The sequence below is a fragment of the Impatiens glandulifera genome, chromosome 5 (assembly GCF_907164915.1).
Source record: "Impatiens glandulifera chromosome 5, dImpGla2.1, whole genome shotgun sequence".
NCBI classification, from domain to species: domain Eukaryota; kingdom Viridiplantae; phylum Streptophyta; class Magnoliopsida; order Ericales; family Balsaminaceae; genus Impatiens; species Impatiens glandulifera.
In genome coordinates, this window is record NC_061866.1 from 5208638 (window position 1) to 5274742 (window position 66105).

General features: G+C 31.0%; 5 protein-coding genes across 6 annotated transcripts; 2 read left to right on the forward strand and 3 right to left on the reverse strand.

Annotated features, from left to right (window-relative positions):
• The first annotated feature begins 426 nt into the window (after nt 1-426).
• On the forward strand, nt 427-3410 carry LOC124938316 (interactor of constitutive active ROPs 2, chloroplastic). 2 transcript variants are annotated; one of them, XM_047478737.1, is made up of 4 exons: nt 427-578; nt 1105-1189; nt 1261-1492; nt 1575-3410. In XM_047478737.1, the coding sequence occupies exons 2-4, from the start codon at nt 1170-1172 to the stop codon at nt 3177-3179; spliced, it is 1857 nt and encodes a 618-aa protein (XP_047334693.1). In that variant the 5' UTR covers nt 427-578; nt 1105-1169; the 3' UTR covers nt 3180-3410. The 2 variants fall into 2 exon arrangements, with proteins under 2 accessions (XP_047334693.1, XP_047334694.1); XM_047478738.1 differs by having other exon boundaries at nt 428-578; nt 1264-1492.
• A 1192-nt stretch (nt 3411-4602) lies between these two features.
• On the forward strand, nt 4603-5892 carry LOC124938728 (40S ribosomal protein S23). Its single transcript, XM_047479228.1, has 4 exons — nt 4603-4693; nt 5172-5327; nt 5419-5545; nt 5621-5892. Exons 1-4 carry the CDS (start codon nt 4689-4691, stop codon nt 5759-5761), a joined length of 429 nt encoding a protein of 142 aa, XP_047335184.1. The 5' UTR covers nt 4603-4688; the 3' UTR covers nt 5762-5892.
• Nucleotides 5893-7525: 1633 nt separating this feature from the next.
• Nucleotides 7526-15610, reverse strand: LOC124940577 (E3 ubiquitin-protein ligase UPL4). Its single transcript, XM_047481104.1, has 18 exons — nt 15372-15610; nt 14305-14972; nt 14100-14210; nt 13896-14012; nt 13632-13790; nt 13371-13532; nt 12608-12760; nt 12395-12516; nt 11209-12310; nt 11014-11082; nt 9668-10894; nt 9147-9377; nt 8947-9051; nt 8422-8502; nt 8286-8354; nt 8071-8199; nt 7908-7991; nt 7526-7818 (listed from the first exon to the last, which is right to left on the reverse strand). Exons 2-18 carry the CDS (start codon nt 14944-14946, stop codon nt 7753-7755), a joined length of 4629 nt encoding a protein of 1542 aa, XP_047337060.1. The 5' UTR covers nt 14947-14972; nt 15372-15610; the 3' UTR covers nt 7526-7752.
• Nucleotides 15611-39196: 23586 nt separating this feature from the next.
• Nucleotides 39197-46665, reverse strand: LOC124938089 (probable LRR receptor-like serine/threonine-protein kinase At1g67720). Its single transcript, XM_047478460.1, has 15 exons — nt 46393-46665; nt 45470-45998; nt 44678-45186; nt 44314-44446; nt 43987-44055; nt 43788-43856; nt 43638-43709; nt 43105-43173; nt 42584-42735; nt 42252-42493; nt 41025-41151; nt 40873-40938; nt 40613-40799; nt 39789-39924; nt 39197-39701 (listed from the first exon to the last, which is right to left on the reverse strand). The coding sequence occupies exons 1-15, from the start codon at nt 46469-46471 to the stop codon at nt 39366-39368; spliced, it is 2775 nt and encodes a 924-aa protein (XP_047334416.1). The 5' UTR covers nt 46472-46665; the 3' UTR covers nt 39197-39365.
• A 12150-nt stretch (nt 46666-58815) lies between these two features.
• On the reverse strand, nt 58816-62427 carry LOC124940409 (zinc finger CCCH domain-containing protein 11). Its single transcript, XM_047480926.1, has 8 exons — nt 62052-62427; nt 61869-61953; nt 61601-61744; nt 61425-61513; nt 60188-60376; nt 59960-60090; nt 59608-59710; nt 58816-59289 (listed from the first exon to the last, which is right to left on the reverse strand). Exons 1-8 carry the CDS (start codon nt 62217-62219, stop codon nt 59083-59085), a joined length of 1116 nt encoding a protein of 371 aa, XP_047336882.1. The 5' UTR covers nt 62220-62427; the 3' UTR covers nt 58816-59082.
• Nucleotides 62428-66105: the final 3678 nt, after the last annotated feature.

Genomic DNA, 66105 nt, shown 5'->3' on the forward strand with positions numbered 1-66105 from the left:
GTAATTAATTTTAAAAAACTATTTTCTTAAAATTCTTACACCAAATAAGGTTTTTATTTATAAACAAACTCAATACTTTATTAAATAAGACTTTGGTTGAATTCTTAATTTTTTAGGAAATATTTTTATTACTAAAATTACAATAATGAGTTTATTAAAATATAATAAATTTGAATTTTTTTACCATAATAAAAGAAATTCAAAAAAGACAGCCAATAATAATAATAATAATATAATAACTAATAAATGAGAGTGATGAAAGGAATATAATAATGATGTATATAGTTTATTTGAAAATGAGTATCATTGAGCTGCGCGTGCCGTTAGGCACGGGAATTGGAGCGTGAAACAGTGAATCACACGAGCTTCTTGCGTTTCCCACACTCTCTCTCTCTTTCTCTTTCTCTCTCTATCTTCTCTCTCTCTACTGGCACTATCAGGTTTGCATTTAGAGAAGAAGAGAGAGCCGTTAAGAACAGAGTTGCTGCTGCAGAAGGTTACTTTATTCTCTCCATCTTCATTGTGTTCGTGTTTGTTTTTTCAGTGAAAATCAGAGTTAAAGCTTGACGGATCTTAAGGTAAATAAAGCAGGAACCCATGGATTCTTCTTGTCATCTTCAATCATCATCTCCTTCACATTCTTCCATTTTCTTCTTACTAAATGTTTATGTTGGTTGGTTCGAATGTAGTAATATGTACTGTTTATGCTTTGAATGTGGATATTGTTTGTGGGTTTTGAACCTTTTGGTAAATGGGTATCTTGATTTGAACATCCATTATGGTTTTATTTATATTTTATACCCTTTTTACCTCTAGATCTAGTTTTTCCAAATGTTTTTTCTACTTTGAAGTAGTTTCCTTAAGACCCTAACCCTTCGGACAAGGCTAAAAGATTGTTTTGTTCCCTTTTTCTCACTGTAGACTGTGGAGTGAAAGAGAAGCAAAACTAGGGTGACATCTGTGTTTGTTTGTTTGTTTGGTGGAAATGGAGTTAGATTGTATTGAGTTTCTTTGAAGGGATTGTGTTTTATAACGTTTGTTAGATCAAAATCTATGTTATTAATTGAGCCATTGTTGTTGTTGTTGTTGGGTTTTGTGGGTCAGACGGCGAGGGGGTTCTAAGGAAATCGATTTGCCTTCTGAGTGAATAGCAAAGCAACATTTTAAATATGCAGACAGCAAAAACAAGGTATGTTTTACTGGTTACTGCATTCTGTTTCCATTTTTCAGGAAAAATTGACATTTTTTGATGTGGAAAAGTAGGAACTCAACAACAACAACAGAGACACCACCACCACAAAGAACATCTCCTTCGAAAGTGAAAGCTGCCCGTCAGCTGAAGATTTCTGGGCCTGATTCAGATGGAGGAGGAGGTGGAGGAGGAGTCCCCTCTCCAAACCAAGCAAGCAAGAAACCGAAAGAAGGCAGTCCTAGAATCATTGACCGCAAGTCACCCAGAACCCCAACATCATTGGGTGTTGTTGCTACAGAAGTAATCAAACAACTTTCCTAAGTCCTAACCTTAGTTTTCGAACCTTTCTCTATATAATGTTTGTTTCTTCATGTTATTGCAGAAGAAACGGTTAACCAAGGTCTCTGAACTAGAATCTCAGCTTTCTCAGATCCAAGAGGAACTCAAGAAAGCTAAAGACCAGCTGAATGCCTCTGAATCGACGAAGAAACAAGCACAGCAAGATGCTGAAGATGCCAAGAAGCAGTTAGAGGATCTTTCCACTTCAGAAGAAGCCCGGATCCAAGAACTCAGAAAGGTCTCACAGGAAAGAGATCAAGCATGGCAGTCCGAACTAGAGGCAATCCAGAAGCAATATTCAATGGATTCCGAAGCTCTGAGTTCTTCACTAAACGAGATTCAGAAGCTGAAGCTCCAGCTGGAAAAGGTTTCTGAATCCGAAGCTTCCCACGCTAGAAATGCAGAATCCGCTCATGCAGATATTCAGAATTTAAGACACGAGCTAACCGAAACACTTGCCCTAGTGGAGAAATTGAAAACCCAGATCAATAATCTAAACGAATCTGAAGATCAGGCATTGGAGTTACTTAACAGGACCCAGATGCAGCTTGAAATCGCAAAGACCACAGAAGAAACTCTCAGGTCTGAAAACGATCTAACTGTGGAGGCTCTCAAAGCCTTATCGCTACAGTTTGATCAGTCGAAAGCTCGAGTAAATTCATTGGAGGAGCTCGTTACTAAACTTCAGGCTGACAATATTCCCAAAGAGGAGGAGGATGATAAGGATACAAACCAGCTGGAAAACGAGTTTAATGAGGCCAAAACTGATTTGAACCAACTAAAAACTGCTCTGGATGTGGCGGATGATAAGGATACAAACCAGCTGGAAAACGAGTTTAATGAGGCCAAAACTGAATTGAACCAATTAAGAACTGCTCTGGATGTGGCGGAGAGAAGATACCAAGAGGAGTATATTCAGAGTACTCTACAGATCAGAAGCGCTTATGAACTAGTTGAAAAAATGAAATCAGAGTCAAGCATGCGAGAGGCTGAGTTGGAGGAGAAGCTGAAGAAGGAAAATACTGAAGTTGAAGAGAATATAGAGAAAGACCCAATTAGCGAGACAGAATCAAACATGGAAAGGGAGCTGAAGAAACTCGGGCTAGAAATGGAAGATTTGAAGGCAAGTTTGATGGACAAAGAAACCGAGTTACAGATCATAATGGAGGAAAACGAGACCCTGAAGAGAGAAATAGATGGAAATAAGTCAAACAACGAGGCACTTGCTTTGGCAGAAGCTGGAAAGGCTTCAGAAAGAGATGGGCTGATGATAAAGGTAGGATCTTTGGCTGAGGAAGCAGATAAGAGCAATCGAAAGGCTGCTCGAACTATCGAACAACTTGAGGCAACTCAGGTGGCTAATTTAGAGTTGGAAGCAGAGTTGAGGAAGTTAAAGGTGCAGTCTGACCAGTGGAGGAAGGCAGCAGAGGCAGCTGCTGCTATGATTTCATCAACTGGAAACAATGGAAGATTCGTGGAGAGAACAGGATCCTTAAACAGCAATTACAACAACAACAGTATTGGAAGTGGGAAGAAGATGGGGTCGCCGAACTATGAGGAGGAAATGGAGGATGAGTCGCCTAAGAAGAAGAATGGAAACATGTTGAAGAAAATTGGTGTCTTGTTGAAGAAAGGCAGCATAAAATAGGGACAAGTATCCTTTTTTGTCATTTATATTGTTTGTTATGTATTCTCCTGAAGTGGATTCTGCATTGTTATTTCTTCTTTTTCTTATTTTTGTTATCAATCAGGTTGGGCTGTTTTGGTTTAAGAGATGATGATGATGAATTGATGATCATGTATAGTTAGTTTATCTCTGTATGTATGTATGACAGCAGGTTTTGCTGAACAATGCACTTCTTTCTGTTGTATTTTCTTATTTTGGCTCATCTGGTTCATTTTAGGACATGGAATTTGTAACATAGGCAAGCAGGTTTATTTCAAAATATTATTACCAAAATGAAAAACAACTGATTAAAAGTGATTGGTAAAAAAAATTATTATAAAAGGAAATAATCTTAACAATATGGTGGACAATTAAATAATAGATAAACTGATTTTTGAAAGACTAATACTAGTAAATTTTTATTAATTAGAGTTTGGAGTGATTTTAAGAAAAATTGAGGTAGACCAAAGAAAATAAAATAAAAATTATGAATAAAACTAGTGAATTAATTAGAGTTTCAAACGAGTCAAGCCGAGTTTAAACCAGCTTGAGCTCAACTCGATTATTTACCTACAAGTTCAGCCCGACTCGAAAAATTTAATCAAAATTAAATTTTTAAGAATAAATATTTATTTTAAATTTTAGGTTTAATATTAAAATAAATAAAAAATATATTATTTATTATTAGGTTCCAAAATGCTCAACAAGCAATCGAGCAAATAATATATGAGTTCGACTCGAACTTGGTCAAAGTTAAACCAAGTCAAACATTGACCGACCGACTCACGAGTAGTTTGACTCATTTGCAGTCTTAAGATTAATATGCATTTTATAATTTTTTTTAGATATTAAAAAATAAAAATAAAATTTAAAATAAAAAGAATTAAAAAATTAAAAATTTTAGGAGTTGTATATATATATATAATAATAATAATAAAGTATAAAATTAATTTAATAAATAATTAATAATATATGAGTTCATTTATTTGAAACAAATAATAATTAATTTTAAATTTATAATTATAAATGACTTAATTTCTACACAATTGTAAAACAAAAAATAATTTATAAATTTGTAAAATGACAAATTTAAAATGATCGAAGTCATACTAATTTAACTCTTTATCCCATTTACAATTATAAAATAGTAAAATTATTAAATTTAAGATTAATGACATTTGCACTAAATTAAATTAAAAACATGTTTAAGTCAGCTAAAATATCTATTCAACTATTAAAATAAAAACTCATTTTTACAATTTTAAATATATGATCTTAAAATTTTATGAAGTATCTTATGGGCTGAAATATGATTTGAATATCTTGGGCCTAAGTACTATGGGGCCCAAATACAAACAACTTAAGATAAATAAATCTTCAGATTCTTTCTCTAACATAATTAGGGTTTTTATCTTCGTCAGGCGGGCGCTGCTTCATCTCCATCGTCATCAACCTACGTTCTACGGCAAATAACGATCTCATCTAGCAGCCATGGGGTACGATCTTTTTCTTCGTTTGAGCTTTACAATTTCACGTTCATATCATGGTTATTAACTCCCATTGTTTTGCTTGTTACCACGATTATCTGATTCTTTCTTCTTTGAGTATTGCTTAAACTAAAGATCCAATTCTGCAATGATATTCTTAGATTGTTTTTTAAAGTACCCAGTTGAGATTATGACAAATTTAAGTAGATTATTTGGGGATTCTCATGCTTACCATTATTGTTTTTATAGCTAGAAAGAAGTTTAAGGTGTAAATCAAACAATTTGTATTGAATATGAATTGGTTAAAACTAAAGATCCAATTCTGCAATGATATTCTTAGATTGTTCCTAAAGTACCCAGTTGAGCTTATGACAAATCTAAGTAGATTATTTGGGGATTCTCATGTTTACCATTATTGTTTTTATAGCTAGAGAAAAGTTTAAGGTGTAAATCAAACAATTTGTATTGAATATGAATTGGTTAACAGGAAAACACGTGGTATGGGAGCTGGGCGCAAGCTCAAGTCACACCGTAGAACTCAAAGGTGGGCTGACAAGGCATATAAGAAGTCTCATCTTGGTAATGAATGGAAGAAACCATTTGCTGGATCTTCACATGCTAAAGGCATTGTTCTTGAGAAGATGTAAAGCTCTTGTCTCCTTAATGTCATTATCTAAAAATTCATGTTTGTTTGATATGTAACATATTGATTGTTTTTGTTTTTGTGTCCACAGAGGTATTGAGGCTAAGCAGCCTAATTCTGCCATTCGTAAATGTGCTAGGGTTCAACTTATCAAGAATGGGAAGAAGATTGCTGCCTTTGTGCCTAACGATGGTTGTTTGAACTACATCGAAGAGAACGTAAGCTTCAATTCAGTTCCAACTAGATATCTGTATCCGACTTTGTGCTAATATATCTGCGTTTACTTTCATTAGGATGAGGTTCTTATCGCTGGGTTTGGACGAAAGGGGCATGCTGTGGGAGATATTCCCGGAGTTAGGTTCAAGGTTGTGAAGGTCTCTGGTGTTTCCCTTCTAGCTCTCTTCAAGGAGAAGAAGGAGAAGCCAAGGTCTTAATTTTTTATGTTAGGGCAAAGCTTTTCAATACTTTGGTGTGGTTTTTGTTTTTGTTTTTGAGATGTTATTCTTGCCTTTTTAAGGTTAATTTTGAACTATCTCAATTTTTCTAGCAATCTCATTTTATGCTTTAACTTTTGTCAGTGCTTTAATGACTAAATTGTTCTTAAGTTATGTTAAAGGAGTTGGTGTTTAAAATTGTATAATATCATCAATTGTGGGTTGTATACCCCTTTGGTAAAGGGTTTAGGTATCATGATGACCGATTGAAAGTGGAATCCCCTAGGGTATGGGGATTAATAGTTGTCTAAACTCCGGCCTTGAAACCCAACTCGAAACCTACATAAATTTACTAAATTTAATTTTAGTTTGTACATTATTATGTATATAGTTTGTAATTGTAATTTAAGTTTATTAGTAACAATGGAAAGCTAGAATCTTTCATAATCTCCTCCTCTGAGGAAATTGTACCAAAGGAGACCCGTTTTACTTTGAGTCCTTAGTTGCCCTGAGAAGTTATACCCGCAAAGAATTGTTTATGGCATTACTATCGAGCAACACCCTTCATGAGCATAAATGCTATGCTTACACACAATACTACCTCTTCTCAAAAGCAAAGGAAAATTTCCAAATCATATGTTAACTTTAGGAAGGATTGAGTAAACAGTAAGAAATGACTAAATATTTTTTAGGGTTCAATTTTTTAGTTTTATTTATGTATAAAAATTAATTAAAAAAACTAGACCATTATAACGCTGTAAATGTAAAACTAAGTCAATTTTTATTAGTATATATATATTTTTATTAACTTATATAAAGTTATCAAATTTATTTTTAGTTTGTACATTATGATTAATTTAATTTGAAATTGTATACTTTTTACAAGTTAGATAAATAATATTTTGAAATATATTGATTTAAAGAGAGTAAAAAATTTAAATATACTGTAATAAGCTTTGTCGATATATTTCTAGCAGGTTTATGATATCCAGGCGAGTTTTGGATACCCGGTTCAGATTTCTATTATCGGATAATTTGAACCGAAATCCAAATTCGTAATTTGGATAAGATGTTTTGATTTAGGTAGAGTTCAATTGTATTATGAGCAAATAATTAGTATTATTGAAAACAACCTTAACACTTCCATCTTTTATTATTGTCATCAATGAAGTAACAAACTATTCCTAGATAGGCTTTTTACCCATTTGAATGACCATAAACTATAAATGACTTGTCTTAAAGCACTCAATGACTTATAGCAAGTTCACAAATCTAACTATGGGACTTAAATTTTTCCAACAAAGTTAGAAACAACCTTTTAAAATATCAAAATGATGCATGAAAGTGATTTGCCTCAAAACTTATTTTTTAAGAAAACAGTATAATGGACCTGCAAATAAAACCTGAAGCCATTGTTAAAGCCACTCTTTATTTGCTAGTCTGAACAAATTTCTTCTTTACAGTATTGGTTTATATGTAAGTCCTAAGATTTAAGAAGTAACTAATCTGGTTTATTTAATACTAATCCAATAAGATAACTATATGACAAGAGTTTTGATTAAGAGATCAAAATGTAAAAGGATTTTATCAATAGGACAATTCACATTTTTATAAAAAAAAAAGAGAAGCTTTTTTGGCAGAGATATCATATGTTATAATTGTTTTTAAAAAAGAAGTCATCATTTATGTTAAATCTGCTAAACAATTTCTACCATAAAGAGGTGAAAGCCATCACTGGAAGAGGTAGGAGAAGAAGCCAGAATTGGGACAAAACTAACATTTAAAAGGTCTAACTTTGTTGATAAGTTTGTAAAAAGTAACTGTAAATGTAAGGTAAGAAGGTTTTTAATCCATTTTCAATGCCAGGTTTTCTTTTTTCCTATCCAAAGTCAAAGGCCTCAAAAACTAGAGATATTATTATACCTAAATATTCACAAGGTATAATTTACACACTGCATCGATTCTTGTTTCTGAAGGAACCACATCCCCGTCTAAGAGAGGTGGAACGATCCTTGACCTTCAGTTATTGCATATAAAAGCTTCACCCTCAATGTTTCCTGCAAACCATGTGCGCATTTGTCAAGTATGCAAAAATAAAATGTCAAAGTGGTTCCATTTACATTTTTTGAAGAGTAGGAATATTTACTTTTGAAGAGTAGGGAGGCAACTTCAAGTAATTGGCACAAGTCATCACACTGGGAAGATCAGAATCAGTGCATCCACCAGAATTCTGTTAAACCAAATTGAGATTATGATAAGAAAAGAAGAAAGACGAAGAAGCAACACCTGTCAGAGGTAAAAAGACAGACCTTGCAAACTATTGTTAGCTTCGGATTGAGAGATGCCAACCCGCCAGGAGGTAGCCGAGGTGCTCCTGTTACAAACTGCAGAAAAGCTCTTCTCTCTTCGTGATCAAATTCCTGTATGACTTCTAGTAGCTGAAATTTCAATAGGGCAAGGAATCAGATGGAGAATTCACAATAATACTTTTAAGTGTAACAACTGGAATAAGTCCAAAACTAACATTGATAATGGGAGGGCTACTTGCTGTATACCCATGGTCAAACTTCATATGATCCAGTAGCTCATTTTCCTGTCAGATAAAGGGAACAAAATCAATCAATGGAAATATATGTTGATCATTAGATAAATCGACATACAGTCCATTGTCCACGTTCTCCACATAATAGATGCTCTAGTTCTTCTTCTGATAGGACCTGGAGATGACTCATATGGAAGACCTGTAAAAATGAGTTGTATCAAAAGATAAAACCTCAAAATGGGGAAATACTGGAAAAGACCCTATTGTATTTTGTCATAATCATTTTTTTTTTATCATGAACACTTGGTTCTGAGTGACTGGTCCCTCTATACCACTCAAGTTCTATTTTTTAACTCAATTATCAAAAGGGAAAAAATGGAACATAAGTTTAACTGGATCTGGCATTTCATGAATTCCAGTACTGGATACATATACCTCATAAAGCAAAATCACATGTATACAATGGAAGAAGAAATCAATAGAGTTATCCACCACATTACCCTGTGCATATTAATTTCAAACATTTGGATGGTATTATTGACAAAAACCTTTTGTCGACCCAAAAGAGCAAAAGAATAAAAACTGCATGGATTTTGATTTGAACTAAGAGTGACTGAGTAAAAGCAATGAACGCTAATCAGACCTGGTTAAACCCAGTTTTGAAAGCTTCTATTTGTTTAGAAATTCCATCACCAATTGTTGCGTCCACAATTAGATTAACATACTCCTCCAAGTTTGACTCATTTACCTACAGAAAAATGCATAGTTTGATATAGTCATTCATGATTAGAAAATCTCAGGACAAGAAGCAAAAGAAGGAATCATAATGAGAAGTTGGCCGACCAGTTGAGGATCCGATGCAGAAGAAAGATAGTGTTCAGGATATCCAGGAAGGGTAAAATCCAAACAAAGATCCACAATACTTGTGTCCCGAAAGCATAAGACCACTCCGACTACCGAGTCTTCCCCAGTGATGGACTTCAGATATTTCTGTCTTTCAACGATAGACTGAAACTCTAGTAGAGTTCTACCAAGCTCAGGATCAAAAAGGTGAATGTCATAAATAGTTAGCTCCTGAAAGAAGTCGAGAACAAAAATCAGTTTTACAAGTTAGACGTTGTTTGATGAAACCCATTACCCCTTCATCAATCAAATCAACAATCAAAATACCAAATTACACTATAATATACAAAATATTAAATACAAATGATAATTTAGATATTTAACCAAAATAATCCATTTCGATCAAACGAGTTTTTTTCTTTCTTTCTAAAAATCGGTTTATTTAAATAAAAACACACCAAACAAGCTCTTAGTCAACAAATAAGCACCAGAGAACTCATTGCATTTGCACTATATAGTACCTGACCAAGGATAAGCTTATAGAAGGCTTTTGAGAATGGGATATCCAAAACCCTCCCATCATGAAGTGCCTTGGCAACAACCTGTCCCAAAAGGGTAAACTTCTTGAGCACACCTGAAAATTCTACGCCATTGATTGAATTTGTTCTAGAAGACCATGGACGAGGGAAAAGGCCACATGAAGAAATGAGAATTCTAGAATCTCCTTCTTCCAACTTTGTGATATAGTCATCTCTCCAGATGCCCAGACCCCATTTCTGAAACTCATGACTGACCAGAGTGTAGAATTCCAAAGTGGGACCTAGACCAGTTCCTACTTCTTCATCATATTCCACTTCCAGGACAACCTTTTGGCGAGCATGAAGATCCATCATCTTAGTGGCGGATTCGAGAATGAAGTTTCTGCACACCAGAAACTTCTTTCTAGGCACAACACCAGAATTCTGGCCCCTTGCAATTAAACCTCTTGAATCAAAATGAGACGAGGACGATTGTGGCTGACTTAGCAACTGACCAAAAGCTGCCAGTCTAAAGTACTTGCATCTTGCATCAGAACCAAATAAAAAAGGGCATGATCCCATTAACTGGACACACCAAGATGGCAAGCTACCAACAGATATAGCTATAGGGTCCCTCATATGCTGTTCTAGTTTCTCTGTTAGTTTAGTATTCACAAATTCATTCTGAGGGATAGCAGAGACAACAGCCCTCAAATTATCCAAGTTGTCAATTCTCCCTTGGGCATAGGCATGAATATTTTTCTGTGACAAAATCTGAAACTGGGACCTATTTATGCCTTCCAAAGTTTTGAGGACAACTAATATATCGTGAACATGTGGATTCTCCAAGTCGGAAACAAGACGTGATAAGACAGAAGAAAAGAATGAAGCTTGCTGCCAACACATCCTATCTTTATTCTTCAACTTATCCACAACTATTTGATAATGACCATTGCTGCTACCTTGCCTACATTCTCTTTTATAGGTAATTTTGTATACTTGATTCCACAGTTTTGCAGAGCCGCCAATTTCATGTTCTTCTTTGACTTTTTGTCGTAGTATTGCTTGATACAATGTCAATTTTCGGTCCAGCTCTTCTCCTTCCAGGTAATATAACAACTTTGGTGTGGTGTGCTCATTGCTAAAACATCCAGTATTCGAGTTAGTGTGCCCTTCAGAAGATGTTGAAGGGTTAGATTGTTTATTGCCCACGCTATTATTTGACGTCTCCTGAAAACAAAATAACAAAGAAGTCAATGGTAAAGACAACGAATCTTAAAATAAAAATGAACAAGTGAATAAGCAAGCTGCAAGCACTAATGAATTCACAATAACAAAACTCTGCTTACACTGCACCCTTTTATCACACCAGGGTTATTCCTTGAGATGAATTTGCAGGATAGGGTGGTATTATCCTCCTGCAGGAAAAAAATAATATGCAAGGACAAATTTCTTTTTAAAAAACGGGGGAAAGAAAATCAGAATTGATTAAAGTTTAATGGAATATTTAAGCTGAAAGAGAAGATGGACCACAGGGGAATAACCTGAAATCTCTGTAAATTAGAAAGCACGGTGTTTAAGTGCAAATCATATACATCATTTCCTTCTGAGTGCATGTCTTGCAAATATTGTGAAAGTGTACATCCCCTTTCATCTTTGTCTTTCACCTCTCTATTTATGTGCAGTCTAACTCTTGGCCATAAGTACAGTTCAATAGCAGCCAGACTAACAAAAGGGTCAACAGCATGGACACTTTCAGAGTAATCAGATAAGCCCGTTTCCCCCTCTCCTTTAATGAACTGAACTTTGAGGCAAGGATATGATGTGCAGCGTCCATAGGGGATATTTGCATATGAGTTCCTCAATTTCATACCATGATTCAGAAAAATAGGAAAGCTTTCCACTGAAGATAATGCAGTCTGCAATTTCTCCACCAGAACAGACAGAGGGAACTCCTCTTTCTCCTCGGAAGGTAAGAAGAGGCTCCCAAATGCCTCGAATCGCCTCTCCATGTAATTGATTTGACTACATCTGTCTCTAACTTCTACATGGGACAAGTAATTTACTAATGAGTTCACTATTCCACTCTCAATGAACTCAAAGGTAGAAATCGGTTCTCTTCCACTAACTTTGCCCATAATCTGACATAATATCATGTGGATCATATGTTCATGCTGAGAATAAGGTGTGTCTTTATCCATAGACAAGATGTTCATATCATTTAGTGAAGAAGCTAGAGATCTCAGGTCATGCAATATATCAGTTCCCTTATCATGGTTCAATAACGCAGCAAAATATTTTTTCATAATATGCTCGGCTAGATTGGGAATTGAAGTCTCATCAATCTCACATGTCCCACTTTCTGAAGCTGGAGGAGGATGAAAAGCATAACACATGCAACCAAGAGCGTTTCTGGTAGCAATTTTTTGACTTGAATCATTTGGCAGCTGACTGGAACTACACCTTCGCAATGAAGACTTGGAACGTTTTTCTGGAGTTAGAAGTGCATCAATTGCAAAAGTGATGCCTTCCTTCACAAAGGGGCTCAAGAATATGTCTGGTTTTTTTTGTAGAAGAATATCAACTACTTGCAAGGCTACGATTAAAACATGTTGATCCTTCCGAGACAACACTCCAGCTAAGAAACTGTTACAACACAATAAAATTATCGTTATGCACTGTAAATATATTTAATTGGTGGTTTTGCCTCTTGAAAAAATGCCATTTCACCTTGAAATGTTAGTGTCCCTTGACAATTCAAGCAGCATTTCAGGTTTGCTGAAATAAACAAATTTGTTGATAACATGTAGACTGCCACAACAAACAGATAAATTGGCACCAGAATTAACCACCTGCTCCAGGACAAAGAAGAAACAAAAATTATAAAGCCATCAAAAGAGAAAAATCTGAAGAGAACTATTTTGAGACTGTTTGATTACCAACCTGGATTAGGACAGGCAAAAGATCTTTACCAAACTTTTGGAAAAGATCAGGTCGCTCGCTAAAAAATGCTTGCTTGTCCAAATTTATTTGAACATTTTGATTCCTCCCTAAGGCAGGGAGAAGTACATGAAGCAACCTTAGAACTTCATGAACCTGAACTGGCAAAACAGGAAGATGTGTTCTTATTCATTCTTAGGTTAAGAAGGTGTCTGAGAGAGAAGGATATTTATAAAAAACAACACACCAGATTCTGGACTACAGAAATCACAAAATTAGAATGAATCATGGCATATGTAGTCTCATCAGCAGATATCTTGTTTTACAACATAGTGTATACGCTACATATGCACCTTTTTACTAGTAGAAAAGTTACTTCTTTGAAGAAAATATTGGATAGAAATGCTGTGAAAAAAATGGTACCTTAAGTAGTTGGGTTAGCATTATCTAGCTCAATCTTTTTGTCAAAATGGGTAAGTTAAAGCCCCGTAATGGGAAAATTGTATGATCAGTTCAATTAAATAAGGAGAATTACTTGGTTATGTTTTCATTTGTTAAGCAGCTTGATGCGTTCTTTATTTTGTGACAATCTGAAGATCAATCTTTTCTGTTATCATGATTAGAAAAACTGCAACTTACTTTTAAAAAGTTAAATAGACTATGTCTGAAGGATGAGAAAATGCTCAGCTACAATATACCTATCCAAATACTAAAATTTCCCCTTTACTAATAATACAACTTTAGAACAGTAGTAGCAAATGCACACCTGACCACAATATCCATCTTTGACTTGAGAGGGAGCTATTGCATGTGAAAGATCATATGTAGAAAATATGTCCTTAACCATGCCGCTGATGTCGAGCTCAAAAAGCGTCTGAACAGCTCTAGTTGAACCAGAAGCAAGTTTCACAAAAAGTCCAATTAGCCCCTACAAGAAAAGAACAAAAAAAGATGCTAAATGCTTATGTCCAGCTCAAATGCAAAATATATGAGATTTTGGAGTTCAGAAAAAGAAGACAGCGCATACAGAGTAAATTGGAGTAGATAAGGTGGTTCTGCATTTCAAGCCTATAAGATGTGTGGCTTGAGCAATCACCCCATGATCACAGAGTTCATTGAGCACGTCAACAGAATTTTGTGCCTTTTCTGTTATTTTTATCAAGCATGTGATGGCATCCTCTACAAGCTGAGAGAATAAAAAATAGAAATGTACAAAAGGCAATAATGTTATCAACCAAAATTGAACATTGCCAAAGCAAATTGCATACTCTGACGGAAAAATAAGATATACCTGGCGATCCTCATATTGAAGAAGATTACATAGCGCTGGAACTGCCTCCATGACAAGGGGATGGCCTTCAGCAGGAAGCTTCTTACATATGTTAACCACAGTTGAAAGTGCAACTTTCTAAACAAAACAAAATTATATGTTTAACAATTTGAAGAAAACAACAACAAAAAGAACTCTGACTGAAGATTCAAAAAAGTATATTACCTGCACACTTGTTGAGAAAAAATCAATGTAAGTTAAAACAGCCATGATTGCTCCTTCTAGTAAACAGGCATATGGTTGTTCACGCGAGATCTTTTCTAAGGCTTGCAAGCACTGCATTTGCGGATAACAATTAGATTATTTAATGAGAACTAATGTTTTGTTTATAAAGACCATTATTCACTTTCTTCCAAAAATGTAGACATACTTGTTCAGCTACGTCAAGATACTCAATAGCCCTTAGTCTTTGACAAAGGGTCGGAACTGCACCATGTCCAACAAGAAAAATTGGGGATCGAGAATGCACATCACACAAGTAAGTAATAGCCCTCAAAGATAGAAGTATGGTATCAGGATTAATCTCGTTCTTCGCCAAGTTGATTAGTATTGGAGAGAATGAGTCTACCACCAAGTTTGATAAAGACCCTTCAGGGCAGAAGGCTAATAATTCACACAGTTCAGTTAGAGCAGCCAATGTTCCAGATTGGTCACCCCTTTGACTCAAACTTGATAAAACCCTTTTGAACTTCCCATGATCAACACTAGCTCGTCCCCTCTGATATTCTCTCATAATGTTATTACTCCTGCGTTCCCCATCTGAATCACAAGAACCATAAGCAGAATCCTTGTCACCATCATCACTCTCTGACCGGCTAGAGGCAGAGCAAGATGAGGTATCCATGTCCCCTTCTCGAGCTTCAGAGGTCGAATTAGCGGTGTGTAACAGGGATATAGGATTTTGAACCAGTGAATTTGATGAACTTGGCTTGAACTCCAATGAACTGCATGCTCGTTTATCAGCAGGTAAATCATCAACTGATTCAGTTCGTTTTTGGCCTCGACTACCCATTCTCTCAATGGGTACAAATCACGATCCTACACAACCATCAGAAACGATTAAACAAATCAACAAAATTGATGCAAAAAAGTATTGTCAAATTAGAAGGAATAATCATATCAAATCAAGCATTTATGCATAAAATAAAAAGGAGATGAATCAATCTTTTGATTAAACAAGCAAAGAACAGAAAAAACACGTACAGTGAAATGAAGAAAAAGTAACAAAACATTCAGAATTGTCCTCCATCATGAAGACGCAAAATACAAAATTATAAGTAACCCATCAATTTTTCCTCCATTTAGAGGGCTACATACAGTGAGAGAGCGATGATAGAAGGAATGATTGATTAGAAATTATAAATCGTCAAAAGCATTAGATTGCGTAACATCAAACTGCAAAAATTATATAATTTTTCTGGTTGAATTAATGGGTACCTAAGGGGGTGAAGATGCTAAAGCGATCTTTGAAAGTCTTGAAGACCTAATATAAGAGAATTTATGGTTGTTGTTTTCCTCCTTCCTTACTCTTTCAAGTTTGATCATGGAAACGAACACAATATATGGGGTCTGTACGTGTGAGAGAGAGAGAAGAAGAAGAAGAAAAGAAAGAATAAAAAGATGATGATGATGATGATGATAGAGAAAGATAGCCACTGCAAATCCTAAGTTCCTAACCCCCTCTCGGACTACCGTTTACGCGCGCACACGCGGCCGTGTGTGTTTTCTTGAGCCTATTCTTTAGCGACGATCAAACTTAATTCCTTTCATTTACTCAATATATATACATATTCCCTAAGCCATTTTTGTAGTCTTTTTGGGGTATATTTGATGGGAGTAATAATAGAAATTAGGATTTTTATGTCGGAAATAATGTGATAACACCTAAGAGGTGAACTTGAAATCTAATAGGAGAGAGAAATTTCATTTTTTAAGTTCACTTACGTGGTTTCACATCATTTTCGACACCATTCATGAAATCAAATTCTCGTTTTGATGATTCTTTAACTCATTTGAAACTTCTTACGAGTTCGATTAGAATAAGTTGGATGATATTCGAATACGGGTGTTGGGAAGCATGGCTCGAGGTTGTGAAATTGTAGGACCTTTTCTGTTATCTTCTCGGATCATTGGGTTATAACAAAATCAAAAAACTTTTAACATTAGTCAGCTCGTTAAAAAGTCTCAGTGATTATTTAAAACTTTCTATAGAGTTCGATCTGTCGGGTGTTGAGAGGCTTGGCTCGGGATTGTGAAACTATCGAGATTTAGGGGTCATCGGGAACTATTCTCGTTATCTTAGTCCAGGAGTCCAATTATTCTACCGGAGATCATTGGAAGATTTATTGTACCGGTTGGGAGGGTAACGCCCCGAACTCGGGTACTATTATCCGTGAGGAAATAGACAATAAATACTCTTGCCCAAACTATTGGGCACCACAATCTAAAATCAAAGATTCAAAGATACTAATCACATTTGTAGTCTTAGAGTCCCCCGGTTATCACTTTAGAAATGATCTACGTGACACTTTATTTCTATGGGATTTAAGAGGTACTCCCCCGTGACACTTTGTTTTTACCATCAGATCAACTCTAATACCATTTGTAATGCCCGAACCTAGGTCAACTCTAATACCATTTGTAATGCCCGAACCTGGGTACCGTTATCCATTAAAAAATAAACTACAAATACCTTCAAGCAAACCACTGACCACCACAGACCAAGCTTAAAAAGTACTCACGAAGGTATCTATAGTATATTAACCTCACTCTTACTCTTATAAAATGTTCAAATTTACTATGATTTTCCAATGTAGAACGGGAAGCACCTCTTGAATCCCGCGAGAACAAAGTTCCATGTGAGTCATTTTTATAGTCCTAACCGAGGGTTTGGGACTACAAATGGAATCGCAACAAAGACGTCGCGTGACTAAGTTAGGAAGATTGTAATGTCCCACCATGAGAAATGAGAAATTACAGTAAATATAAATTATTTATAAGAGTGAAGTTAATAAACTATAATTACCTCAAGTTTTGAACTTGATTTAGGGTGAAATAGTGGTTTGTGTAGGGGTATTTGTGAGAAGAATGTTTTTATTGTGGTTGTTCATTTCCACTTAAACAAACAGACTATTTTTCTATAAAATAAATAAATTAATAACAAATAGATCAGAAATATAGTTATTATAAGAAAGTAGAAATATAGTAAATAGGTTCAAACATAGTTTCTTGTAAGGAAATTAAAAATATAAAAGGAAAAAGAAGTTACCTCAACCAAAATGAACACATGGTGTTCAAAGAACAATTAATGAAACACAAATAATAATCAACTTGTTAGTGAGTGGAGACATAGAATTTACCTCAACCAAAATGAACAAGTCAAGGCACACGAATCAATATGGAAGAATCCTGAAAAAATATGGTATTGTTGATGTTAATGCAACAATTTAGAACATAGATAAATAAAAATAGTCATCTATTACTCATTTCAAAAAATGAAAGGAAATATCATAACTAAAATGACAAATTAAGGTGTATTGTAGGTGATGGTATCATGGTCCCATAAACAGAAACTTTGTAAGGCTAGATTTATGGATTTGCAAATTATTCAATTACTATGGAAAAAGGAAAAATCAAATAGCAGTACATAACATATATGCACAAATTAAATGTTCACATGCAAAAATAAAAGATCCATCATACACATGACATTTGAAGATACAAGAAGCAAAGAAAAAAACAAATTGCAATGTGTGCAATGTTCGAAAAATAGAAAAACCGATCAGATATCTCGTATCTAGGTATCTCGTAAGTCAAAAGAAGATGTATTACCTTGAAATTCGAATTGAAGTACAATCGATATCCCGATCTTCAAAAGAAATCTCAAAATCCTAAGGATTTACAAAAAAAAAGAAAAGGAAAATGAAACAAAATTATAACATACAAATAAGAAAGTGATTCACATAAATAACGATGAAGGACACAAAATTTTAAATTGCACATTAAGAAGAACAATTACCAAATCGCCTAGATCGGAGAGAAAGAGAGTGAGAGAGCTCGGCGGCGCGATGGAGTTGAAATAAGGTCGAACGAAGATATATATAGCCTTTTAAACCCTAAAATTTCTACGAACTAGTTTATAATTGTAGACATTCATTTTAACCCTTAATTTATAATTATTTAAATTTTTGATCAAACAAAATTATTTTAAAATATTTGTGTACTATCTCCCAATTTATAATTATTTAAAAACTCGGATCGAACAAAATTATTTCAAAAATATTTGTGCCAATGTCTTATAGTTAATTTGGTATCGACGTCTTGATGTCTTATCAATTGAACATTGAATTAATTTAAAAATACCAGATAATAAAATAAAATTCATATCACGTTTTAAAATAATTATTAATAAAAAATTAGACTAAACTTATGAATAATTTTTTTTTCGTGCCCAAAATCGAAACTCAATCAAAGCCCAAACCCAAACTCATTTGGACAAAATCGTAGCACATTGCAAGTTTAAGCCTTTAAAAAACTCTAAACAAAAATCGATGACTCAAATAAACATGTTGAAAAAATAGAGGCCCTTTGTGTCGCATTAAGAAAAAAACTAAAAAACGCCTTCATTTTTAATAATTCCAAACGACGCTGTTTTGTGTCAATTTAAGAGGTGAGATCAAACCGATCTAATCTTCATTTAAGAAGCGGATGAGAATGGAAAGAGATCGAAGTTGAACTTAAGCTTATCCACTTTCGCGAACTAACTAAAGAAGACTAGCGATGCGTGCACGTTTTTAACTGCTCAAAGTAGTTACTCTATTACCTAAGTTGCCCAGTAACATTCCTTTTGGTGCCCCACTCTCATTCACATCTTAAATTTTATAAGGGGATAAAATAACAAAAAAAAATTAAGCCTAAAGAAGTTTTAACCTGATTATTTTTAGGAGTTTAAAAGTGGTACAAAATCGACAATTTCTTAAAAAGAAAAATGTTTTACTCGAATTGGTCAAAACTTCATACCTTATATTCCTCTCGAATCCCATAAAACAAGATGATGAACCAAAATGGTAAGTTTGACTTGAGTTCTGTTTTGAAAAAAATTATTTGTCGATTTTCTTTGATGTCCATTGGCTTACATTCACTTCGAATCTCGTAAAATGAGGTAAGAAGACATCTCATTCAAGAGTTGTCTCGTTTAAGCATGAGATGAGGAACCAAATGTAGGACTTAACAAAGTAAACATACTTGGATAATTAAGAGTTGCTACCTAATTTACTCTTAAAAATTAGGAAAGAAAAGAATTTTCATAAATTTGTCTATGGGTTGGTGTTCGGTTACGTGTGGGAAATGACCTCAGCGATATGGCTCACATGCCCGTCCAAAAGGACGGTCTCTCCTCCGAAACAATTAGCCTTTTAGAAAATGTGAATATTGTTACACTATATTCAAAATGAAATTCAAACATAATCATGCATATAAGATAATAGTATATGTCTAAGGGATCATGCTCATTATGTTTCTAAACATGCGCGTCGTCAAGACTATAATTTTAAAAACTTGAGATGTAATACATATTGTGAGAGGACAAAAACAAATATGTAATTGTATACAATTTAAAGGTTAATGCATGACAATGCTACATAAATTATAAGAATTATCTGAATATTTTTTTTATAATTTTTTAAGTTCTATAACTTTAGTTGTGAGCTCTAAAAGTTTAAGAAAATTGAGAAAATATCTTAAACAAATCTTAAGAGTGTGAAATTATTTATTGGAGTTAAAAAAATTATTCTAAACCGGTAACCACGAAAAACTATTTGTATCGGTTTTCGTGAAAAGCTTGAAGTTCGAGAATTTTAACATTGGTTTGCGTGTCAGGAATTTTCTTTTAAAAAAACATCATTTCAACTTTTTAAAATTAATTAAAAATAATTAATTTCGGATTTCAATTTTAATTAATCCGGGGATTTACAATAATCAAATCACAGTTTGATTTAAATTAATTAAACATAATTATTTTAAAAGATTATTTATTTAAAACATAGTCGGCAATTGATTTTTAAAAATCAATAAAAGTTGGCATACATGTACAAACGTATTGGTCAGAGTTTCTTTTAGTTCATAGTTTGGTGATATTTGAGAAAGGTCTTTCATGCTTCATTCTCCGTACCCGTTTAAAAAACGGTCTCTACTTATAAAATTGGCTTTTGAAATTCGGTTGTATAATATTTGAGTTTTAACCAATTATTCTTTCGGTCCTAGTCATGCTTCTAAGTTTTATCGTTATTTAAAATATTGAAACAACAATATTTGAATACTGATACCTATTGCTAATGATAACTATGGAGGATTATACCTTAAGAATATCAACCATTTTAAGGGTGTTAGAGTTTATGAATAACCACTAAACAAACCTTAGTCAAAATATTTTTTTGTGAAAATATCCCCAAAAATTTGAAAACATTTTCTATTTTTTTTGGGAATTTTAGAAAATGGTTTAAGAGTCCAAAATTACAAAATTAATTTTGTGTTTGGAAAAGTGGAACCAAATAGGTCTTAGAACTGTAGTCCTAAGCCTTGGGTCCGTTTTCATGGGTCGAGGTCTAAAAACCCTCAGTCTGGGTGTATAAACCCATCGGTCCTGGGTTAGCCCTGGGCTAAGTTCATCAGTTTAGGTGTATAAACCCATTGGTACTAGGTTAACTCCAGGCTAAGTTCATTGATCCTAGGTTCAGGGATATTTAGTCCTAGGCTGAACCTCTCGTCCTAGGTTGGACCTCTCGGTCCTAGCTCAAGAACATCGGTCGGACCTCTCGGTCCTACTGAAATTCTCGGTCTGGACCGAGGATCCTCGGTCAGATCTCTCGGTCCTAGGCTAACAAGCCTTGGTCCTTAAGAACACCAAAATTTATTTTTTTTTAATTCGTTTTTTAGCTTGGATTCTTTGATCCAAGGGTTTGGGTAACTTCACAAAGCTTCTAAGAACATGTTGATCATCATCTCAAGGTACCAATCAACGTGGATGATGATCAAATCATTCAAAACAGTTGTGATCAAAATTTGAGTTTTTTATTTTTAAGTTGTTTTGAGGAGAAATGAGCTACCCAATAACTTCTTTATATATCATATACTTGATTGGTACCAAAATAAGAACACTGATTGTTCTTTTTTACCAAATCAAAAACTAAAATTCCAATTACTTTGAAAATTTTAATTTTGATCAAACATGACCGTGATGAATCAAACATGATCTAAATAGTTTCCCAACATCATTACAATCATGTTGGAATACTTTCTAGGATGTGTTTCAAGAGAATTAATCCAAGAACAACAAATACTTTTTTATTTTTAAAATTTAAATTTGGGTTTTTTATTTTTGATTTTGAAAATTTAAATTTGGATTTTTTGTTTTAGGTTGATTGATTGTCTTTAACCTATCCAGAAAGTTCATAAATGATTCTAGGATCAATATCCAACCATAAAACACCATAAACAACAAACATACAAGCTTATGCAATTCGAAATATAAAAAATTCAAATTCAAACTGTAAATATGAATTAGAGGATGATTGAAATCTTACTAAGGATTGGAGAACACTTCTTGATCCTTAGGAAAGCTTTCGGGATGCTAAGATCCAAGATTTAAGGCTTTAAACGGATTTTTGAAAAATCTAGAAGCTTTGAGCTTCAATGATGGGTTTTCTATAAATCGTGATTTGAAGGTGGAGATTGGATTCATTTCCTTTGTAATTACTCAGGGGGCTATTTATAGCTGCCCAAGGTCGATTGTGAGTTTTAAGTGGATCGAATCAGTCAAAAACCATTAATGACGTTCGACTATTCTTGATCCCACTTGAAGATATAGGCATTGATTGTGCCTATATTTGTCGGGGAAATAATCACCGAAGTAGGATGATCATTTCAACTTTTGAATTAGTCGTTTTGGTTGAATTTGAAAGGATTTCCATTTTTTTAGAAAATTAAAACGGAGTGTTCTTATCCACTCTGGTGTCACGACGAAGAAGACAGTGGCGCATGAACGACATTGTTTTATGCGCTATAACGCGTTCCGTTGACGACCGAGCGTTCTATTAGCGTCTCAGCTAACGACCGTTAACAAATCGTCTACTTCTCGTGCGCATGCGTCCTCAGCTACAGCGGGGTACGCGGCCTGCTCCTGGCCGTTGGATGAAGATCTAATGCTCAACAAGTGGATACGGCTTCGGTTGTAGCCATCTCATAGGATTTCGGCTACACTCAATTACAAATTTTATTTTTTATTTAAAACCTTAAGAGATTGTTTGAAATTGATTTTTCTTTCACACTTTTGACTTAAATTTTGATATTTTTAAATACACAAAATATTAAAATAAATATGGCAAATATTTATCAATTTATTTTTTTTGTTGTATATAAATAATTTTGGGAGATGAAATGGGTACTTCATTTCATCCTAAATTATTTATTTTAATTTTTAAATTTTTTTCTAAATTATTTTAAGATAAATAAGAACAATATTTATTCCAAATAATTTTTTTTTATTATTTTGACAACTTTCTTTAATTATTTAGGCTTTAATTATCACAATAATTAGTCTAATTAATTATTTTAATTGGGTTTTAGCTATGGGGTTAATTACTTTGATTTATTTATTCAAAAATAAATCAAATAATTATTTTAATTTTATAAATTGGAGTGTAGATTTTTAGTGCTTAAAAAATTATTTCTTATTTTTTAGGATTTTATAGAAAATTATTTAAGCATTTAAATGAGAAAATGACTTAAAATAATCAAAGGTGGAAGAAAACATGCCCTAAGGTTAGGTTTGGAAGGACGTTCGAGTTCATATCGAAGGTTTGTAGGCTTCAGGTAAGGCTCGGGAGGAACTGATGGCTCTAGGAGACGCGAACCAGACTCAAATATACGAAGTAGAGGTTCGAGAAATAGGCTTGGTCCAAGATCGTCGGTTCATGGACCTTAGATAAGGCTCGTGAAGATCAAATACGTTAGTATGGTTCGGGCCTGGTTCAAAAACGGTAGGTGGCTTAGAGGGATTGGCCCGGCCCGAGGCGAAGGGAAAGGGAGATTAGGAGTTCGAATTCTTGTCTCCACATGTTTTATTTTATTTTCAGTCACACACCTTTAGATGTCATGAGAACAAAATTCTCGGTCGAACATGGGAAGTTGTCTTGTTTTTTCGGTAGGATCCAATGCGTGGCCTTGGAAGTTAGACGCTATTTCTCGGTCAGATGAAAATCCATTCCCCTGTGTTGTCATCTCGTCGCGACTTCAACCAATAATAAGTTCCAAAATCATAAATTACATCTTCTCTGTTAGTTCACCAAATTGATCATGGGTTGTTCTCCTAATGAGATAAGGAACACAATTACATCTTCCTTAAGCCATCATTCAACATGTATGAGAATCAAGATGATTTGGTAGAATGTTCTTTGCATTTGTCAATTTTGTGAGATTTAGGTTACCTTTTTTAAATCCGAGACTATATGATTGTTCCTTAGTTTAGTGAGACCGTAAATACATTTGATACCCTAAAATTACCTGAAATGACCAACATCTATTTTTGGCCAAAATTTAATGACTTAGTTATAAACTGAACACGGCATGGTTTCTTGCTTTAGATCAATTCTATATTGATGTTAGAGTGTGTTGGAATCATCTAACGCAAACAAGAGTCCCCAAGATGATGATCCCGTTATTTCAATTTTTAAATGAAATTTAGTGGTTTCTTATTTTAGACCAATTAGGTTGTTTCAATTAGGTAGAAAGTTCACTTAAGGAATTTAGAACTCAACTATACAATTAAATCAAAGAATTAAGCAAGAATTTAAAAGACCAAAACAATAACAACAAGAAAATTGAAATTACTGTAACTTTTATTAAGAAGAAAATTGTGGCTTGAACGACACGATCAACACGAACAGAAAGAACAACACGATCGACATGGTATCAAGGTCGCGGTTTCGCTTGTTGTGGTCGCGGTTGTTAGTCACTCAAAGTCGTTTGTCAAATCAAGAACGTGCGCACGATCGACACAAATGACATGGTATCGACTCTAATAACTAAGTCGTTCATTCATATTCAAAGCTTTATTGGAAGGTTAGAGTTTCTAATTTACCCTATTCTGTAATAGTTAGGGTTTCTAGTGTACCATATTCTGTTATTGCTCAGTTTTGTTGTTGTGTTCTGCTATTAATCAAAATGGAAAGAATGAAAAGCATTAAGAATAAGAAAGTTAGAGGATTTGTGATGGAAGGTTTAAGGGAGATAGCTGAAAAAGAAATCGATAGGATTACTGAAAAAATTATCCATGAAAAACAGGAATGCAGCAAAAGTAAAGAACCAATTACTGATATAAATTCTGAAGAAAGTGCAGTAGGAAAACATGGGGAAAATGAAGGAATATAAAAGATTGGGTATAATGAAAGAGCAAACATCTTTGGACTTAGAAATTAAATCATGAAGTTACTGATGCATACAAATAAAGGAGAGATTGTGCTCAACAAAGAAAAAATACAGCAAACAACCGTTCAATTGAATATACATTATCTTCAAGATTGGAACCTACCGAAGAAGGAAGAATACAAAAATATAGTAAACTGGTCAGTGGAAACAATGAGGGAGCTAATGAAGTCCCCAAAATCAAAGACCTATACTATCAGGAGCAATTCCAACTGAAAGGTAAATGAAGTTTGGAAAAAAATGCAGAAAAGAAAGTAGAAGATCATGCATACAAATGTCAAATCTACTTGGGTGAATTTAAAACAAAAGTCGAGATTCTCAATTCTCCTTTTGAATTTAAATTGTCCACTGAAGTGGAGGAGAAATGCGTCAAAGAATGGGAAAATATAATTTTTGGGAACTACATAGGAAAGAACTGTGTATCTTTCCCAGACACTAAAGAATCACTAATGAACTAGTGGGAGCAGAAAGGACTAGAGAATGTTTCTGCAAACATCCACGATCTCTATTTTCTACAATTCAAAAAGGGAACGAACTTGGATGATATTCTGAAAATTGGGAATATTTATATTGGATCAAACCATATGAAGTTGGAGAGATGGTCTGAAGAATTGAGTCTTCTAAGCAAGCCAAAGGAAACAACCCAAATATGGTTCAAACTTAGTAGCATCCCAGAACACATGTATAATGCAGAAGCTCTAAGTCACTTTTCTAGTCTATTGGGGAAACTATTATATATGGACCCAATTATAGAGGGAGAAGAGCACCTTACTTTTGCTAGAATAAATATTGAAGTGCATCATCAAAGTACACTACCAAAGAACATGACAGTTATTGTTGAGGATTGTGATGCAAATGGAATATGAACCTCAAGTTGTTGTTGAAGAAACTCAAGAGAAAAACACTCAGAATTTCAAAGCTGAAACAGAGTATTCAAAAGTCGATAAAGAATTTTTCAAAACCGATATGGAGTCTGAAGCTGAAGCTAAAGATAAGGAAGACAAGAATACATAAATTCAAGTTGAAGATAACAAAGGTAAAAGCTCTGAAATTTTCAAAAACAATTCTTTCTATCAAATCAGAACGAGCTCGTACAAAGAGAGAATTCAAAATGAGAAACAAAAATATTCATAATTCTCTTCAATACAATCTCCTTTTATTGTTAGAAGAGGAAGAGGAAGAGGAAGAGGAAGAGGAAGAGGAAGAGGAAGAGGAAGAGGAAGAGGAAGAGGAAGAGGAAGAGGAAGAGGAAGAGGAAGAGGAAGATGAAGAGGAAGAGGAAGAGGAAGAGGAAGAGGAAGAGGAAGAGGAAGAGGAAGAGGAAGAGGAAGAATGCATCTCAATGAAAATAGATGACATGCAAAAATCTCAAGCTGGGATGGTTATGTTTGAATGTAATATTTTCTGTTTGTAATCTCTGTTTTTTAGAATGTATGAATGCTAATAATTAGTTTTTTAGGTTCTTTTAATTGTCATCCTTAATCATAGCTAGGGTTTGTCTAGCTTTAATTTCGGACCCTCCCACTTTTGGGATTTTAATGAAATGATTTTAACCGTTTTCCTCCAAAAATATTGTGGCTTACAAATGCGTTGAGAAGGCTTAGGAATGCTAAGAAACTTTTTGCAAAGTTGAGGATGCACTTATGAGTCTATACTAATTCAAAGAATTCCTTAAATTAGTTTAAAAGTTTCCTACTCAAATTGAAGGTGTTCGGACGTTAATCTAGCTCTATATGGTGATATGTTGGAGCATGTTGTGTCGTTGGATCATATATGTTGATCACGCGGAAGCGAATGAATCACTCGACCGATCAAAGTAATTCAATGGTTATTGGACTCCTTTTTCATCTGGTTTAACTTCACCTTCTGTTTGAATTCTAGTTTTTTTTGTCTAGATGATCAAAATAAATCTGGTTGACGAAGTCTATTTGGATTTTTTTACAATTCCTGTAAAATAATATAAAAATTATATTAATACCAAAATCAAATAAACTCATTCCACTTAGTATATTTATTGATGGGGTAAATATTATTTTTATTTATAAAGTTGGATAGAGGTGTCAAATTTGTTTATTAAATTATAAAATTTTATCTATGTATACAAATTTGTCAAAAGTGTCAAATTTATTTAACTTAACAGAAATCTATAACGACGTTAAAATATAGTTCAGTTGTCCCTAACATGTCATATTCACCTATATTTATATTTATATATATATATATATATATTATTTTTATAGCCAAAACTTTCATTTCAAACTGACATTATAATTAAAAAAAGGAAATAAAACGTCAACCATAAGCTTAGTTTCCTATTTGAATCTGAATTAAAAATTTCGATATCAACTTTAGACCAAACATCGACTTCGTCTTATTCATGTAACGAAGTCATTATCAGGACTTCAATGATTGAACCGTGAAGAAATTTATTAGAAAGTGAATGAAGACTTTAGAGAATGAAAAAACTTAAATGAAATTCTGTCTATTGAACTTGTTGAAATAAGAACATGATTACAACTTATATAAATTAATAAAACTTAAACATTAAAATAAGAGACTTAAAGAGTCTCATTAACTAGAGATAAGACTAAGAGACTTGGACAATCTAAGAGACTCTTAAATAACAAAAAGACACATTAATTATTATTATTACTTTAATTTCTAACACTTTAGTGGATCAACAATTTGCCGATAACGAATTTTTCTTGCATAAAAGCGCTTTCAAAACACCGAACATCGTTGGATAATTCTTCTTGACATCGATATGCGCTGATCAACTTCTTATCTGAAGACCAAAAGCGAATGTGCACCTCAAACCTATAGCCTTCTTCTCCAACAACGAACAATGACGGACTCAACGAATGTTAATCGGAGATGAGAAAGAATGAGCATGGCGTAGATTGATATCTAAGCTAATTGTAACAATCTCTAACATAATGTCTATTAATTAAGATTTTACCTAATATATAATCAAACAGCCATACATGTTGAACGAACAAATGCATACATAATGTTAATTAATGAATGTAATTCTTAATAACGATTAATGCAGTTGATGATTGAAGATTATTGAGACATTATTTAGAGTTTAATGAATGCAATAGACTTTGCCTTAAAAGGTGAAGATGTTACGCAACAAAGGAGAAAGGAATTATGATCGCTTGTGGATGTCGTCGTCGGGGAAGACAACTGATGCATACAAATAAAGGAGAGATTGTGCTCAACAAAGAAAAAATACAGCAAACAACCGTTCAATTGAATATACATTATCTTCAAGATTGGAACCTACCGAAGAAGGAAGAATACAAAAATATAGTAAACTGGTCAGTGGAAACAATGAGGGAGCTAATGAAGTCCCCAAAATCAAAGACCTATACTATCAGGAGCAATTCCAACTGAAAGGTAAATGAAGTTTGGAAAAAAATGCAGAAAAGAAAGTAGAAGATCATGCATACAAATGTCAAATCTACTTGGGTGAATTTAAAACAAAAGTCGAGATTCTCAATTCTCCTTTTGAATTTAAATTGTCCACTGAAGTGGAGGAGAAATGCGTCAAAGAATGGGAAAATATAATTTTTGGGAACTACATAGGAAAGAACTGTGTATCTTTCCCAGACACTAAAGAATCACTAATGAACTAGTGGGAGCAGAAAGGACTAGAGAATGTTTCTGCAAACATCCACGATCTCTATTTTCTACAATTCAAAAAGGGAACGAACTTGGATGATATTCTGAAAATTGGGAATATTTATATTGGATCAAACCATATGAAGTTGGAGAGATGGTCTGAAGAATTGAGTCTTCTAAGCAAGCCAAAGGAAACAACCCAAATATGGTTCAAACTTAGTAGCATCCCAGAACACATGTATAATGCAGAAGCTCTAAGTCACTTTTCTAGTCTATTGGGGAAACTATTATATATGGACCCAATTATAGAGGGAGAAGAGCACCTTACTTTTGCTAGAATAAATATTGAAGTGCATCATCAAAGTACACTACCAAAGAACATGACAGTTATTGTTGAGGATTGTGATGCAAATGGAATATGAACCTCAAGTTGTTGTTGAAGAAACTCAAGAGAAAAACACTCAGAATTTCAAAGCTGAAACAGAGTATTCAAAAGTCGATAAAGAATTTTTCAAAACCGATATGGAGTCTGAAGCTGAAGCTAAAGATAAGGAAGACAAGAATACATAAATTCAAGTTGAAGATAACAAAGGTAAAAGCTCTGAAATTTTCAAAAACAATTCTTTCTATCAAATCAGAACGAGCTCGTACAAAGAGAGAATTCAAAATGAGAAACAAAAATATTCATAATTCTCTTCAATACAATCTCCTTTTATTGTTAGAAGAGGAAGAGGAAGAGGAAGAGGAAGAGGAAGAGGAAGAGGAAGAGGAAGAGGAAGAGGAAGAGGAAGAGGAAGAGGAAGAGGAAGAGGAAGAGGAAGAGGAAGAGGAAGAGGAAGAGGAAGAGGAAGAGGAAGAATGCATCTCAATGAAAATAGATGACATGCAAAAATCTCAAGCTGGGATGGTTATGTTTGAATGTAATATTTTCTGTTTGTAATCTCTGTTTTTTAGAATGTATGAATGCTAATAATTAGTTTTTTAGGTTCTTTTAATTGTCATCCTTAATCATAGCTAGGGTTTGTCTAGCTTTAATTTCGGACCCTCCCACTTTTGGGATTTTAATGAAATGATTTTAACCGTTTTCCTCCAAAAATATTGTGGCTTACAAATGCGTTGAGAAGGCTTAGGAATGCTAAGAAACTTTTTGCAAAGTTGAGGATGCACTTATGAGTCTATACTAATTCAAAGAATTCCTTAAATTAGTTTAAAAGTTTCCTACTCAAATTGAAGGTGTTCGGACGTTAATCTAGCTCTATATGGTGATATGTTGGAGCATGTTGTGTCGTTGGATCATATATGTTGATCACGCGGAAGCGAATGAATCACTCGACCGATCAAAGTAATTCAATGGTTATTGGACTCCTTTTTCATCTGGTTTAACTTCACCTTCTGTTTGAATTCTAGTTTTTTTTGTCTAGATGATCAAAATAAATCTGGTTGACGAAGTCTATTTGGATTTTTTTACAATTCCTGTAAAATAATATAAAAATTATATTAATACCAAAATCAAATAAACTCATTCCACTTAGTATATTTATTGATGGGGTAAATATTATTTTTATTTATAAAGTTGGATAGAGGTGTCAAATTTGTTTATTAAATTATAAAATTTTATCTATGTATACAAATTTGTCAAAAGTGTCAAATTTATTTAACTTAACAGAAATCTATAACGACGTTAAAATATAGTTCAGTTGTCCCTAACATGTCATATTCACCTATATTTATATTTATATATATATATATATATTATTTTTATAGCCAAAACTTTCATTTCAAACTGACATTATAATTAAAAAAAGGAAATAAAACGTCAACCATAAGCTTAGTTTCCTATTTGAATCTGAATTAAAAATTTCGATATCAACTTTAGACCAAACATCGACTTCGTCTTATTCATGTAACGAAGTCATTATCAGGACTTCAATGATTGAACCGTGAAGAAATTTATTAGAAAGTGAATGAAGACTTTAGAGAATGAAAAAACTTAAATGAAATTCTGTCTATTGAACTTGTTGAAATAAGAACATGATTACAACTTATATAAATTAATAAAACTTAAACATTAAAATAAGAGACTTAAAGAGTCTCATTAACTAGAGATAAGACTAAGAGACTTGGACAATCTAAGAGACTCTTAAATAACAAAAAGACACATTAATTATTATTATTACTTTAATTTCTAACACTTTAGTGGATCAACAATTTGCCGATAACGAATTTTTCTTGCATAAAAGCGCTTTCAAAACACCGAACATCGTTGGATAATTCTTCTTGACATCGATATGCGCTGATCAACTTCTTATCTGAAGACCAAAAGCGAATGTGCACCTCAAACCTATAGCCTTCTTCTCCAACAACGAACAATGACGGACTCAACGAATGTTAATCGGAGATGAGAAAGAATGAGCATGGCGTAGATTGATATCTAAGCTAATTGTAACAATCTCTAACATAATGTCTATTAATTAAGATTTTACCTAATATATAATCAAACAGCCATACATGTTGAACGAACAAATGCATACATAATGTTAATTAATGAATGTAATTCTTAATAACGATTAATGCAGTTGATGATTGAAGATTATTGAGACATTATTTAGAGTTTAATGAATGCAATAGACTTTGCCTTAAAAGGTGAAGATGTTACGCAACAAAGGAGAAAGGAATTATGATCGCTTGTGGATGTCGTCGTCGGGGAAGACAAACTAGTCTGTCAGAGCAATTCTCGTAATTCCCTCTCGTTCTCTAAGATCTCTCTAGTGACTCTCTCTCTTTATGTTTTAGGAAATTTATTAATAATTCCTTCAAATGTGAAGTAACCTCCCTTAAATACCAAAATGAAGGGTTACTTTGGGGATTTCCCCTTTTGATTGGTTACCTACTTAGTGAGTCAATTGGATCGCGGCACGGGCTTGAACTGAGTCATGGATGAGTGGGCTAAATAGGTAACTCGTTAATATGCATTCTTCAACTTGAATTAGCATGTTTCATGACTTGTAGTCCAAGTTAGAATTTTTTTTAAGTTAGTCATCTTTTCACTTTTGTCTTCAATGTGCATTGTTCGAACACAAACTTTGTCAAGACATCCTGGGCGACTCAGGCCATGCCAAAGATTGAGCTTGGGCTCCTTGGAAAGGTGTGAATTCCATATACAAATTTATTTTTGTGTACCAAGGTTAAAACAGAATACATGTCCATGCATTTTTCGATGAAACATCTATGGCCCTAAATTGAGTGAATTGGCTTACGAGCAACTTAGAGTGGGTTGTAGGTCAAACCACGGGCACTTCTTGATATCATTGAAAAGCTGACATAAAGACCTTTCTATTGATATCTTATTTATCTTGAATGCTTGAGTATAAGTGAAGTTATAAACTTTCAAAGTGCCACCTAACATCGGTTTTCTCTAGGAGCTAAGTTAGTGCATTTGTATCACCTTGTGAGGACATGGAAGACCCATTATACATCGAATGACGACATCAGACCGGTGTCATTCGATCTATATGTGTCTTATATTTCCACACATAGGTAGAAATCTATTTTTGAAGCACTATAGATCAAGTTATGGATTTTAAACCGAAGGTATGCTAGTTTTGTCCAATTTGGGCACCTTGCCTTGTTTCGAAGTTGTGTTGCGTTCGAGGACTTTAAACCAAAATCGGACTAAGTGGTATTGTAGATAACTCTCCTATATTTCCAAATCATTTGAAATCATCTAAATTTATCAAGTATTGAGGTCAAAATGATTTTTTAAAGTTGAGGCATGAGCTTGATCTTCCTTCAGCTCAAAGCTACCAAATGAAGAAAACACCTTGATTTCTTCATGTGTATGGGATTTTTGGAAGGGACGATGATGTCACTCTGTTTTGTTGACTAATCCAAGAACGTTGAATGCGAGTTCACCAGCGTTGACCGAATTTAAATCATCCGAGCTAACTTGATTATCTTCTTTTAGTCCTTATAACATTTTCCTGCAAAATTGAAAAAACAAACAATATTATACTTAAAATTCATGATTTTCTGAGCCATTTAATATAAATGTGTCAAATCTCTCAAATTTTGAGTATTTTGCGAGGTCGCGTTTGGACACGAAAACAATCGTTTAAATAGTTGTTTTGTACATTTTACAAAATAGCAATATTATACTCAAAATTCATCTTTTTCAAACCGGTCAATCTGAAGGTATTGTTTCATCCAAATTTTAAATATTTTCAAAAATTGACGTTTAGACCAAGTTAAAAAGGTTTTCATGTTTTTTGGTCTCCTAATTTAGTAATCAAGTATGATCATCTTACTAGACCGAGAAAATTTATTTTAATTTTTTTGTGTAAAAATTGGGTATCTACAGAGTTAGTCAAACGTTTTCACTATGTTGGGAGCTTAGACATGATGAAACTCTTTTCTATAGTTAGTTTGGAGAAATTCTTGAAATAAAGATTATTAAAATAACTAGCATTTAGCCCGTGCATTTGCACGAGTAATAATATAAAAAATTGTGAAAAAAATTACGGATAACATTTTTAATTTTATTTTTAACCGTTTTAAATTTATGGATGGGTCAACACATAATCCGACCCAAGTATCCATTTACTGAACATTATTATATATTAGTTAGTTAAAAAGTTGAACTTATATTAATGTTAAAACGTCCCGCGTTTATCAAATTTGGTGTTGAATTTAAAATATAAAGTCTTTGTAGCCTAGTTGGTTAAAGAGTTGTACTTGTTTTGTTAGATTGCAAGTTCGAAACATACCTCTAGCATTTTTAATTTTATTTTTAACCGTTTTAAATTTAAAAACGGGTAAACCCACAATCCGACCCAAGTATCCAAATTAACCACAGCTCTCGACCCGGCAATCCGGACACTTTAAAAATTAAGCATCATTATATATATATATATAGATTAGTTAGTTAAAAAGTTGAACTTATATTAATGTTAAAACGTCCCGCGTTTATCAAATTTGGTGTTGAATTTAAAATATAAAGTCTTTGTAGCCTAGTTGGTTAAAGAGTTGTACTTGTTTTGTTAGGTTGCAAGTTCGAAACATACATCTAGCATTTTTAATTTTATTTTTAACCGTTTTAAATTTAAAAACGGGTAAACCCACAATCCGACCCAAGTATCCAAATTAACCACAGCTCTCGACCCGGCAATCCGGACACTTTAAAAATTAAGCATCATTATATATATATATAGATTAGTTACTTAAAAAGTTGAACTTATATTAATGTTAAAACGTCCCGCGTTTATCAAATTTGGTGTTGAATTTAAAATATAAAGTCTTTGTAGCCTAGTTGGTTAAAGAGCTGTATTTGTTTTGTTAGGTTGCAAGTTCGAAACATACCTCTTGTATTTTTAATTTTATTTTTAACCATTTTAAATTTAAAAACGGGTAAACCCACAATCCGACCCAAGTATCCAAATTAACCACAGCTCTCGACCCGGCAATCCGGACACTTTAAAAATTAAGCATCATTATATATATATAGATTAGTTAGTTAAAAAGTTGAACTTATATTAATGTTAAAACGTCCCGCGTTTATCAAATTTGGTGTTGAATTTAAAATATAAAGTCTTTGTAGCCTAGTTGGTTAAAGAGTTGTACTTATTTTGTTAGGTTGGAAGTTCGAAACATACCTCTAGCATTTTTAATTTTATTTTTAACCGTTTTAAATTTAAAAACGGGTAAACCCACAATCCGACCCAAGTATCCAAATTAACCACAGCTCTCGACCCGGCAATCCGGACACTTTAAAAATTAAGCATCATTATATATATATAGATTTCTTGAGAGAGTTAATCGAGATGAAGATGATAGTTGAAGTATATAAGAAAATTATGTGATTTACACTTGACAAGAGACAAGTTAATTCTCATGTCATTTACAACTTTGTATGAAGTTGATAGTTGAGAACAGGGACGGACCCAGGATTTTGAACTGGAGTGGGTTTGAAAAAAATTTAGGGTGGGCTTAAAATAATAACGAGAAAATTTTGAAAAAAAACAAGTATATAAAGTAAGGTTTTACCATTTTTTTAATAATTAGATAAAAAACAATAAATTATATTAAATTTTGTTAAGAAATGAAGGGTAATGTCATATATTTCTAGCGTATATATATATATATATATATTTGGGGCACCCGAGCCCCTACATAGATTCGTCCCTGGTTGAGAAGAGAGAAAATTGAATAGGTTGGTTCAATTGTGAGAGGAAAATATCAAGTAAGTGTTGGGATCAAACTAATTCTATTATTTAAATGGAAATGATATTTGGACAAATAAAATTCACACAAAATTCAAATGTGAATTAATAGTGAAATTTAATCCAAATGAAATTCACACCAAATTCAAATATGAATTAATTTAGAAATTTAATCCAAATGAAATTTACACCAAATTCAGATGTAAATTAATATAAAATTAATTCAAAATAAATTCACACCAAATTCAAATGTGAATTAAAGTGAAATTAATCCAAATGAAATTCACATCAAATTCATTATGAATTAAGGTGAAATTTAATCCAAATGAAAATGAATTTTGTTAACTGTTACAATTAACATTAATACATAGAAAGGAGGCAATTAACAAATCTATATATATATAATGATGTTTAATTTAAAGTGTCCGGATTGCCGAGTCGAGAGCTGTGGTTAATTTGGATACTTGGGTCGGATTGTGGGTTGACCCGCCTTTAAATTTAAAACGGTTAAAAATAAAATTAAAAATGCTAGAGGTATGTTTCGAACTTGTAACCTAACAAAACAAGTATAACTCTTTAACCAACCAAGCTATAAAGACTTTATATTTTAAATTCAACACCAAATTTGATAAACGCGGGACGTTTTAATATTAATATAAGTTCAACTTTTTAACTAACTAATCTATATATTTATATAATGATGCTTAATTTTTAAAGTGTCCGGATTGCCGGGTCGAGAGCTGTGGTTAATTTGGATACTTGGGTCGGATTGTGGGTTGACCCGCCTTTAAATTTAAAACGGTTAAAAATAAAATAAAAATGCTAGAGGTATGTTTCGAACTTGCAACTTAACAAGAACAAGTACAATATTTTACCAACTAGGCTACTAAGACTTTATATTTTAAATTCAACACCAAATTTGATGAACGCGAGACGTTTTAACATTAATATAAATTAAATTTTTTAACTAACTAATATATATATATAATGATGTTGAGTAAATGGATACTTGGGTCGGAATGTGGATTGACCCACCCATAAACTTAAAACGATTAAAAATAAAATTAAAAATGTTATCCGTAATTTTTTTTCACGATTTTTTATATTATTAATCGTGCAAATGCACGTGCTAAATGCTAGTGATTTTAATTGCTATTGTAACTATAAAATACTTATTGTTGGATGAAACTTGCAAGGATGATAAAAGGCAAGCAAGGATAACCGTTGAATGTATGGATGATGGATTAGTGGTCATTGGATTAAATAATTGATTCTAAGTTTGATTTTCAACTATAAATATCCCTTCACCTTGTATTCCTCTCTACACATCATCTCTCACTCTAAAATTCTAAAGTCTTTCCTTATCTTTGTGAGTGTTCTTCGAGTTTCTTGACTCGATCATTTATGTGCGAAATTCGGTGACTGTGATTCAAGTACTTTTGTCCAGTTAATTGTTGTAGTGGTTTTTTTGTGTTAAATCATTGCAGATTCCGTTGTACCTTGGGAAGCAGTCACCGACGAAACTCTCCAGTACGAACGGGAGACGGTAACACTGTTTTAAGGGAACTGTGATTTCACAAGCCTATGAGCAAACAAGAATATTTTTCTTCATCTCATTAAATAATCTATTGTATATGTTCTATTATTATTGTATTGTATTCATATAATATTTACGTGTAATTGTTACGAGATAAGATTGTCAACAATAAGTTGTCTGTTTCTATTTACGTTAAGAAACAAATTAAATCTATAATTAGAAAAAATCAAACTTGTTGGTTGATTGTGAGAATATGAATCAAGATGCGGTTTGATCATAGAAAATAAATTAGGCATGTTACGAGTTTGTATTTACATTGAAAAATAAATTGTGATCTAGCATTGAGGAAATTGGACACCTTGATATTGATTCAACTTTTTTATTATATTTTCGCCCGAGTACATTCCTCGAATTTGATGGTATCCCGAGCGCAAGTCTAGCTTAGAAAAGACATGTGCTCTAATGAGAAGATGGATTTAGTTGCGGTTCGATCACGAAGGAAAAAATCAAGTTTGATTTTATCTCTACGTTGAGAAACAAATCATGACCTAGTGTTGTAAAAAGTCGAACATGTTAGTATGATTGTGAGAAGAAGAATTGTATTGCATTTAAATCACGGAGTAAAGATTATAATTTTATTTTGACGTGAAGAAACAAAGTGTAACCTAAGATAATATTCTCGTAGAGATTGTTTGGGTTTTTGCACATTAGCTTATAATTTTATGTTTAGTTTAATAATAATTTAATTTATACTTTTACAAGTAAAAAGGTTGTAACTTAATATTATTTTAAATATAAGGTAATAATACAGCCAAGAAACAAAATAAGTAGTCTAGTTGGCATATTTGTAAACAGAAAATGTTACGTCAGTTATAAATTGTTTATTTTAAAATAATTTAAACTTAAAAGGTTTATATAAAAGATATCAAAATTTGTTAAAAAATGATAGGGAGAGCGACGTTGGGGCAGCAACACCTCACCTGACAGGCTGACAGCCACGGTGGACTAAAAAAAATATTTTTTTTTTTAATCCCTTAATTTTTTTTTAATCCATCTTCGTTCCCTCTCTTTTTCACTCTCTCCATTTTCGATTTCTGAGTTTTGAATTGTTCGTCTTCCTTCTTCCGCGATTTCGGCTTTCTTCTTCCTTCTTTCTTACGCGACTTCGGACTTTCATAAATAGTACTTTCCGATAATAAATCATAAGATATTTGGGTTTTTTAAGGAAGACAAATTCGTTTATTTCGCGATTTCAGATGAGTCTCTTGGTAATTGAGGTGTTTATAAGTTTTTAGAAACTATTATAGATAAATTCATAAAAATTATGAATAACAGTCGTAGAAAAAACATGATAAATCTTAATGTTCTTGCTTTGCAAGAACAATTTAGGTTTGTTATTCATAGCCTGATTGTTTCTTTAGATAAGGCTGCAACCATGTTATTCATAGTTGATTATTCATATATTATTATTCATAGATTGATTGTTTCATAGGCTACTTAAAATCTTCTCGAACATTATCATGTTTCTTCCCGAACATGACCATATTCGGGAAAAATATTTAGAACATGGTAATGTTCTGGAAAAATATTTTTGAACATGATTGTCTTGTTCGCAGTAGTCGTCTTCTTCGTAATGGACTTCACGGTGGTTTTCTTTGCATTAGTCATCTTTTATGTCATCATTTGCTTCGATTTGGGTTTCTCATTGAGAGAGAAATCTAAAGCTCTTTTCGATAGGAGAAGGCTATTATTTGATCATAGTTTGACTATGATTTAATCAAAATGGAAGAAATTAAAACTCGCCATTTTTTTTTCTCTCTCATCTATCGTGGCTTTTTTTCACTCTAGCAGTCAGGTGGGAGGTCGCTAAGGAGTCGCTGTCCTAGCGTCACTCTCCCTATCATTCCTCAAAAGTCAGTTCAAATTGGAATTATTTAAAGAAATTTAGAAGGAGAAAAACATAATTACTGATTTTGAGGAAATGGTTATTAATTTTTAAAAAAAACACTTAAAGTGTATTGATTTATTTAAATAAAATATAAAATAATAATTTAAAATATAAAAAATAAAATTAATATTTTGATGAATGAATTGTGAGTGACATAATAGATGAGGGAGGAGTGAAAAGACGTTTAATTTTGTTTGGGTTGTTAATATAACTAACTGAAGCATTAATTAGTTTATGATCAATCTATCGTCAATCTATCGTCAATGTATATTAGCACATTTTTTATTGCTAAAATATAACCTTAATATTTATCAACATACATAAGACCACAAAATTTTATTGTGAAATTTTAATAACTTCAAGTTCAATATTTTGAAATAAGAATTAATAAACTGAATTTGACAAGAAAACTATGATGTATACTGTAGTTGACTAATAATAAAAATATATTACTAAATTATAAAAATATTAGTAAATTAACTAAGTAGGAAATAGTATAATAATTTATTGATGTAAAGTTTTACTAAATTAAAAAAACACTGTTATATGTATATATATTTTATATTATTATATAAATATATTTGCAATACAATTTCCAACATAAAAATAAAATGAAATTTGTATTACAAATAAAATAATATTATGATTAGTCGGTCCATCTTTTACCAATACACTAACTTTTAACTAAAAATAATTTAAAAAATTTTAATAGAGAGGAGAATTCTAGTTTTCAATCGGGCATAGATGATATAGTATGGATATTTAGAAAATAAGTTAATCTCGAATTAAGTATCAAATTTATCTCACCTCAGCAGAAAGTTTAAAATCCACAAATTAAATTAAAAATATGTCATATTTATATAAATGAAAAAATAAAATAAATAAGAAGTTAAGTTTTGGGTTTTTTTAGCTGTCTACGTGGCATGCGTTCAATCAATATTATCAGTTTGTCACTACTAAGATTGTCACACAAAGCTGGAACTTTTAGCAACACTTAGTCACATAAAAACTTTATAAAAATAATAATTATTTAAATATTATGTTTAAATGATTAGTTAATCTATTTAATTTATAAAACAAATAATTAAAAATAAAATATTTTTAATATGTTATTTTAATTTTTTTAATAAAGTATATATATTATTTTTAAAAAATACATTATTTTAATAAATAACTAAAATTTCATTTTATTTTTTAGTCTTAATATCACAATGAAAATTTATTATTTTTATACAAAAAATGTGGTTTAATAGTCAAGGAACCCTTCTTCCTATTTATAGAAAATGATAAATTTGATAGCAAAAGTCCAACAGGTTTAAATCATGAAGGCTTGTTTGGTTTCAATTTAAAATCTGATTTTCATTGTTATTAATCACTTTAAAATCTACCTATTAATGGTTATCCAAAAAATTGCAACATATTTTGTAATGACTAATTTAATTAACCATAAAAAAACTACCAAAATCAGGGAAAGAATGAAAACATCCATTGGTGTAAGAATGTAATACAAATATATGCAGGAAATATACCCTTAAAAAATTTCAGAAAAACCATAGTTGAATGCAAATGTAACAGAGAAAGAGTTATTTAACAAAAAAAAATCGTTCAAACCGATTAAACTAGCACTAGCGAGCAGATGGCTGTGTAAGTGATTCGTCAATGGACAAGTAATGTTCACCCACACCACCAAGGTCCAATGAACCACCCATGTTTAAGGAAGAAGAATGACCCGACATATCGTCTGAGTTTCCTTCTCTAACTGTGTCTGTCCCACGTTCTACTAAAATGGCGTCTTGAATCTCTTTTATAACCTCCGACATTGTTGGTCTCATATTTCCATGAGCCTGTACACACATCAATGCTTTCTCTGCTATTTTCCACATCGATTGAATATCATATTCACCATGTAATAAGGGATCGATTATTCCTTGTATATCCCCACTGTCGATATGCAATCTTGCCTGTCATTTGCATCAATATTTTGATATCTATTAGAAATTCGATCTAGGCACATACATATATATATAATTGTATAAAACAAAACTCACCCATTGGACTATGTTACGACAGTTAACACCAAAGCTCTCGTTGGAAATTGCTTCGTGACCAGATATTAGCTCTAGAAGGATAACACCAAACGAGTAAACATCGCTCTTATCTGTCAATTGTTGAGAGATATAATACCTACATTCCCAAAGGATATAACTTGTTAGTTAGATTAATGGCTTGTTTTGTTATCATTTTTCTTTTTTATTTCGATTAGATCATCGTCTCTGAAAATTCTTTATTTTATATGTTTTGTCAACTCTAATTTGGATCATCAACAAGAAAATAATAATATACAAATGAGGCAACTAAAATTACACTATTATACAAACGAAAAAAAAAACAGTGATTGTGATAAAATACTATATTGTAAGTAAATATACTCAATTAATTTTAGTTTCATTGTATTAAACCCTAAACCATGTATCAAGTATTAACATTTTATTTTTCCTCATTTTTTATTCTTTTTCTTTTTCTTGCAATTTTTTCTTTCTCTTATATCACCAAACTCATTTAGGCCTTGATTGATCTAGGGTTATTTGACCAAGTGGTTATTTCTAAATAACCTTATTTCATATGGGTTATTGAAAATCCAGGTTATTTGGGAAAAATAAATAAAATGTATTTTTGTTGATTATTTGAATGATGTGATTGATTAGTAGATTCTTAATTGATAATGAGTTATTTGAAATTATTCTCAAATAACCCACATCAAACAAGGCCAAATTACTATCTTTCTCTCTTAAAAAATCAATTTCTAGCCACTTAAAAGCAAATGATTCAACCGCCAAAGAAAAAAGAGGATGTTTGAAGAAAGAATGTTTACTCGGGGTCAAGATATCCGACAGTCCCTCGAACAATGCTAGACACGTGAGAAGCCCCATCAACAGCAAGTTTGGATAGACCAAAATCTGAGACTTTGGCTCGCATATTTCTGTCTAGAAGAATGTTGCTAGTTTTCAGATCCCTGTGGATAATTGAAGGAACACAGCCATTATGAAGGTACTCGATCCCTGAAACAAGAGCACAAGCATGTAAGGCTACTAGGTAATTTGAAGTTAGTAAAGCTTCTCTTAAAATAGGAACCTTTTGCAGAATCTTCAGCAATCTGAAGGCGCTTGATCCAGTTGATACTCCCTCCATGAGGAGGTCCTAACAAAATGGATGTGAAATTCAAGTTAAGTTAATAATTGTGACCAGAAACCAAAAAATAATAAATAAATAAATAAACAGTTTACCATAGAGATGTTCTTTAAGAGTCCCATTGTGCATAAATTCATAAACAAGAATACATTTGTCATCTTCTTGGCAAAAGCCAAGAAACTGTACAAGGTTCCGATGGTGAATCCTTGAAAGAAGTGTTACCTAAACGAGAAGGGAAGTTGGGTAAATAACTAGGTAGAAAAGTAATATAATGCTAGAAGAATAGAAAACTCAAGTTTTAAGAGTTGAGTTAATACAGCAAAAACTTCTCTTTGATAGAAATCCTACATATTCTTTCATGTCTTTCAGTTACACCTATCTCTGGACTCAATCTATATCTCAAACAACTAGGGCAGAGCATTCAGTAGGAATCAAACTTGAGACCTCACTTCTTAAGTTCGAGACTCTTACCACTTCAGTCTTAGTGGGTAAACTGATCAGTTTATCCAACATTTTAAGAAAATAGAAATATAGGCACCGAGTATAACTGTTAACCATAAATCTTCATGATGATATCGACTTAGTCCAGATAAACTGGTGTGTTTACCCTTTTACGCAATGATATAATTAAGGAAGAGTCATATTTTTGTTCCCTTGCATTCTTCACTTTTCGAATTTCAATCAAATCAATACATGACAGAAAAAAAAATATCATATATGAATTCCTTATTTGTCTTCACCCATTTCCTATAAATAAAGAGTGAAAATTTGAAGAAGATAGAAAACTTGTATTTCTTATTGAATTGGATGAAATGATTACAATCTTATTATGCTTTATATATATATATATATAGCAGTTTTAAAGAAAACAATAAAAGTAACAGCAGTTAACAATTTAACTGCTCCTACTTCTAGAAGATGTGCAAGTATTTATCTATTTTATGCATTCTTGAGGAGCTTAGTGGTTTTAATAGAGCTTGCCTTGGCAAACACATCCTGCCGGCAAAGTTTTGCTTGTTTTATTATTTTTTCATACTATGCCAGACGCCTTAGCGATTCTCCCAACCCATTTACATCAACCGGGATAATGATCAATTTTCTTAATAAACTCAATTGAGATGTCCCAATTTCATTTTAGATTTTTTTTTTTCAGAAGTAAAGTTGAGGTAAAAATTGTCAAGCCCAGCAACATCTGACACTCTTCTAGAAGGTGTGCAGTTATTTAGTACTATCCAATATCCATTTCAAGAAAAAGAGTAGCTGCAGTGAAGAAAAGAAAATTGCTACAACCAAACATATTAACTATTAGGTAGAAAGAATACCTCATTCGTAAACTCACGTTTCCCCTGATAGGAATTACTCGTCAGAACTTTCACTGCAATCTCCTTTCCATTTCTCAATTTTCCATAGTACACAACTCCAAAACCTCCTGAGCCAATTTTTCTCTCAAAATTGGATGTAGCATCTTCAAGTTCAGAAAATGTATAGCAATGTGCAGTCTCAGTGCTATTAGGGCTCATGAAGGAACCTAATCTTTGAGGGGGTGGACCTTGTTCAAATCTATCTGGAAACAGCAGAAGCAAAGGGAAGCAAATTAAGGGAATTCATTCCCAAAAGACAAATAAATGGTTACTTGAACGATTCTGCTTGGTACCTTGCGTAGGACCTTTCTTTTTTCCTTTGAGAATTATTATGAATGAAACAACAATAGCAACAAGCAAAACAGCACCCCCAACTGATGATCCAATGATAATTTTCTTGTTGTTTTTCTTTAACTCTATATGAAGATTAACATTTCCCGTGTAGCTGAAAATGAACACAAGTAAACATAACAGTAGAACCATCATCATCGGGGTAATAACACCTAGAACACATACATACCAAAATTATAGATGATTGAAAAGTTTTCATTAACCGAAAGTAGTTATTCTAAAGCCATCTGTGTGATAAAACTTTCTAGTCATCTATTTTAAACTATTTTCAGTTTATGAAAAATTTGTGGGAGAACTCAAAAAGAAAGAGAATCAATTTATATGAGTTTCATTCTAAAGAAAACAGGAGCAGATAAAAAAAATAAAAAAAATACAAGTGCTTCAGTTTCAACTTAACAGCTCTTTATTAATCACATCCAATAAACTCAAGCAATCCACAAGGACATAAAGAAATGGTACGTACTTGAAAACAATATTCATGTCCAAAATATGTGATGATACTTTTCCACTTAACATATTATTCTGCACGTACCTGCAACCATGAGATACATGATATACATCAAGGAAAACAAAAACTCACAAACAAAAGATAGAAATTCACTTCGTAGATTGAAAAGGAAAAGAAAAAAGGAAAGAGGGCATTCAAGTTACACTGCAGATGTTGCATGGGAAGCAAATTAGATTCTTACAGCATTATGGATTATGTGATATCTATATTCTTTCCTTAGGGAAATTTATTTCACATTTTAACCTCTTATGGGACCAAAGTAGACAGACCTCTTGCTAGGAGGTCATATTTTATTTTATTTTTGAACAAAATTGATTTCATAAAAAGAACAAAGAATAAAAGAATCCCAAAAAAAAAATTGACTTAGCCCGATCAGTCAATCACCAATGATGCCAAATTATTGTTCATTGGTAGGTCCACTAGGAGGTCGTATATAAAAGCATTAAAATCATAAAGTAAAGATAGTTTCTATTTTTCGCCAAACTTACAACTCCCTAAGATTTGGCAGATCAAATAATGAGGAAGGCAGCTCCCCAATCAAATTATTGTTCTCTAAATGACTGCAAAGAAAGAAACGAAGTTAGACAAACTTTACTCTCAGAGGTATCACAAGAAGAAACAAAGATATAAACAAGTACATGATCTTTAGGTTCACTAATGCAGTAAAATCAGATATCGTGCCAGTCAGTGAATTTCCATCAAGCCATCTGCCACAGAGAAAGGATGGGAAGAGTAAACAACAAACAGTAAAAAGGTTTTGAATCAGCAGATCAACACACACAAAAAAAAAAGAATATTTTCAAACATGCTAAAATAAAGAGAGAAATAGTTACTTACAACTCGTCCAACCCACTCAAATTAGTCAAGTCTGGAATATTTCCCGTTATGTTCTTCCCAGATAATTTACTGTGCAAGAAAAAATGGTTAAATGAACTCATGGTTAAATTGTCAACAGTGCACCTACAAGTTATCTCCAGAAACATTTGGGATAAAAAAAAACAAGTATAATAAGAACATATTGAACTCCGGATATCAGGGAAATGGTGGCCAACTGAGTCATGGAGACAATACAAATGTTCAAAGGCTCAACATGAAATCAGAGATTATATTATATCAATTATAATGAATAGAAAATTATTGGATAATTAGAAATGTGGGAAGTACATTTTTGTTATCCTAGGTTGAGGATCTGAGTTACACTCCACCCAGGACCATTGAACTGGCAAGCATGGATCACCGCCTTCATTTGCCCAATCTGTTGAAGAGTATTGTTGCACAACGAGAGCAATTGCCGGTCCTGAATTGATGAAATTCATAATTACATTATGAAACCACAGCTCCAGATGTTGAATCAGAAATGCAATAGGTAATAATAAGTCCTTTGTCTTAACACAACAATAACTAATGAACGTATTGAACTACAAACCAAAACTGTTATGATGCTACTTTTCAGGTTAAAAACAAAATGAAAAGTGTAATGAAATTCAGAATTCAATGAAAATAGAAAAAGTAAGGTCTATTATATTACCATCCAGAGAACCACCATTCTTCTTGACATACTTATTTATTTCCATGGCGTTAAGTAGAGGTCCCAATGTAGAATCTGCGGTCTTGCCAAATTTAAAAGACAATACGAAGGGCAGTGTTATATTTTCGAAACCAGGTTCATATGCACGATATTTCCCAAGAGCATTTTCTTTAATATTAACAGCTGAGTTGCTGACATCTGGCGTGCCGGGGAGAAGCAATCTAAATCTTCTAGACTCGTTTGAGCCGAAATCTTCAATTTCCGCAAAGTATGTGAATGCCCAACCAAAACCCGGAAAACCATCTAAATTCATTCGGTAGGTCAATGAACCATTTGTCCCAACAACTGCTGTTTGCATCACTTTCTGAGGCGGTTTTTCATCAACATTGTTAACTTCAATTGGCATCTTGGTTGAAATTCTTTCAGTTCCCACAGCAACATCAACTAAAAAATTTGCTTTCTTAACCAAGTCTGATTCCCATATTCTATCAAATGAATCATGAGGATACCTGACAATGAGAATGGAGGGAAAATGTTGATCTTGATATGGATATCGCAATGGAAGATGACAAATATATCCAGACCAAAAAGAAATCCCTCTTTTGTTATGTATTGATGGAATATGATACATAACAAAAAGAACCTTGGATACACTACATATCAAGTAACCTAAAAAAGTTCTTGACTCCATTTATTTATGATGTTTAAGTCTAGGAATTGCTAATAAGAGGATTTAGATTAATTATATATAAAACAGGCATAAATTTTGGAAACCGATTAATGTGGATGTACCTGATAGGATCTTCACTTTCTGCCCCAAAATTGATTCTTGCAGATACACTGAGATAATAATCGTTCTCAAATTCAGTAAGGTAGGCTGAACCATTGAACTGCCTAAGCTCAAGTGTAGATATAAATGGCTGCCCAGTTGTAGCATTGGATAAGCACACACTGATGGTTGAATCAAGAGCCAGAAAAATAAGCTCTTCGACATCAATTGTGTTAGCATGAGAGATGACAATGGTAGCCCAGCGAGTTGCACCAAGGGAAATATCAAATTTAGGATAAACATTATTATTATCAAAGTTACCATACAAGAAAGTAGCCCTAACAAGATATCTCCTTCTAGGAACAACATTAAGCATGTAACAGTACTTTCTGTCATCAGCAGGGAAGTATCTCAGACTCTGGTACTGATTCCTAGTTTCATTTGCTACAGAAATATTTTTTGTCTCCCCGTATGTAAGCTGATCAGGACTCCACTGTAGCCCAATTTCATCAGTGAAATTGGACACACCACCACAATCAAAACTTACAAAACCTGCATTGAAAATCTAACAGTCAACTTTCCAATAACTACATGAGAAACCTAAACAATCAATCCAAGCCCCAGCCAGAAATACATCTAGCATCCATCCTACATATTCATTCAAATAACTAGGCCTTATTTTGATCAAATTCAAGAGAATTAAACCGCAATGTTTGCAAAACTACTTAGAGACATTAAATGCAGCAATAAAAGAAATGTAACAATGATTCGTCCGTCCATGCTTATTATACAGAGAACAAATAAAAGTGAAATCACTAGTATCTCAAATTTCAATCAATCGAGATTCAATCAGATTCGAATATCAGGCATTTGAGCAGACATAATTTAACTTGTAACATACAAATAGATATGTAGAGAGAGAGAGAGAGAGAGAGAGAGAGAGAACCTGGTAACTGAGCAGAGGCGGAATTAATCCAAATGAGAAGAAAAGAAAAGAAGAGAAAAACGAAGAATCTAGCCTCCATTTCTCCCTTCCTTCACTAACACCTTTCAGGAATGAAGATTGTATACTGAAAAAGATAAACAGAGTAAAGGTGACAGAGAGATTGTTACGTATCATCCATCAAATGAACTCAATCTGCTCGTTCATTTCTGCGTTTGATCATTTGAGAGAGAGAGAGAGAGAGAGAGAATGAGCTAGAAGGTATGAAAAGATCAGTCAGGAAAGTGTGAAGTTGCCAATGGAAATGGCGTATGATAGCTTAGTGCTTCTACTTTTTCATAGTGTGACAGGCATGCCGAGTGAACCGGCCGGTTTAGGGATCCTGTCTAGTTTTGAAATCCAACTATGGTCAATGAAAAATCATATTTATACTTTACTTATTCTATGGAAAGTTTAGGGTGTATCAAAATTTCGATACGGTATCGATAGTATATCGTTTATATCAAAAAATATATATTTTTCATTAAAAAAAGAGTCGCGAAAAGTAAACCGTACGAAGGTCATGTAGTGAGAACATTGGGAGAAATAAATATCTTAAGAGTTGAAACTCATAATATGTACACAAAAGTAATGAATTTACTAATAATTGTTAATATTTCTAAAAATAAAAATTAATTTATTAGTAATTTATATATATATATATATATATAAAATGATGCTTAATTTTGAAAGTGTCTAGATTGTCGGGATTTAGAGTCGGAATCTAGAGCCGTGGTTAATTTGGATATATATGTGAGAAGTAAATGGATACTTGGATCAGATTCTAGGTTGACCCGCCTATAAACTTAAACGGTTAAAAATAAAATAAAAAATGTTATAGGTATATTTTGAAATCGCAATATAATAAAATAAGTACAACTTTTTAACCAATTAGGCTAATAACATTTTTTATTTTTAATTCAACACCAAATTTGATGTTTGTAACACTATATTTTTACTTTCCGGTCCTACCCACATTTTAAACAAATTTTCCTAAACTACCACCTTTTCATTCTCATTCCCAAACTACCCACCTTCCCTCTCTACAATATTAATTAACCCATTAATTAACTCACTCTCTCTTTTAACCCACTAATTAACTCACTCTCTCTTTTAACCCACTAATTAACTCACTCACTCTCTAAACCCATTAATTAAGCTCCCTCTCTCCCAACTATTAATTAATATTCTCATTTTTAAACTATTAATTAATTCATTTTATCTTAATCAAATAATTAAAATATATTATATAAATATTAAAATAAAATAACACATATATTTTATTTTTATTAATATTCCCATTTTTAAACTATTAATTAATTCATCACTAAATTAAATACTTTAACTATTATAAATTAAAATAAAATAAAATACATTACATAAAAATTTGAAATAAAATACATTAAATCACAATAAAATACATAAACATTATAATAAAATAAAATACATAATAAATATTAATCACTTTCAATATACAATAAAATGCATATTTTATCTTTATAATTCAATTTTTTTTTCTACAACATTAGTCTTATCTTTTAATGACTTTTCATCTAACTTTTGAGTTAGTGATTTGTCAATTCAATATTATATTTATAGTGATTTGTTAATCATATTCTTGATATAATTAATATAAACTTCTAAGTTAATTTTTCAATTTAATTTTTTAATCTTATATTTGTAATGAATTGTCAATCCAACTTTTATCAATCATATTTGTAGTGACTTGTCAATTCAACTTGATATGTAATATATTTTATTTCAAGTTTCAAGTTTAGTTTATGTATTTTATTTTATTTTAATTTATAATAGTTAAAGTATTTAATTTAGTGATGAATTAATTAATAGTTTAAAAATAGGAATATTAATAAAAATAAAATATATGTGTTATTTTATTTTATATTTATATAATATATTTTAATTATTTGATTAAGATAAAATGAATTAATTAATAATTTAAACATGAGAATATTAATTAATAGTTGAGAGAGGGAACTTAATTAATGGGTTGAGAGAGAGAGTGAGTTAATTAGTGGGTTAAGAGAGAGAGTGAGTTAATTAGTGGGTTAAGAGAGGAAAGGTGGGTAGTTTGGGAATGAGAATGAAAAGGTAGGTAGTTTGGGAAAATTTGTTTGAAATGTGGGTATGACCGGAAAGTGTTCCATCGCAGGGATCTTCTTAGTTTTTAATTATAATGATTATTATTTTGAAAAATGATAGCAAAATAAAATTTGAAAGAGTGAACAAGAAAAATAATGACGTGACATAATTTAATTGGTTGAAAAAATATATAAAATTGTCTTTTTTTTCTCTATCCTCACACTTTTTATTTGTTAGGACTTAGAGTCAATGACTTAATGTGACATTATTTTCTATTTTGTTCTCTCCTTCAATTTTTACTCTTCTATTATTTATTTATTTATAAGTATTATATATATATATATAATTTATAAATATTATTTCTATATATATATATATACAGATATATTTAAATTTAAAAAATATTATACTGATAATATTGATATTTTTTTTTGGTGGTGTTTATTTTTAATATATTGAAAATATGAGAAATTTTCTGCGTTTTTTATTACTAATGGTATGGTATGATTGAGTTTTTTTATTTGTTAGTATTTTAATTGTTTGTAAATTAGGTCGGTTACTTATAAATTAAATATTAATTTAATTTATTATATTATATTATATTAAATGTATCAAATTTTAAAAAGACAATAAAATATCTTACTTATAAAGTATTTTATTTACTTGGTGGACCCACTGCCGCTGTAAAAAAAAAGGCAATCTCACTTCAAATGGACCCACCCGACTAGAGTCCATTTTATTCCCAATCTGATAACTAAAAAGAACTTTTTGATCTAAGATTATTTTAATTAAGACATTAATATATTACCATTTTATCAAATAATAATATACTTTTTCAAATAACCCAATATCAAAGGAGGCCTAGAATACATTTTCAATATATATTTTGTAAATCACATAATCAATTTTACATTTATTGATTATAAAATATATTCTAGCTAAAAATATTACTAAATCTAAAAATAATATTCAAAATTGGTCATGAAAATAATTAGCTTGACTTTTTAAGGTAAACTAGTGCAAACAAACATAGTTTAGTTTCATGTATTTGTGCTACCTCTCTTTGTAAAATAATCTATGATTTACAAAATAATATTTTATTACTTTATTTAGAAGTCACCTCATCTAAAAAGAAACTCAACTTTCAAAAAAGAAAATTTGACCTTATTGGAAGACATTTGTTTTTATCATAAGCATTTCAATTAAACTTTAGAAACAAATTCTGAATTTTAACTTTGTTTCTAAATTTAAATTTAAATTTAAATACCAAAGAAGATTTTAAAACATTTACAGCAATTTAAAATATTAAATTGAAGAATTAATTATTGAGGATTCATTATTATTTGAAATTAATATTAGATGAAACTTTCATGCCGATAATTTCTGACTCAACACAAAAACACGACTAGTACCTAAGGATGATAATTTGAATATGACCCGTGGTAACCGAACCGAATTGTTCCGATTTTACCGGTAGTTGACTGGGAATGGAACGGGAATGGTATTTGTGTCTTCCGTCCCGATCTCACTTCGATTTTACCTCAAACCCTTTAAACATAATTAAATATATAAAATCATAAATATATTTATTTATTATATTTTATAAGAGTTTTAAATTTTTTTTAGAATAATATAAAATTTTAATATATTACAATATATATTATATTAAAAAAAATGTTTATAAAATTTTATTAATAAAATATGATATAAACGGTGCCCCGCGGGGATTCCCTGAAACCGAACGGGACGGGGATGCTAGTAAAAAAATCCCTAAAATAAAAACGGGACGAGAATGATAAATGCATTCCCCGTTCTGAACCACCTACATGTACCCAACACGAAAAAATCAGGTTAGAAATCATGTATTTTTTAGTTCGGGTCGAAATAAGGTCGACCCGTTTAACTTGATTAATAAACCTGTGAAATGACTCAAAGTAACCCGACAATCCGTTTATAATTTATTTTTTTGAATTTTGTGTTTATCATTTCCTAGTTACACATTTTTTAAAAGATTATTTTATAAAATTTTGTAATTTAACTTTATTGTTTTTTTTGTGTTGATATCATTTTTATTTGAAATAGAGATATATGATATTATTAACATCGAATTAAATTAGATTGAGTTCCAGTTGAGTTAGGTCAATTGGGTCGGGTTCAAATCAATTACATATGTTGAAGTTAGAGATTTTGACTCGAATTACTAATTAATCAACCTGTTAAGTCATTCTGAACTCGTCAATCCGAACCCAACCTAAATTGTCATCGTACCTAATATAGTTAGTTTAACCTTTAGTTTAGTTGAATTTTTCAAGTTTTTTTGTTTTTAAACATTTTTTCTATCAAATTATTAAATCATCAACTACACTATTAAAATACATTTATTTATTTTTTTATATAAATTTTAGCTTCAAAATAATATCTTAGTAATTTATTTTAAAGAAATTTTTAAAAAGCCACATTTTTATCAAACAAATATTTTAAATTCTTTTTTTATAAAAAGACTAAGATCAAACAAATTTTAAGTTTTAAATGACAAAAATCATATTTAAGGGATCAAAATCACTCCTTCAATCTACACATATTTTAAGTTGAAATTAGAGTTCATAATTTAACATAATGTTATCTTCCTAAATAAAATAATAATAAATAAAAAAAGTGTGATAGTAAAACGAATTTGAAAACGAAAGTAAAATCACAAATCTGACCTGACTTGTCACTTGTGCAGTAAAGAGAAATGAAAAAAATTCATACTAAAAAAATAATAAATTAAAAAAATGACAATTTTCTAAAAAAATTAAAAAATATATATATTTTTGTTTCTTTCCCGCCATGATCAGATGATCATTTTCCGAAAAATTAAAATATAATAAAAATATTTTTTTCTCCCCTGCACACACATATGAACGAGAAGATACATGTAATACATATGAATGACAAAGATACATGTAATAAGTGGAGGTGGAGATAGCTTTATATTATAAAGTATAAATTATATATATATATATATATTATATATATTAAGTTCAACAAAGCTAGTCAATCACTCTCTTTATCGGGTTGCCTTTTGTATCAAAGTGTGTGATTACCTTTTCTTTTCTTTTCATTTGTTTGTCAAAAGGCTCCAGGAATAATTATGACTTTTTTTAATAATAAAATTAACTCAAAATATGACCATATTGTTACAAGATATGAACAAAGTAGTATCTAAACATAGTTTGATCATAATATATGACTTAAACTATTTAGTTGAAAATTTCATTGGGCATATTGAAAAACTAGGCAAACTCACTATAGAGAGCCCCTTTAATCTTGTTTTTTTATTTGTTTAAGTTTTATTAATTTATCAATTCAAATATTATTATTTTATTTTTTCTAGAACTTGTATCAATTTTATAAGTTTATAAGTTTATATGAGATAATATTACTTAAAAAATAATTATATTTAATTGTGAAAATCATAACAAAATTATAAACATTCATTGAAAACATCTATAACAAAATTTATTATAAATTATTTAAAAATCAACTCACCAATAAATGTGAAATAATCTTAAAATCACGTGAAAAGTAGGGAATTAAAACATTGGGGATTAAGAGAATTTGTAAGAATATTAGTGTTTTTTTAGTTGACATCGTTACAAATTATATATATATATTTTTCATGCTTTTTTTTTTTTTTTTTGTATCATCTTTACATTTTTTAAATACGTTGGACTTATATTTGTCGATAACTTTTAAAATATGAAATAACATTCTTTATTCATAAATTTAGTAAATTACAATTTTATCTATAATTTAAAATAAAAAACAACAATACTCATCATTATCTTTAATACAACCTCTTTTCTTCGTTAGAGGAACGAGAAAAGGAAAAAGAAGGGGAAGAATGTCTCTCAACTAAAACGGATAGCATGGAAAAATGGTAGGATGTGATAGTTAAGTTTGAATGTAGTCTTTCTGTTTGTAATCTCTATTTTTTTTTAAGAAAGTACGAATGTTACCAATCAGTTTTTAAAAAAAAATCTACAATTACTCTATAAAGTATTTCTAAATTGACATATTATGTGGCATCATTTTTATTTAAGCTTTGTCCAATTTTGAAAATATTGGGAACTTTAGGCCTTGTTTTGAATATATGGGTAAATGTTGAGGGATTATAGTGTATAAATTAACATTGCGGTCTAATTTGAATATTTCTTAATCCCAATTTGTCATTACATCTTTAAAAAGTAAAGGTTAAATTTATATTTATTTGCTTGCTTGCTGGAATTTGGTGTTAAATCACATGCCAACACATTTGATTCTTTAGCTTCCTTACTCTCTAAGGTTAAGATTAGAGAAAGGCAAAAAAAAAGATTAACATAATCTTTCTACAAGAGATTATAATTTATAAGAAAAAAAATATTTAAGATTAATTACATTCAGCATTCCAATATATTGTAAAGCGTTTGAAAAAAGAAAGAAAAAAAAAAAGTTAATCACAAAGTCATTGCAACTTTTCGGAAACAATCACAATAACGCAATCAACCACTATAATAACATACCAAGACTTAGAAGTGTTTTTAATGAGATTTTAAAATAATTTAAATAAGTTAATTAGTTATGAAACTAAATTATTTAAATTGAATTTAAATAAGTCTTCATCAAACAAACAATGTATAATTCATAATATTTTTTAAAAAGAAGTCAGAAAATTAAAAATGAAAATATGTTTTGTTTGTTTAGTGAAAATTTGTTTTGTGAATAGTTATTTAAAAAAACATTTTGACTTAAATTACAGTATAATATTTTATTCATTTTATGCTAATATTATTAGACCATGATTCAAATTGTTGTATGTTTTTATTTGATATAAAAGCAAAATTAAATAAATGATTTAAATTATATTTTAATAAACCAAAATATTTTTTAAATCATTATAATATTTTATAGATATAACAAGCATACATGTATATTTTTTAATAGATTTAAATTATAAAATATTATGACAAATACTCACCTCAAATAACATTTTATTAAACAAGTGATCATAGCTCACATTAGATTTGTGAGGCATTTTTTTACTTCCACCTCCTACCTTTTAGTGATATTTTTTATTCTCTTATTAGTCATTTCTTTATAAATTTTTCTTAAATATAATTTGATTTCATTTCCGAGACAATACATTCTATTATGTTTGGATATATATTCTTTTGGTGACATGGTCTTTGAGGAACTATTATTGTAACTTGAACTATCTTAGTAGATTTTGATATTATTTATTGATTCTCACAATAATAATAATACAACTTTAGTTACATTTGTCATGTCATTTTGTGACCATTGGGCCCTTTATGATTGAGTGTAGGGGTAAACAAATGGGTAAATTCAACTCGTATTACTCAACTCATATTCAACTCAAATTAAATTTACTTAACTCATATTATTTACTAATATGGGTCGGGTAACCCAAAATATTTTTTTTTATTTTTTCATTTAACATGTATTTGACTCATTTAACACATTTTTATCCATTTAACACGTTTTTGACATGTTTAACACGTTTTTAATATGTTTAACACATTTTTAATACGTTTTGACACGTTTAACACATTTTGACACGTTTAACACGTTTCTCATGTTTTTTACATGTTTAATACGTTTAACAATTTTTTACGTTTTTAGCACGTTTAACACATTGAACACGTTTTTCATGTTTTTAGCATGTTTAACACATTTTTCACGAATATGACACATTTAACACATTTTGATAAATTTTCACGTTTTTCACGTTTTTGGCATGTTTAACATGTTTTTCACGTTTTTACGTATGTTGACATTTTTAACACGTTTTAAACATGTTTAACATGTTTTTCACACATTTTCACGTTTTTGGCACATTTTTACACGTTTAACACATTTTTGATATGTTTAACACATTTTCCACGTTTTTCACGTTTTGACACGTTTAACACGTATCTCACATTTTTGACACGTTTAACAAATTTTTCACACGTTTAACATGACAAAACATGAAAAACATGTTAAACATGCCAAAACATGAAAAACATGTTAAACATGCCAAAACGTAAAAAAACGTGTTAAAAATGTCAAAAACGTGTTAAACTTTCCAAAAACGTGTTAAAACTTCTCAGAACGTGTTAACGTGCAAAAAAAACATATTAAACATGTCAAAAATATGTTAAACATATTAAAATGTCAAAAACGTGTTAAAAGTGCCAAAAACATGAAAAACGTGTTAAAAATGTGAAAAACATGTCAAACGTACCAATACATATTAAATGTGTTAAATAAATCAAAAATGTGTTAAACGTGTTCAACATGTGAAAAACGTGCTAAACGTGTCAAAAATGTAAAAAACATGTAAACGTGTTAAATGTGTTAAACGTGTTAAATATATTAAAAACGTGTTAAAATATCAAAAACGTGTTAAACGTGCAAAAAACATGAAAACTGTGTTAAACTTGTCAAAATGTGTTAAACGTATTAAACTTGTCAAAAACGTGTTAAACGTGACAAAAACTTGAAAAACGTGTTAAATGTGTGAAAAACGTGTTATTAGTGTGAAAACGTGTTAAACGTGTCAAAAACGTGAAAACTTGTTAAACGTATAAAAAATGTGTTATGAGTGTGAAAACGTGTTAAATATACCAAAAACGTGTTAAACATGTCAAAAACGTGTTCGACTTAAAGTTGGAAAATGATTAGTTTATATTGGATTAATAATAGAGAATTAAATTAAATTTATATAATTTGTGTAATTTGGGTAACCCTAACCCAACCTAATTTAAATTCAACCCAAATTAAACTCAACCCATACTCAACTCAATTCAAATTAACTTATCCAAATTAATATTTTGGGTTTGGGTTAAAGTTAAGTTTGGGTAAACCCAAATTATGCTCCCCTTAATTAAGTGTTCTCTATTTCGACATGGACTGATGGACCACATTAGAAGGCCTAACACAAGTCTCTAAAGTCATACTTATCACCCTATTAGAAGATGTCAAAACGAGCTGTGTCATTCATGTCATATTAATTTGTTGAAATCTATGATCATTCCAGCATTTAGTTCATTGTTGCAAAGAGCAAAACGAATGGAACCTATTATTGTCAACATAACAAATGAACTATGACATAACTTACTGAACAGGGGATAAATTTAAAAAAAAAAAAAACTAATATCACACAATAATATAGGTATAAATATTTTTTAATTAAGCTTAATTTAATTTCATCTTGAAGATGAAAATTAATTTATTGGCTCATTTTACTCTTCTAGGACAATGTTGTCTTTCTTAGCGATCAGTCCTACATAGAATATGTTTTTAATAGACGTCATATGTTTTGGTTGTAAAAACGTTAAGCAAATATGACATGTATTATTCAACTTATTTATTAATATGGTAACTCAAACTAAATTTAATTTAAACAAAATTAATTTACTCAATTAATTTCTCACACCAATTTATTTTTATTGTTTTATTACGTTTTTTTATCGGTTAATATATTTTTGTTTAAAATATTTATTTAATATAATTATTATAATTAAATAAATGGTTAATAGGTATAATACTTCTTATACATTTAATTAAGTTTGAAATATCTCTTTATACATAATTTTGTTTTAAATTTTTCTATATATTTGTTTTTTAGTTAGAATTTGATCTTTTTATATATTTATTTTTTGTTTGAAATTGTTCCTTATACATTTATTTTTGTTTGAATTTATATTTTAAATATTTAAACTATTTAAATGTTATAAAACCGTTAATTTTGTGTTGAAAATAAGCACAAATTATTATACGTGATATATCAATTTTATTTTATTTTTCCAAGTCCTAGTGCAGACAAAACTAAGATAACAACGAGATTATACTCATTCGTCTTCTCCATATATAAATATTGCGTGTTTGTGTTATGTCCCCAGATTATTTCTAAGTAATAAAAAATATTGAATGGTAAAAAAGAGAAAGATATCCAATAATCATATAGTTAAAAATAAAATATATAGAGAAAAATGTCCAATATAAATAATATAATAGAGATTACAAAATATAAAATATGATATCATACTACAAAACCTACCTAATGCTTGAATTGGGCAGTTAACCATGACTTACACCAAAATAAAAGCTATGGTTTAGTATGAATGGAGTGAGAGTAAGAATAAATGTATATTAATTTAAATACGAAATAAATTTATGAGTCAAAATAAGTTCTAATTCAAATATGATAAACACAGTATAATTGGAATCTTAAGCGATCGATAGTTTAATTAAAAAGAAATGATAGAGAGTGTTCAAATTTTGACCAGAGAATAAGATTTGTTAGTATTAAAAATAGGTTCATCATTTTGTATTATTTAAAAAAAAGTTAACTATTTTAAATAAAACAAATGTAAAAAAAAAACAATTTCAAATAAAATAATGTATATATAAATATTTAAAACTGAGTGGATTGTTCTCAAAGTTATATCTATCACATTAAATAGAATACTTAATATTTGAAATAGTCTTTCCTCTAATTTGTAACATTATTAATTAGGTTTGAGAATGTGAACAGTTATAGAATATCAAGTACGGTTTATTAATTATATATTGGATGGTTTCTAAGCCAAGATTTATTCTAGATTCAAAATAAATATGAAAAAAACACTTTTAATTGTTTTAAATGAGCTCAATGAGCTAACTTGCCACTTTTATTTTGATCAATTTTATATCTTTGGACTATATATATCAAAACAATTAGTTTGTTTGAATTTTGAAACCCTTTGAGATTTTTTTTTATCTCTTGCAAAAACTAAATTATGATAATAATGAGTTCTTTAACTTATTTAGCCTGGAATGCTACTTCAAATGGTCAGTTTAATAAATATAATATATTGATGGCTTAGTTTGATATTCATACTTGATTGAATATATAATATATATGCTACATCAAATGGTTAGTTTCATTAACTTATCAAAGATACTTGTTTCTCAATTTTATTTATTTTTTTATCAAAAAAAAATTATTAATAATTTTGTAGAGTAGATAAAGTCACAATAGTTTTGTCTAAGAGAATAAATTAAATGTATAAATTCAAATTGTTCAGAACCGCTCAACAGTTATACCGACCCAATTCAAACCGAAAAATATTTGATAGGTCGGTTATATTATAGGGTCTTAATTGAGTATAACAAAGGTAGTATAACCCGATATAGTGTCTATTTAAATAAACGAATCAATTCGATTCGCACTCAAAATATATTAATTATTGTTATGATTAATGAATTTTTTGTAAAGATGTACCAATTCCGTTTTTGTTTAATAAAAAAATGTGTTTGAATTTGTTATTATATTGATATTTGTATGCTTAATTTTGTTTAATTAATTATTTTAAAATAAATTAAATATGAATTATTTGATATATGATACCTAAAACAATTGTCAATTAAATGTCTCATGTGAATTCATATTGAAATTGAAAAGACTAGGCTATCTAAACCATAATCAAACCGATTTAATATCTTTAATCCTTGCCAAAAAGACTACTGTCTAAACCATAATCAAACCGATTTAATATCTGATATATTTAATCCGTCGAAAATAAAATTAATACCAAAAAGACTATCTAAACAAAAGTCAAACCGACTTAATATCTCGTATATCCAATCCGTCTAAAATAAGTGTATGATCTTGATTGAATATATCCAAAAACACCGATCCAATCCAACTTGTTAAATTATACTAAGAACACATTAAATAATCTAAGCAATTGTGAAACCAACATAGTATATTAAATAATCTACACAATTGTGAAACCAACATAGTATCTGGTATATCCAATCTATCTAAAATAAGGTGGGATCCTGATTGAATATATCCAAAAGACCAATCCAATCCATGATCATCCCTAATTAAATCTCTCGTTGAATTCATACTAAGAATACCTTAAATGAGACTGAAAACTTATAGGGATTGCTAACTTCCTAAAGAAAACTTTATTCTTCAAAGGTCTAACCGGAACATATCAGTTTTCTATAGAGTATTTTTTTAATCTTACAAAGGATAATAATCAGAGTAAGTTCCCTAGGTCAATCCTATAGATTCATCCTATAAATTCACCCGTTGGGCTAATGTATATAAGAAAAAATGGTTGGTGAAAGACCCTCAAAAACACAAAATAGTTATCCTAAGCCAAGCCATCCATTGAAACTTGAAACAGTAAGCAACAAAAATCAAATTGAGGTAAGAAAAAGAAATTTATTTGTAGACATAATAATAATAATAATAAAAACCTCATCTTGTCACAAAGCAAATTATTCAAACAAACAAAAAAAGGCAATCTTACTTCCTTGTCTGTCATTTGTTCATTTCCATGGAGAATGAATGAATCAATTATCCATAACATTCCCCCCACCCCACCAAACAACAAAAAAAATGTATTAGAAATACAGAATCTACCAAAATTAAAAGTTCTCACCTCTAGTAGCAACAAAGGTCCAAATGTTCCAGCAAGCAAAATGATAAAACTAATTATCGGACACAGTTTTTAAATTATCTGATGATCATCATGTGCTAGGACCAGCCTCATTAATGTGGACATTTCTGGATAGGCTCGCTTCCAGTTCATCTAACTCGTCCATATCCAGCTCATCATCATCGTCTTCGTCAATATCATCATTGTCGGTCTCATCTTTGGCAGGAGGAGGAGCTTTATGATTACCAGCAATGGAGGTTGAATTACTTGGTCTATCCTTAGCTGAATTTGCATCAACCTGAATTAAGGGTTTTTCATATGCTAATCAGTAATCTGGGGTGGGTAATACTTGGCTATTGGAAATATATAATGTTTGCCAAAACTCAAATAGATCCAAAAAATTAATTTGAATGAAGAAACAAAATAATTACACTATAATTTGGAACATGATCTATAAATGATTTGTATACCAAAGGAATCAACAAAAATAACACATAATCTGGATCCTAATCTAAAATATAATATCTAATTATGAGTGAGAAAAAACCCTTATATTACACTTTGAGATTGTAATTACGAAAAAATACTAGTTTTCAAATAGGCTCAATGAATATACCTTCGGTTCATTGACATTTGGTTCTTCATCACGATGGTACCCTTCATAGGCCTCAGCATCATCCACAAACAAGCTAGCATCCGACAGGAAGAGCTCGCGACCACTAAAACGGGTAAAACAAATATGACAGGTTAGGAATAGCCTATAGCCATATGGTTTTCAGATGACATATTTGATCAAAATATCCAACAGTTTTTTTTCATGCATATGTATGCTCTTCTTGGCTCCATTAGAAAAAACTTTTATCATCAAGAAAATTTTGAATTTATTAATGACTAAATTTAGTTTCGTGGATCCAAGAAAGAAAAAAAACATTTCAACTGGGCCATTGTAAAGAATATTAATGCAACACCTCATTCTGTCATTCTTCGCCCTCTCTGCTCTTTGAGCAGCCAAACCGGCTTCTCTTTCATCCAACTTTTTCTGCTTCCATTGCATGAAAAGCTCAGTATTGAGAGGAGTTGAAGCAGTTAGCTTCGATCGCTGTAAACCAAATCAAATTCCTCATTAACACCACCATAACTAGGAATTATATAACATATCAAAATAAATTACATCATATCAAGTTCAGCTATATCACCTGAGCATCAATCTCTTCTTCAATAGGCATCTTTTCAGATTCCTCTTGTAACAATGCCTTCATCTGAGACTTTAAAATATATCCCGGAGGAAGAGCATGTCTGTAGTGGCATTCTTTGCCGCCATTAGGACAAGCCCAAAACCATCCGTATTGTTTCTTCTCCACAGCATCTAGAAAGTGCTTACAAACCTAAATACACATGGCAGAAATGTATTATATAAAGATTTGAAACCAAAAATAAGGATAGTGAGGCAAAACTAGGCATGATAGTGAAATCTAAATGGAAAAGATACCCGAAATAACAAAGAACTTAAGGACTTTCAGAACAAGCAAATACCAATTTGTAAAGTGAACTTCAGCAGTACAGAAGAAACAAAAAACTTAAGGACTTTAGAACAAACAAATATCAATAAATGCCACAATTCTTGTAAAGTAAACTTCAGCAGTAGTTCGATTGTAGACACTAGTGACCCGTGTCTTAGCAGTGTTTGAGTAAGTGATTAAGTTGTGTTATCAAACACTGCTAACACTCTTTATAACACAACTTATCACTTAATCTAAATGATTATGAGCTGATTTGAGTTAAGTTCATTAGATAACTATTATTTGAAATCACTTCATTATATAGGTTCAACTCAAATTAAGCTACAAAAATTAAGCTAAAACTTTTGGTCAGCTATGGATGACTTAACTAGGCAATCTAGTAAGAGCGTAAAAAATCAAACTTTTTTCTAAAATTAATCAAACTACGTCATTAGAAGGGTAAATTGGCTTTTAAGTACTTTCTCAACATTAGTTTTACATTTTATCAAATCTGGCTTATATACAATGTACTTCAAACTTAGATACTTTCATTTGGTTTATTCAAACATTTATTTTCAGACTCATTCAGCACATAAAATTCAATATTGATCATTCAACACTATATTTTACTTTATTGCTTACCTTGACTTATTTCATCTCGTTCCTCTATGTATCTTGAATTACTTTATGATAAAGTGGACACGCTTAGGGTGGATTTGATAAAACTGAAAATATAGTGTTGAATTTTATCAAATCCACCCTAAGCGTGTCCACTTTATCATAAAGTAATTCAAGATACATATAGGAACGAGATGAAATAAGTCAAGGTAAGCAATAAACTTAACTTTGTCAAATCTGGAGGAAACTTACAACAAAAAGTCATGCTTTCAGTTAATATGCATTTTTATAAGCCAAGTAAACTATGATAACTCACAATCTCAGTTGGTCTATTCGGGTTATATTCATTCTTTTTGGACTCCACCACCTTCTCCAAAGTTTCTTGATCCCAGTCCTCCATGGTATCTGTTACACGGTAAAAAAAACATAGAAATACTAACCAAGACTAGAGATGCATGGAACACTAAACATATCTCAAGATCAACAAGCAACCTTCATCATCACGCTTGTCACTATAAATATCAATCTTCTCGCCTTTCCTCTGAATATTCAGGTCATGAGAGAACTTGCACTTAAATCCCTTAGCACATTGCCCTGCTTTAAAGAACTCACACAATATGGACTTCGGATCAACACCTGTCAGGAACCAATAACCAATAAACAAGTTAATTTACAAGATCACACTAATAACCCATTAGGAAATCATCCATCTTGATAATATCTAAACAAAGAAAAACAAAACAGCCAAACAATCAATTACCAGCTGGGACTTTGGGCTGGCTCACAGCAACTTTGAACAAGTCATTTAACTCCTTCTCTCGAGCCTTCTCTTCATCCTTCTTTTTCTATTGATTTAAATTAAACCACAGTAATAAGTTAATACCAAAGAAAGCGATCCAAGATAAATATTAGAATCTATAAGGTAAATGTCTCGGAAAAAGACCTTAGCTTCGAGCTTCGATGGGTCAGGCTTGGGCTGGGCGGATAGCTGGATGGATTTGACATACTTCTGCACATTTTTAGACTTGTTCTTGTTCTTGAGGCCAAAGGTCTTGTCTTCGACGGTCTTCTGCTTTTTAGCTACCTCCGCTTTAGATGGTTTCGGTGGCATCTCCAATAACCCTTATGATATCTCTCTCGTCAGAGTTCAATAGTAGCCCTAATATGGGACGATTTGAATAAGCGGATTCGTCTACAGATCAGCTAGTACTGCAATTATTAGGGTTCCGGCTAAGAGCCGCCGATGTGGATGGATGAGAGAGAGGATCGTCACACAGCTTGTGGCGATGTAGAAACGGGAAAAGAGGAAGGAAGGGGATGCGTCTACAAACTACGATTAACCTAAATTATCTTTTTGTCCAATTATTTATTTTTATTTTTATTTTTATTTTATTTTTATGTTATTGAATAATTTATAAATAATAAGTTTTATTAGGTTTTGAGACGGGTGGATTTTATTAACCGGGCTTGAATTTTGAATTGCGTCATATTAAGTTTAAAGTATTAAAAATTTAATTATTTAAGACTTTTTCCCAATTGTCAAACTTTTTATTTTATTGTATATTTTTTATTTTTTAATCTATTTATCACTTTTTAAATGAATTGATATTTAAAAACGTTTTGAACTTTTTTTTTTAATTAAGTATTGTTTTCGAGATTTATAGATTTTAGTTTATTGAAGTTGATTTGAGTGACTAAAAGAATTATATTATAAAAAAAATTGAATTTTTTTTAAGAGAAATAGATTTTTTATTTTTTATTTTTAAAACAAAACTGTTAAAAGACGATTTGAATACTTAAAAATATGTAATGTGTGGGAATAATTGTTAAAAATCGGAAAAAATATAATTTTATTTTTTATACAAATACGGTATATTAATTAAGAAAAAAAAACTATGTTAAAATAAGAAAATTGATGTTCATTCGTTTGTGAGAAAACATCAAAATCTATATATATATAATGATGCTTAATTTTTAAAGTGTCCGGATTGCCGGGTCGAGAGCTGTGGTTAATTTGGATACTTGGGTCGGATTGTGGGTTTACCCGTTTTTAAATTTAAAACGGTTAAAAATAAAATTAAAAATGCTAGAGGTATGTTTCGAACTTGCAACCTAACAAAACAAGTACAACTCTTTAACCAACTAGGCTACAAAGACTTTATATTTAAAATTCAACACCAAATTTGATAAACGCGGGACGTTTTAACATTAATATAAGTTTAACTTTTTAACTAACTAATCTATATATATAATGATGCTTAATTTTTAAAGTGTCCGGATTGCCGGGTCGAGAGCTGTGGTTAATTTGGATACTTGGGTCGGATTGTGGGTTTACCCGTTTTTAAATTTAAAACGGTTAAAAATAAAATTAAAAATGCTAGAGGTATGTTTCGAACTTGCAACCTAACAAAACAAGTACAACTCTTTAACCAACTAGGGTACAAAGACTTTATATATTAAATTTAAACACCAAATTTGATAAATGCGGGACGTTTTAATATTAATATAAGTTCAACTTTTTAACTAACTAATATATAATAATGTTGAGTAAATGGATACTTGGGTCGGATTATGTGTTGACCTACCCATAAATTTAAAACGGTTAAAAATAAAATTAAAAATGTTATCCGTAATTTTTTTCACGGTTTTTTATATTGTTACTCGTGCAAATGCACGGGCTAAATGCTAGTTGTGATAATTGAAGTATCATAGGTAACCATTCAAAATTCGAGCATCAATTAATGATATAAGTCCGAGCATTATATAACAATTGCGCCATTTTTAATATTAGACTTATTTAAAAATTATTTTATTTATGCCTGAATTATCAAATTTGGATTAGAGATAATTGAGATTTCGGATATTTTTTTAAATCTCACAAATTAAAACTTCTTATTATTAGTTTTATATAAAATGAGATTTTGTTCATAAGAGGTTAACATCCTATGATAATTTCTTAATATGACATCCATAATTAAAAAAAATACATTATGCCTCACTTTTATTTACAATTTGATATTTTAATAATATATATATATGTAAAATGAAAGTTCTTCAACATTGTGAAATTACATCTTCTTCCTTTCATATTGTGATTCGTACATGCTCGGCTAAGAATCTTACATTTGCTAACGCACATTTGCTCAACTCTAAGACTTTTTGCATGCGACTCATGAACAGGACATTATCTATCTGCCATGAATGAAAAATAAATCACGAATCACAAGTAGAAAAACAATATTGATTAGTTAATGATAAAAAAAATTACTTAACCCATCATCGCCACTAAATAGAAAAATGAACCAAAATGAGTTTGGTAATAACAATGCGATAATGATCGGATAATATATGTCAGTCACAACTCTACTCTCCGGATGGAGTCAATCCTCTCTAAATTAAAATTGGAGAATAGAGTTGTAAATGCTAACCTAGGTTGGGGCGAAAACTCCAAAACACAACCGAAGAGCTTAGATAGTGAGCAAAAAACGAAATAAAAGGCGAGTGAAGTCGGTTGAATCATGACTCATGAGGTGAAGAGGTGGGGAGTCAGACAAATAATGAGTTGGAGAAGAAGGGAGTTAGACATGATAAATCACAAGGTGAAAAGAAGGAGAGAATAATCGTTCGGTGAATAACAATTAAAAATAAAAGCACAATATTGAAGAATATTTATATAATTTATATATATATATATATATATATATATATATATATATGAGAAATGATTAGGTGAGGGAATTTGGTGAGGGAATGATGTGGCATAATCTTATTCGCTGAAAAAATTAAATAATTTCTCTCTTTTCTCTCTTTCCTCCCACTTTTACATTTTCCAACCAATGAAGGTAATGCCATGTCATTCCTTCACTAAATTCCCTCACTCTATCACTCCTTTATATATATATATATATATATATATATATATATATATATATATATATATATATATATATATTAAATAATAATAATAAATGTTAAGTGTGATTTTTAGTGACATGGAATATATTTATTTTTAATTATAATGTCATGGACAAAGTATTTTAACAACTATTTAATACAGTTAGAGCTAAGAGTGTAAGCGGTTCAGTTTAATCGATTTATTGACCGAAATGTACATCCAAACGGTTGACGTCGGTTTACTTCAAACCGTTGGTCCATTGACAATTTTGGTCGATTTAATCGGTTTGATCCAGGGACGGACCCAAAAATTTGAGTTAGGGTGGGTTTGAAAAATATTTGAGTTGTGTTTAAGAAAATGACGAGAATTTATGGATAAAACAAGCGAATAAACGTAAATTTGACCCAATTTTTAATAATTAGATAAACAAATAGTAAATTAAATTAAAATTAATAAAAATGTTAGATGTCATATCCTATTTTTACCTAAATTTTTTTTTTGTTAACATATATACCATATCAAGTATCAACATCTTTCCTTCACTATATTAGAAGTGGAATCCATCAACATATTTTATTAATATGGTAAATGAATATAGTAAACAATAAATTATTTTAATATTTTAACTATTAATTATTTAAATGACATGAGTTAAAAAGAAAATTTAGATTGAACATTATTAGTTGTTTAAAAACAAATTCTTATAATTTTAATCAATTAAGGCTTTAACTCTAGTGTTTATTATCAATATTTAATATTAAAAAATATATATTATTAAAAAAGTGTCTTTTCAAGAAAACAAGTTAAATATGGATTTTGCAAATAACCCAACGGGAGGTGCCACGTTTACAACCTGCAAGTTACCAAGTCACCACTAAAAAAATAATTAGGGGCGTGTTTAAGCCACCTCAGCCCTCCCTTGGGTTTGTCCCTGATTGGATCCATTAACAAATTTACTAAAATTGATTAAATATATATTAATAAATACATATTTTTATGTATATGAACAAATACAAGTATTATGAATAAGATTCTATAACATAATTCATGAATCATAGTCGGGTTCGGTTATATAGTACCCATATATAAAAATATAAAATAA

Excerpts from the sequence above, each read along its gene's own strand:
- LOC124938316 (XM_047478737.1), top strand. The coding sequence starts at position 1,170 with ATGCAGACAGCAAAAACAAG. Across the intron at positions 1,190-1,260 it reads ATGCAGACAGCAAAAACAAG|TAGGAACTCAACAACAACAA; the intron begins GTATGTTTTACT and ends GATGTGGAAAAG. Across the intron at positions 1,493-1,574 it reads TGGGTGTTGTTGCTACAGAA|AAGAAACGGTTAACCAAGGT; the intron begins GTAATCAAACAA and ends ATGTTATTGCAG.
- LOC124940409 (XM_047480926.1), bottom strand. The coding sequence starts at position 62,219 with ATGCCACCGAAACCATCTAAAGCGGAGGTAGCTAAAAAGCAGAAGACC. Across the intron at positions 61,954-62,051 it reads CATCGAAGCTCGAAGCTAAG|AAAAAGAAGGATGAAGAGAA; the intron begins GTCTTTTTCCGA and ends TTAAATCAATAG. Across the intron at positions 59,290-59,607 it reads CAAATGTCAATGAACCGAAG|GTTGATGCAAATTCAGCTAA; the intron begins GTATATTCATTG and ends CCCTTAATTCAG.
- LOC124940577 (XM_047481104.1), bottom strand. The coding sequence starts at position 14,946 with ATGGGTAGTCGAGGCCAAAAACGAACTGAATCAGTTGATGATTTACCT. Across the intron at positions 12,311-12,394 it reads AGGGACACTAACATTTCAAG|TTTCTTAGCTGGAGTGTTGT; the intron begins GTGAAATGGCAT and ends GTGTTGTAACAG. Across the intron at positions 8,355-8,421 it reads GAGAACGTGGACAATGGACT|GAAAATGAGCTACTGGATCA; the intron begins GTATGTCGATTT and ends TTTATCTGACAG.
- LOC124938728 (XM_047479228.1), top strand. Across the intron at positions 5,328-5,418 it reads GGCATTGTTCTTGAGAAGAT|AGGTATTGAGGCTAAGCAGC; the intron begins GTAAAGCTCTTG and ends TTGTGTCCACAG. Across the intron at positions 5,546-5,620 it reads TGAACTACATCGAAGAGAAC|GATGAGGTTCTTATCGCTGG; the intron begins GTAAGCTTCAAT and ends TACTTTCATTAG.
- LOC124938089 (XM_047478460.1), bottom strand. The coding sequence starts at position 46,471 with ATGGAGGCTAGATTCTTCGTTTTTCTCTTCTTTTCTTTTCTTCTCATT. Across the intron at positions 43,857-43,986 it reads TTGAGTGGGTTGGACGAGTT|ATGGCTTGATGGAAATTCAC; the intron begins GTAAGTAACTAT and ends TCTCTGTGGCAG. Across the intron at positions 42,736-43,104 it reads GACATGAATATTGTTTTCAA|CTACACGGGAAATGTTAATC; the intron begins GTACGTACCATT and ends GTTCATTTTCAG.